The sequence below is a fragment of the Panthera tigris genome, chromosome A3, assembly GCF_018350195.1.
Source record: "Panthera tigris isolate Pti1 chromosome A3, P.tigris_Pti1_mat1.1, whole genome shotgun sequence".
NCBI lineage: Eukaryota > Metazoa > Chordata > Mammalia > Carnivora > Felidae > Panthera > Panthera tigris.
In genome coordinates, this window is record NC_056662.1 from 123,920,187 (window position 1) to 123,988,257 (window position 68,071).

At 43.1% G+C, this 68,071-nt stretch overlaps 1 protein-coding gene and 1 long non-coding RNA gene across 3 annotated transcripts in view; both read left to right on the forward strand.

Annotated features, from left to right (window-relative positions):
* Window positions 1–4,072, forward strand: part of LOC107179510 — a 4,241-nt gene extending 169 nt beyond the window's left edge. Inside the window, exons 2-3 of the long non-coding RNA XR_001510147.2 lie at window positions 1,559–1,832; window positions 3,837–4,072. This is a non-coding gene — a long non-coding RNA (uncharacterized LOC107179510). The remainder of the gene's footprint in view (window positions 1–1,558; window positions 1,833–3,836) is intronic.
* A 36,395-nt stretch (window positions 4,073–40,467) lies between these two features.
* On the forward strand, window positions 40,468–58,972 carry LAPTM4A (lysosomal protein transmembrane 4 alpha). Of its 2 annotated transcripts, XM_042982450.1 has the most exons (8): window positions 40,469–40,557; window positions 40,709–41,083; window positions 49,286–49,406; window positions 53,290–53,366; window positions 53,467–53,589; window positions 56,626–56,721; window positions 57,248–57,346; window positions 58,332–58,972. In XM_042982450.1, the coding sequence occupies exons 2-8, from the start codon at window positions 40,973–40,975 to the stop codon at window positions 58,404–58,406; spliced, it is 702 nt and encodes a 233-aa protein (XP_042838384.1). In that variant the 5' UTR covers window positions 40,469–40,557; window positions 40,709–40,972; the 3' UTR covers window positions 58,407–58,972. The 2 variants fall into 2 exon arrangements, with proteins under 2 accessions (XP_007080777.2, XP_042838384.1); XM_007080715.3 differs by having other exon boundaries at window positions 40,468–41,083.
* The last annotated feature ends 9,099 nt before the right edge of the window (window positions 58,973–68,071 follow it).

Consider the following 68,071-nt stretch of genomic DNA (forward strand, 5'->3'; position numbering starts at 1 on the left):
ATTAAAGTTGATTTGGAAGAATTAAAGGTCTATGAGTCAGTAGAGCCATTCAAACCAACGTATGTCTCAGGGCTTACTGGAGTTGAGTATACATGGGTTGGGCTCTGGGTGGAGAGGACCTTTGTTCCTAGAGTGGCCATGTCCAAGAGGATGGCCAGGCCAGACCAGATGCTGGGTGCCCAGAGGTGGAAAGGGAAAGAAATTACCATGAATGGCTTAAACTAATGAGATTCATCTCTTGAGGATGGGAAGGGGTCCTTGTGTTCATGACTGCCTGATATCTGATCAAGAAAGGTGGACAGAGAAGGCTGTTGGGTAGGAAGCTACTAGTGTCTGCTCATACCCGCTTCCATGTGTTCTACCTTGAGTATTTCTGAAGCCTGTTGTATATTGCCGTTTAATCTGAAAAGGAGAGAGAAAGCAAAGACCCACCTGATGTTTCTGAGTATCAAAGTTACATCAGGAGGAGGGAGGCGCATGGCTATCCTTAAGCCAGGGGCTGATGTGTGTTGTGGCCTGCCTGCATCACTGGTGAGAAGGGCCCAGAAATCTTTCTGCCTGGGGGGCAGAGAAGCCTTCTGGAAAGCATTCAAACTTAAGCCAAAGTATGTCCTTGAGAAGAGATCACAGACACAAGTTTGAACCAGTTAGAATGCCCCAGCCCTCAGACGGGAGCAACAACAGGTCAGCAGAGTGCCGTCACTCCGTTTTATCCCCTTCCCAGCACCCCCATGTCCTCAACAGTTAAATTAACCCCATCGTTAAAATAGAGTGAGCTTATAAAATATGGCTTCACCTTAGTTCTGAGTGACTGAGGCTCCGGCTGGGAAACCATGGGGCAAAATGAGGCACTTTTCCTGGAATCTTGTGCTTTTGAGGATCCCAGAGAACACAGCGCGCTGGGGCCCCTCATGGAGAGCCCTGCTTACCATCGATGGTGTCCTGCAGCGATGGCCATCCATCCAGCAATGTCAGGGGCCCCTGGCAACTGTGGCTGAGCCCACTGGGGTCTGACAACATAGCCCGAGTGGGTAATGGTGGTCACTCCAAGTACCTTTGTCTAGACTCGCTCCCCAGGTAATTTCAGCCTGTTCTTGGCTCGCACATACAGCACCTTTGTGAGAATTAGAAATAGGAGCCCTGTCTGGATGGAAGAATTATGAAAAGGCAGCTCTCCCCTGGTGTGTAGCAAGACTTGACAAGTGGGTCTAAGGCTGCATTTCAGCCTTTCTCCAAAGCCAGGCATTTCTGGACATTTTAAACATTTTTAAAATCCAGAAAAGTATAAAGAGGAAAATAGAAATCACCCATAATCTCAATATTTCAACCCTCGGAAAACTTAATGTGGAGAGAAGTTGGATCCAGAGGGTCCTTTAAGGCCCTTCCTTTGGACGATGACGTTGAGTCTTGCTGGCCAAACCAGGGCCTGTGCTGGATGCCAGGTCTCGCTGCTCCCTCGCCAGCCTGGGGCCCTGGCCATGGTGATATACAGGCTGTGCTGAACAACACTCTTGTTTTCTCCACAGCCTTGACCCGGGAATTCGGTTTCTCTTCATAGGATTCCAGGTGTTGCGTTCCTGGGACTCACGGCCTTCTGGAAAACCATTCATTGACTCGTTCTCATTTGAGAATATTTCTGGAGCATCTTCTCTGCCCCATTCTTACTCTGGAGAAAAAAAAAAAAAGTCACAGTTGAGTCCCTCCCCCTCTGCCCCTGTGGGCCAGCTGCTCTGACTCTTGGCAGCTGTCAGCTGTCCCTGTGCTCAGAGCCTTGTCTCCCTTTGGCCTCTCATCCCAAGATACTCAGCTGCATGCCAAAGATCTGCTCTCTGGTGAGTCCCTCTAGTAGCCATTCTCGGTACAGGGCCCCGAACATTCCTTCACTTGGGTCGACCTTTGGCAACATCCGTTATACTGTCTCAGGACCAGGCCCTGCCATGATCTGAAAGGTCCCAGCAGAGGTGCGTTTGGGTGGTTGAGTCAGCTGAGCTTCCAACTCTAGATTTCTGCTCAGGTCATGATTTCACGGTCGTGGGATCGAGCCCCAAGTCATACGCTGACAGTGTGGTGCCTACTTTGGATTCTCTCTCTCTTTGCCCCTCCCCCCACTCATTCTCTCTCTCCCTCCCTCTCTCTCTCTGTCTCAAAATAAAGGAATAAACATTAAAAAAAAAAAGTCCCAGCGGATGGCAGAAAGATCACAGTGGAAAGAAGGGAAGTGTCAGACAAAACTCCAAGGAGGAGGTAGATTTGAAGGACTGAGGTTCTCAAGAGGTAGAAACTGCAGGCAGATATTTTAGGTACAGGTGGCAGCTGAGCAGAGCAGATGGACCCTCAGGACATGCCAGGGTAGCCTGTCACCGTGTTTCTACACATGTAAACTTCACGTGCATGCTAATGTCATACACCTGCATGCTCACATCTGTGTATAAGGGTTCTTCCTGAGGCTGAGCCCGAAGAGCTTTAACAGGCAAGTGGTTCTGACACCAGAGGTGAGAGCTTCAATTAGCCTTTAGGGCAGACCGTTTCTTCTCTCCTTCCTTCCTCCCTTCCTTCCTTTTTTCCTTCCTTCCTTCTCTCCCTCCCTTTTTCCCTTCACCATCAAAAAGGACCCTTGAGTCCCATGAATATAAGATGACATTATTCTTGGGGAAAACCATCAAGTTATTAACTCATAAGGGATTGTATATGGATGTGTCTGAACTTTGTCACCAAGGCTGCTGGCAGTGTGTGCGGGTGGGGTGGGGGGGGCACAGAAGGAATGGAGGGGACAACGGAAGTGCATAGGATTTGTGACAGCATTATCCCTCCACTGGTGTTCATTCCCGAGGAGATGGGTGATTGATGACATAGAAAATAGGAGGACGCTGCACCAGATGTTCTATGAGTTTTTAAAAAACATTTTCCTTCAGGAATGTGAACATTATTTTTTTAATGTTTATTGATTTATTTAGAGAGAGAGAGAGTGCACAAGCAGGGGAGGGGCAGAGAGAGAGAGGGAGAGAGAGAATCCCAAGCAGGCTCTGCATTGTCAGTGCAGAGCCCGATGCGGGGGATCAATCCCATGAACCCTGAGATCATGACCTGAGCCAAAATCAAGAGTCGGATGCTTGGGGCACCTGGGTGGCTCAGTTGGTTAAGCATCTGACTTCGGCTCAGGTCACGATCTTGAGGTCCATGAGTTCGAGCCCCACATTGGGTTCTGTGCTGACAGCTGGGAGCCTGGAGCCTGCTTCAGATTGTGCCTCCGTGTCTCTGCCCCTCCTCTGCTCACTCTCTCTCTCTCTCTCTCTCTCTCTCTGTCTCTCTGTCTCTCTCTCTTCCTGAAAAATAAATAAATGTTAAAAAATAATAAAAAATAAAAAGAGTCGGATGCTTAACCGACTGAGTCACTCAGGCGTCCCAGGAGTATGAAAATTCTGAATGCATTAACACTGCATACATGTTAACAGATCATTACATAGCATTGTGGGTCTTCTGCTTTAAAAAAAATTTTTTTTAGTTTGTTTATTTACTTTAAGAGAAAGTGAGCACAAGCAGGGGAGGAACAGAAAGAAGGAGAGACAGAATCCCAAGCAGGCTTCACGCCATCAGCACACAGCCCGATGCGGAGCTCGAACTAGCGAACTGTGAGATCATGACCTAAGCCGAAATCAGGAGTCACTTAATTGACTGAGCCTCCCAGGCGCCCCTATGTAGAGCTGTTGTGAAGCAAAAGGACTGTTTCTTAAAAATAAGAATATTATAATAGTGGCATCATCAGCAAGCCTAAATTAATAGTTGATGTGTTTAAATATGTATTGTCAGTAAATGATATACACTTCGTGCCTCCCCAGGCTGTTCCTCTGGCATGTGCGTGTGGTCACATCTGATAACCCCAAGTGGAGACGGGCTCTCAGGGTGCACACCACGAGCAGAGGGGGCTGCAGTGAACACCAAAACACAACGTTCCCTATACTACGTAAAAGACTTCACAGACTCCTTAAAACTCATCCAGGGACACCAAGCTCAGAACAGCAAAAACTAGAGGAAACTCTCTCCCATGGAAGAAACGCCACAAATCATTTGAATCAAGTCCTTACAAGACAAACATGAAAAAGGTGTTTGGCGATCTTGATTTTAATTTAAAAATTAAACTTTATATTAAAAAGGCAATCTTATTTGACTGCTATTGTGTGTGTCCTAGGGGACGTGGTACACAGAGCAGGGGTTTAAACAGCCATCAGAAAAGTCCTGACTCTACCAGGATGGGACCCGTGTGACACTTTCAGCTTCCCTGACCCCGTGTGACACTTCCAGTTGCAGTAAGAATTTCTGTCACCAGAGTCAATGCGGCAAAGATTTGCTGAAGGAAAAAATGTAAACAAACCCAGATCATCTGATTCCAAAGCCTGTGTTTTGGGTTGTTATTGTTGTGTGTGTGTGTGTGTGTGTGTGTGTGTGTTTTCATTATACCACAAGTACCAAAGTAGGCAGATCTTTAGTTATTTAATAACTATAATTAAATTGTTGAATTATAATAAAAGGATGTAATTTTAAAAGAAAATCATTGTGTTTGCATTCCCAGCACTGTGCTGAAGGGAAAGCTTAGAAAAAGAACCCTGTACTCTGCTCGGGGAAACGAGAGACAGAGGCAAGACAGCAAGTGGGAACAAGGACAAGGCTGCCGGTCATGAGAAAGAACCCTCTCTGCACGTCCAAGTCCTGGCCAGGAGCCCTTGATGACTTCCTGGCACAGACCGTGGTTGGGCACCAAGTGTGTCCTTTCCCCTTACCAGGCCTGAGGGTTCTTGTTGTGCCCACCAGGGGATGAGAACAGATTCCCCAAGAGCACTTTCCAGGGCTAAATGTTGCAGGATTTTTTTTTACCTCAACACCCGGATTCGTCCTCTTGCCGCTGGAAGAATGAGGAGGGGGACACACAGTGAGCAGCAGGCAAAGTTTATTAGAGTATAAGAAGGGAAGAATAGTAGGAAAGCTCTCTTTACGTAGAGGGGACGTTTGAAGGTGAATACTGGGGACTATAGGCAAGGGTCCTTGTTTTATAAGGTTCTGGTGGACTCCCCTTCCCTTCTCCCTCTTTCCTTTTCAGGTCCTACGCTCATTGGCTGGATAACTCTAGATGCTGGGTTGTCTATTCCTGATTGGCCGGTTTCCATTGTATGAGGGGTGGTCTATGGCCATATCATTCCTTGTGGATTATACATTTTATGGTCTACTATTTACTTTTAGTCAGGTAGACAAATTCCTGAGGGGAACCTGAGGGGGAGTAGGTGGTGTCCTTTACATTCCTAAGAGGGGCCTTCCGCCCGCGGGGGTTTGCTGTCATTAAAGGCTCCCAGCATTATTTCAAAATATGTTTTTTTCCCCCACCCAGAGACCTCAGGTCCTAATCCTTCCCTCTCTGCCTGTTTTATCCTATCTTTCCCTATCATATAGATTGCATGACTGCCCAAGGGAATAGCATAAGCAAGAGCCCTGAGGCTGGATGGAGCCACAGTGAATTTCTTGTTCACCCAGGAGCCCTGCCTGCTGGGAGGATCAGATGGCAAAGACTTCTTGGAAGGAGTTTGAACTTGGCCCTGTAGACAGTCGGAGTCGTTGTAGGTCCAATACGAAGCAGGTAGTAATACATTTAATCCAAACCATTGAAGTCTCAGGAGAGGGGAGCCTTCCTCCATCTTCCATCTTCTCAGACTCTGCCCCGGCCCAGCACAGGGCAGGGCTCACAAATGTCCACGGAGTGTGAGTTCAGCTGCACGAACATGTGGCAAAGTTCACAGACCTGGCAATGCGAGGGCTTCTGTGCACTGAGTTTCTCAGAAGGGAGAGCTTGTGGAGGGGCCGGGTTTGGGCCTCTGATGGCCCCTGGGGCTGAGTGTAAAATACAGCAGAGTTAACGGGATCATTTGATGGTATTTCTCCGCTGTCGATACCCCTCCCATCCTCTGGTGCGTGTGTGCCGGGAGATCCAGCTTTGCTGATGCACTCAACACAAGCTTTATCTGTTCCTTATGGGACCCAGCACTGGGAGGTGGAGCAGGCCCAGGGGCTTCCCACCAGATGGCAGACAGGCCCACCCACAGCCCTGAGGCACCTTCTACTAGGGAGGGCTAGGATTTGTCCCCGGGGCCACAGTCTGGCAGACCAGTCTGATCTTGGCTGGTTTCTCCTGGGCCACAGCCCACTCACCAGCTCCGGGGTTTTGAGGCGGACTGTAGAAGGGGTGGGGGTGAAGGAGCCCTCTTAGGAAGCTCAGAAGTACAGCTCAGGCACCCTTATCCCTAGGTGGGAGTGGGGCTTCTGAGGACCCTGGGTCTGCCGCTGGGATCGGCCGACTTCTGGTTTGACGTCAGACTGGGTGTGGGCTCCAGTCACAGACCACCCAGCACAGGCCTCATCTGGGCTTTGCAAAATAAACACAGTTTGCAACACCTGGCCACACAGAGGCCGGACCCCCTCCCGGACTCAGGCCTCCAGGGGTCCCACGACTGAAATCCAGTGCTTGGAGCCAGGCCAGGCCAGGCCAGAGGTAAACCAGACAAGGGAGGATCAGAGCCACCGCACAGATCTAACAGCCTGTTGCTCTGCCATGGGGACACAGGCCACAGACCCACCCCACCCACATCCCAGATGCCATTCTGCAGAGAGGCAGGAGGAGGGGAGAGGAAGTCTGGGTAACATCATCTGGAGGAATAATCGAAGCTACTGTACTGGAAGAAGTCTCTGGAATGGACTAAAGGCATTTGCTTCTATTTCTGCTCAGTGGACAGTAAAGATTGGATCTACCCTTTACAAAGTTGAAACAGCTGTTTTCTCTGCAAGGCTTGGTTGTGGTGTAGACCAACTCTGGACCCTAGGCCAAATGGAGAAAGTACTGCACTAAAGTGAAGACTTAAAGTGTCAAAGGGCCTGTTGAAGCAGCCAACGGTGCTTCGAGGACAGTCTTGAGGCTGACATCCAGCGCCGCCTGCTTCTCCATCTGTCATGAAGCAGACATGAACCGCGACGTGGAGACCTTCGGAGTTTCCCTGTTCCATTGTTTTGACGATAAGCTATCTCCCTATGGCCACAGGTCAGGGGCTGAGGACCTGGGCTCAGGACGTGCTTGGAGGTGGCGATAGCTCTGGGGACAAGGCAGTTGCGTGTCTCTATGGAGCTGCTGGAGAGCTGGAGAGGTTCCCACTGACCACGGCCGAAACCCTCCCGCTCCCAAACCTCTCCCTGAGTGCATGATCCTGGACCCATTTAGGTGTCGGGCAGAATCTCTGAGAGGCGCATTTCATCTCCTTTTCAAGGATGGAGGGCCCCTCACACAGCCACCTGGGCCTGTTTTAGGGAGGACCTTGGAGATCATGGGGTGTATCCCTCCTCCCATCAGCTGGTGAGCTCCCCCACTCAGCAGTGGCTTCTCCTCCAAACCTCCATTCGCTTGCACTTGCGGTGCTGGTTCTATTCCATTTGCCTCCCCTTCTTAGCCCTGACTGCCCTGAGGGGCTGACATATGGACTGCATCGCTCTTGTGATGCTTTCTGGCTTCCATTTGGGTTTGGCCAATGGGAGGCCCCAGAAAAGATGGGAGGGCAGGAAAGAGAGAGGGCTAGGTTTCCACCCCCATCTCTACACACACTCACACACACACACACACACACACACACACATACCCGCCACCCACACACATCCTCCCCTGGTAACACAGTTCCCTCCCCTTGGTCCCTTCAACCTGGCACCTCACACTTCCTCTGATGCGGTTTCCAGGGTGCTGGGATGTCTCTCTGGCCCCCTTAACTCTGCTCACACCTCTGACCACAGTCCAGTCCTTTAATCTTTTCAGTGAAACCTTGTGAGCTCCTGCCAGGAAGACAGCCCCAGAGAGTTCCTCACTGCTCAGCCAACACACTAGATTCCCCAGGGCCTCTGATGGTTCTGGGAAAGTCCTGGGCTAAAAACTGGGTCTCAGCTGTTGGGCAATGATGATGCTTTCTGTTGCATTTCTCAGATTCCACTCCTTCCCCCAGCCCCTCACCTCGGGTGGTTTGGAGTAGTCTGATTATCCGAGAAGAATTGGGGGTTGCTGCCTGGGCCTGTCTGGGCCTAGCGGTCACCTTTACTTTAGAACAAGACTCTGCTAGTCACTGGGTGCCTCCGCAATACCATGGCAACCTTTCTAGGAGACAGACCCACTGGACCTATCCTAGGACCCTGGAGAGACATGGCACCACCGTGACCACCATCAGCACCGCTACCTCGGGGACGTGACTAGAACAGCACTGGGGTCAAATCTGGGTCACATGTTGCAGAGGCTGGGGTGAACTGGGCCCCAGAACAACCAAGGGAACCCTACACCCCAGGCTCCTGCAAACTGGAAGCTGAGAGTTTGCTCACTTTCCATCTGACAAGGTTATTCTAGACCCAGCTCAGTTCTCAGACGTCTGTGAGGTCTTAGTCCCTTAGCAGAATGAATCATGGATCATGCTCCCTAGGGGTTAGGGGACATCACATTGTGTGAACTAGTGAGCTGATTCTCGTCCTCCCACCCACTGCCATTTCCAACAAGAATGGGAGCTCTTCAAGGACAGACCTGGTCTCATTCACTGCTCCATGCCAGTCGAATGAAAGAATGAGGGAATGAATAGTTTCCTCTTACTAGACTAGAAGTTAAACCATGTATTTTACTAGCCTTGTAAGGTGACAGAAGGTAGTCATTCTAGTCGTGAGCACAGCACAACATACAGAGCTGTTGAATCGCTGTGCTGCACCCAAGACTAACATTGTGTACCAACTACACTTCATTTGGAAAAAAACCAACTAAATCGTGAATAGGTCGGATCAGGCAAGTCAACATTTTATAGGTAGTCACTGAGTATGGATTACAAAACATGTCTCAGTGGCTCCGTTGGTTAAGTGTCTGACCCTTGGTTTTGGCTCAGGTCATGATCTCACGGTCTGTGGGATAGAGCCCCACGTCTTGTTCCGTGTTGACAGCGTGGAGCCTGCTTGGGATTCTCTCTCTCCCTCTCTCCCTCTCTCTCTTTCTGCCCCTACCCTGCTCGCTCTCTCTCTCTCTCTCAAAATAAACAAACTTTAAAAAAAAAAAACATGTTTCAAATTTAATTTGCCTGGGGCGAGGGAACCAGAAACATCCTAGGATTTTCAGTGATTGGGAAATATGCTCACTTCACAGCATCTCCTTTGCTGAGTCTAATTAAATAGGCAGAGGAAGCCCTTAGCCTCAAGTCAGGAAGCCTCGGCTGTGAGCCAGGCTTCACGGCTTCAGCACTTGGCTCTCCCCATCTGCGGGAAATAAATGCAATCATGATGTACAGAACCCGTGAAGCCGGAGCGCCTGCCCCCATGGGGAACCTTGGCGAGGACAGCGGTCCAACTCTGTGAGTCCTAATGTCGCAAACCCCACAGGGGCTGCATGCTGGAAAGGAGTGGGGGGTCCCCCAGGAACGCCTTTGACGAAACAGCAGATGGACTGCTTGGACTTGCTTAGTGGAGTCATGAGCAGCTCTGAATTTGGAGAGGGAGGATTTGCGAAACAAAAAGAGGGGGTTCTGGAGTCAGAGAGGGAGAAGGAAAGAGGAGCTGTTCTAGGGACAAGAACTCAGGGCAAGAACAGATTTATCTTTTCTGAGAGAGTGCAGAATATCATCTCCTCTTCCCCAGGAGACCCTCAGCACATCTACCCTGCACACCAGTGCCTTGAAACCGGATATGTGACCCAAGGGGCTCTGGGGATAAGCTGAGACTGGTCACTGGGCAGATGAAGAACATGGTTGTCCCCGAAGGCCTAGTCACACTGGACTGCCCAGGGCCGGGCTGATTTGGCAAGGAGTGGAGCAGGCAGGTACAGCCCTCCCTCCACATATTCAAAGCTTGGCCCACTGGCCTCCTCCTCTCTGGAGTGTGGCTACAGGGTAGGGGGTCAGATCTTGAGTTTCCTTGTAGACACCTGGACTGGAGTTCTGCTCCAGGTACAGGAATGAGGTGCAGGATTGAGACCTAACACATATTATTCCTCCCTGGGTGCATATAGGTGGTAGAAGTTGCTATCGAAACAGAAGCCAGGGGCGCCTGGGTGGCTCAGTCGGTTAAGCGTCCGACTTCAGCTCAGGTCACGATCTCGCGGTCCGCGAGTTCGAGCCCCGCGTCGGGCTCTGGGCTGACAGCTCAGAGCCTGGAGCCTGCTTCCGATTCTGTGTCTCCCTCTCTCTCTGCCCCTCCCCCATTGATGCTGTGTCTCTCTCTGTCTCAAAAATAAATAAACGTTAAAAAAAATTAAAAAAAAAAAAGAAAAAGAAACAGAAGCCAGTTTCAGAAAAAAAAAAAAAATAGAGGTAATCCAAGGTTAAGTTTTGTGGCTCTAGGAGAAGGGAGGATGAAGAAATGGGCTCATAATGGTTTAGTAAGCCAGACTATTGCTGATCTGAGCTGTAAGAAAATGGTTAATAGTATAGACTTAACTTCCGTAGGACCTGAGGAAAGACTCCTGACACTTGAATATATATCTACAATATTTGCTCTCCTGGGAATGGTCTTGCCTCAAATCAAACAATGAAGTCACACAGCGTGGGGCCAACACAGAAGGGGTTATTCTGTATCACTATCACTCTCTGTGCTCCCATTTTCTGCTAGGGATGGACAGAACCACCTCTCCGACTGTTTAACGTGCCTTTGTGATTTCTGTTCATCTGGATTATTCCTTCCCTGTGAGTGCTAAATGCTCAAAGAATTAAGAGGAGCCAGTGTGCCGGGGAAACGTGAGAACTGACATTTACTGAATGCCTTCTGTGTGGCAGGAACCTTGCTGGGTAATTTGCACACACTCCGTGTATTGCTTGAGAAGATGGTGTCTTGTCTACTGTTGAGTGCAAGGTTCTATGTATCAAGAACTGTAAAAGTTCTGATGTTTTATCCTACTTACAGCATAGTGACTTAGCCTGGTACAGTTTCAGAGCTGCTGACAGAAGACACGAGCCTTTGGGATCAGAAGCAATGGACTTTATCACCATGCAGCATGTAGTATGAGCTCCCTGGCTCCTTGCCCCTCATGCCCCACAAGGGTGATATGGAGGGGCCCAGGTGGATGCTGGGCATACAGTGGGTTTCTTTCACAGCCAAGGATCCCCAGACTTAGGAAGCCCCAGTGTTTTACAATGGGCTGCAAGTACCAAGTACTAAACCTGCTCAAATTTTGCTCTGAAGGGAAAAAGGTATCTATACTATACTGGACAATGAACAAATTTCTCTTCTGTTCCAGAGGGAGACACAGTCTGGATATTCCAAGGCTGTTCACTACACAAGCATCTTCGAACAGATATCCAGAGCAAAAGCTGAACTCACAAGATCTGCAGAAGCAAGAGACACCAATGGAGAATTGTCTCCTAATACTATGTGTATTAAATCACACTGGTTATTTTTTTCAAATCTTTCTAATTTTGTGTATGTGTGTGCTTGACATATCAACGCTACTTGATGGAGGTATGTCAAATTTGTTAATTTCTCCTTGTAAGTCTTTCATTTTTGCTATATATATTTTGAAAATATATAATTTTTTTCACTATTTAAATAAGTGCTCTACAGGTTTAGAATTGTTATAATTTCCTGGGAGAATTGAACCTTTTGCCTTTATTTTGTGATCCTCCTTCCTCCTAGTAACGTTTTTGTCTTAAAAATATAGCTTGTCTGACATCGACTTTCTTTTGGTTACTATTCCCCTGATCTATCCATTTCCTATTCTCTGATTTTCAATGTTTTCATTCCCTTATTTCTAGGTGTAGCTCATGGAAAGAGCACATAGCTGAATTTTTTACCCAAGCTGATAATCACGATCTTTCAAATGAAAAATCAGGAGCAATTAAATCTATTGCACATTGGATACATTTGGACCTGTGTTTAACTCTCTTACTTTGTGCTATATGCCCCATTGTTCTGTTTTTCTCCCTGTCTCCTGTCTTACCTCTGATGGGATTTTTACATGTGCAGTACAGAGATTAGAAAGAAAATTCCGGGGTGCCTGGGTGGCTCAGTCAGTTATGCGTCTGACTTTAGCTCATGTCATGATCTTGTGAGATTCTCGTGGTTTCAAGCCCCGCATCGGGCTCTGTGCTGACAGCTCAGAGCCTGGAGCCTGCTTCAGATTCTGTCTCTGTTTCTCTCACTCTGCCCCTCCCATGCTCTCACACTATCGCTCTCTCTTTCTCTTTCAAATATAAACTAACAGTTAAAAAAAAAAAAAAAGAAAAGAAAATGCCAAAGGATTGCAGTAGAGGGAACTAGGCTAGAATGTTTGTCAAGAAGAAGAAAACAATACTTATTTTAATGAAACCAACACTAAGCAGGCTAAATGACTGGCTTCCATTTGATCTATCAAAATGAGTGTTAGTCTCAAAAAATGTAATCTGTGTATTCACTGTTTTTCTTTGTAAACTAAGAAAAAGAAAAGGGAAAATTAAGGTTACAAAAACTTAGCCAGTCAGGCAACAGCTCTTTATTGAGCTTTCTGTAAAGCTCTGAGCCAAAATCTGGGAACTTCCATGTGAAAGGGGAGACAGGTGATAGACAAGGCCACCGACATGGTAATTTCTGCATGTGATAAATACAGCAGCAAATTAAAGAGAATGATATTAGAGAGAGGGACTGGGGTCAGAGTAGAGGAAGCTACTTCAAGGGGATGGTGCCAGATGGTTTTTCCGAGCTGGGATCTGGGGGAGGGTGGAGGCGGCCTTGGGAAGGCTCAGGAGACAGTGGTAAAGTCCAGGCGCAGGAACAAGAGGAAACAGGTTGAGACTTAGGAATAAAGCTGGCCTGTTGATGGCAGAATGGTGACAGGGTGGCTAACGGAAGGGATGAGGCCAAAAGTGGTCCCAGGGCAGAACGGGATGAAGAGGGAGGGAGGTGAGATCCAGGTTATGAGGGGCTTGGAGGCCTTGGTAAGGAATTTGGATTTGAATAAGGGATATAACATGATTTGACTTTTTTTTTTTTTGATGTTTATTTATTTTGAGAGGGGGGTGGGGTAGGGGCAGAGAGAAGGAGAGAGATATTCCCAAGTAGACTCCATGCTGTCAGCACAGAGCCTGACAAGAGGCTCAGTCTTACAAACTGTAAGATCATGACCTGAGCCAAAATCAAGAGTCAGACACTTACCTGACTAAGCCACCCAGGCACTCCTGATTTTTTTTTTTTTTTAATTTACCATTTTGTAGAAGCAATTTTGAATAGGGTGAACAACTCATCCCAGATTGCCTTTCAGTACCCAAAGTCCCACATTCTGGGAGACCCCTCTGGCCTGAGCAAACTGGGACGACCCTAAGTGTATCATGGGTATGAATCTTGATCCACGTTCAGGTCTTCGGGAAACACTACTGTATTTCGAATAGCTCAGCCTAAATCTGCTGGAAGCCCCTTCCTTCCTGACAGGTCATTATTGAGACCCCTTCCCCTTTCAGGAGCACAAGGGAATCACTGGGCACTCAGAAAACTGGCCAAGGACCTCTAGTTGACTTGGTTACAGCAGATACCCTAACTGTTCAAGACAAGGATGGTCCCCTCGATGACTCTGTGCCCCAGCCATGGGTAAAGATTCCCTTCATTGGCACCCCAGGCTGCTAAGCTGTCTGATCTAGTTCCTTCCTTCCCTAGAGTCTTGGCTGGGCTCCTCACTTCTCTCAGGAACCATACACCTCTCTCCCTTCCCGCTCTGGAAAAGTCTCATGTGTGTGGCTCTGCTCCTGGATCCAGACACACTCTCTCTCCCCACAGCCTCCAGGGCATCTAGCAAAAAGCCGTCTCTGATCCAGGCTCCTGCAAATACAGACACTGGCTGCTTTACAGCCTTTCTGTACTTCCAGAATCATGGAATTATAAAGTCTGCCTGCCTGCTTGAAAAATGAAATGGCGGTTGGGGGCGGTGAGAGAGTGAAACAAAGAAAAGAAATTTATAGAGAGAACTTTTCAATCCATTTTCTGCCACAGGGGAAAGCAGAGAGACTAGTGAGGACGTTATTGCATATTCCAGCTGACAGAAGATGGCAGCTTGACCGGCGTGATGGCAGTGGAGGCGGAGAGAAGGGGACACTTGGAAAACCTATCTTGGAGGTGGGATCCAGAGCACGTGCTAGTGGAGGTGGGAGATGAGCAGACCAGGCGCGCAGGACCACGCGCTGAGTAGTCACTTGGGCTTGAGCGTTTGGTGTAAATAACTTCTGTTCAATTTGGAGACGAGGGGCACGTGCCCACACACCAGACAAGAATGTCTGGCAGGCACTGTGTTTCTGCCTCCAGTGGGGAAGCTCTGGCAGAAGGTATATTGGGCTGTCCATCCGAGGGACAGCTCTGTCACATGAGCCGCCACCGGCAGTTTCATATCTTGGATACTCTAAGAGGCCCTGGTTATATTTGTCCTTTAGAATGAGGCACCAGACACATATAATGCAAGACTGTGAAGATACAAGCTGTACGTTTCTCAAAAATGCACAAAAATGTGCTTAAACCTCTTGAAAGAGTTCAAGAAATAGACAAGATTTGGGGCACCTGGGTGGCTCAGTCTGTTGAGCGTTTGACTTCGGCTTAGGTCAGAAGCTTACGGCCTGTGAGTTCGAACCCCGCGTCGGGCTCTGTGCTGACAGCTCAGAGCCTGGAGCCTGCTTTGGATTCTGTGTCTCCCTCTCTCTCTGCCCCTCCCCTGCTCATGCTCTGTCTCTCTCTCTGTCAAAAATATATAAAAATTAAAAAAAAAAAAGACTTTGAAGAAAAGCTGGGAAGCATCATTAAAAAAAAAAAGAAAGAAAAGAAATAGACAAATTTTGGTTATAATTTATATCGAAAAATACCCTTACATTTTTAAAAACCAGCTAGAGCACTGGGACAAGCTCCTTTTTTAACTTTTTTCCTTTGATTTTATTGGGACTTAGCAGCTGATTCTTCACTGGGGCCTGAGCCAGGAAATTCTGGTTTAAAAGAAACTGCAACAAAGCAAACAAAAAACTCCAAAGATCTGTTTGAAAACGTGCCCATGGGTTGACGAAGTGAGTGGCGTTTGGGGCTGAGACTCTGTTCACTGCTTGGAAAACCTCCCTCTAGGAGTGGGGGGGGAGGTCAGGGCGAGGTGGAGAAGTGGGGAACCAAGTCAGCCTAGAGTTTGGGGGAAGATGAGAGGGCGTGGAGAAGGGGACTAGGGAGGGAGAAACATGGGGAAGAGGCAGGAGGCTGGAGGAATTTGGAATCACACAGCAAACAACAGCGTGCTATTAACTACTACCATATGTTGATCATGAATTTGCAACACATGCTGGCTTTTTTTTTCTTTTCCTTTGAAGCAAAGCCCTGTTATTATGGAGTCCAAATCTTTAAGAGCTGGAAAGGCAGAGGGTTTAGCAGTCCAGCCCGTGCAGGGATTTCCTCTGCAGGCCCCTTGTGAGGAGGGGGTATCTTTACACAGATTTGTAAGACTAAAACGGCAGGGCAGAGTCCATTCTGTAAGCAGAAAGAGATTTCCTCTGGGTGGGGTTAAAGGCTCCTGGGACCTATGTCATCTTGCCCGTCCTCAGACCAAGGAGTGAGCAGGTCAGACTTCACTGCAAAGCAAAAAGCACTGCTCGATGCTCCTTGGCCGACCAGCCTCATCCTGGCTCCACAAGCCTTTCCAAGCTCCAGCTCCAACTTCCCGGTCCCTGGCCTGAGCCTCCACCCTGCACACTCGCACCCTGTCCATGCCACTCTGGAACACACTCTGGCCTCCATCCCTGCCCCTCCCCCTTGTCATCACTTCTACCCTAACGTGGCTACCCCTGCATCTACGGCCCTCGAGGGGAAAGGCTGGGACATATCTCTAATCCATGCAGCTGGGATCTGAAGCTGAAGTCAAGGCTTCTTCTGCGTATACGGTAGAATTTCAAAAAACACAAAAGGCCATAGAGTGAAATGAAAACTAAGTCTCTTTCTCTTCCCTGTTCCCTGACCACACGGTGCCCTTCTTTAGAGGCCACTCCCTCCTTCCCAACACCAACGTCTTGCTTGTCCTTTAGGATATATACCAATAAATATATTGTGGGACATCCATACAATGGAATAGTACTCAGCAGCAAAAAGGAATGACCCACTGATTCAAGCAGCTACAAGGGTGAGCCATGTAAATATGCAGACGAAGCCTGTGTAAATATTGTCTGATTCCAGGTATATAAAATTCTAGAAAACACAAATTAATCTGTAGTGATGGAAAGCAAATTGGTGGTTGCCTGGGAACTGAGTTGGGGGAGCAAGGAAACATTTGGGGGTGATGAATATGTTCACTGTCTTGATTGTGATGACTGTTTCACAGATGCATACATGCATATGTCAAAACTCATCAAGTAGTACACTTTGAATATGTACAGTTACTGTATTTCTCTCTCTCTCTCTCTGTAGTGTTTCAATATAAAGCTATAAAATCTTATCTTGGATGTCAAAAGGTATATATTAATGCTTTCTTCTTTCTCGCATTTTTTCTAGAAAAATCTTAATCTTCCTCATGTAAATGAATGCTTCGGGGCGATTAGAGCACGTCACATATTCAGAAAAGCAACAGGGAAAAGCACATTAATATTCTTCCAAACCATCACCCCAAATTTATGTGGTGAAATATAACATGTAGTCCCCACACAGCTCTCCTGCTTCGTCTCCCATCTCCCAAAGGCCAGGTGAGCTACATCACACTCAACTGTCAGTTCCCCGGATACGCCAGCTGTGGTCCCTGGGACCTGCAGAGTGGGCAAAGCTGGGCCAGCTGCAGAGTCTCCAGGGCAGGACCTCACTGCCAGCCTTAAGGGCAGAGCCTGAGGATGTCCAAGGGTGATGCCCTTCCTTGCTCTGGGCTGAGCTCTCCTTGCCCGGTTCCACGCTATGGGGGGAGAAAGGTGAGTCAACGCCACAGAACAGCCTGCAAGAGACCAGGGCACTCCTCCCTGCTTGGCAGCTTGTGTCGATGCCCTTCTGCCAGGCCCAGAGAGGCCCTCGGCAGCTGCCCCAGGATAGGACTGGACACTGGGCGAGCAATCAGAAACTCCTTTTAGGAAGCAGCCGGTCCCTCTTATATGTCACCACAGGCCAGAAGCAAGAAGAATATAGCTGCCTGCTGAAGGTGAGATTTGAAGGATTCAGCACAAGCTAGCTGGTCTGGCTTCCCTTCGAGGCTGCACAGCAGAGGGCCAGGAGCCTTTTCAAAGTCTCATATTCACTGTGCTTCAGTGAGCCCTGAATACCCAAGGCCCGGGATGGTCTCAAGCAGAAGACTCCAGCAAACTTTGCTTGTCTTCTATGTAATTTTCACTGGCATCCATTGTTGCTGCAAGGGACCCCACCCCCACCCCCAACCCTGCCATTCCCCAGCCTGGCCCAGTCTTGTTTTCCCAACCCAATAGAAGGATCTTCTGGCCTCATTATGTTTCTCTTGGACTTCAGAGGGCAATATTCTCAATTTTATGAACCGTACAAAAAAGATCAACACATCCTGCCCGTCCCCTGCTCATCCAGGGACGATGTTAATGGAATCTGCATTGTTTATTACTTTTAAAAATTATAGTCCAGGTGTTTGGCAAGTTCATATTCACAGGATGAAGAGAGAGATGCCTAAAAGCTCAGATACTGAAAACAAAAAGGCAAAGGACTCTGGGTTCTTTGGTTTCACTTGCCTGAGACCCACAATTCTGTAGACTCTCCTAATTTACAGGATTACTGTAGCTCACAGGCACAGGATCTTTGTATTCCCTGGAGACTCTCATGCTTGGTTATGCTCAGCTATTTGTCTTTATTTTGGATGTTTCAGAATAGCTGTAAAATTGAATGGTGGAGTTGGAGTATTCTATTCTCAGGAAGACGTATTTAGAAGATTCTGCCATTAATAACAACATTAGGTAAACAACATGTACAAAGAATCCCAAGATCAAGTACATATGAGGCATCAAAGGCATCATTTTATCTTGGCCAGAACGTACCTGCGAGTAGGGGCAAATGTATTCTGCACAGGTAGGAGCTGTTTGATATGCATTGTCAAAGTTATGAGGGCCTGTACGAGAGAAACAGAGGGACCGGATTCATATTTTTCAGAAATAATCTGGAGACTACAGACCAGACCAGAGGTGACATAGGACAGTATATTAAGTCAGGGCCCAGCCAGAAAAACAGAGTAAGAAGGAAGTATATATTAAGTGATTTATTTTAAGGCATTGGCTTATGTGATTGTAGGGCCTGGCTGGGCAAATCTGAAATCTGTAGGAAAGGCCACCAGGAAGAGCAGACTAGAACTCTGGGGATGAACGGTGATGCCATCCATAGGTAGAATTTCTTCCTTAGGGAAGCTGTGGCTTGGCTTTTAACGCTCTTCAACTGATTAAATCAGGCCCACCAGATTATCTAGGATAATCTATTTTATGTAAGGTCAACTGATTATGGACTTTAATCACAGCTATTAAATACCTTCACTGCAACACCTAGAGTGGTGTTTGAATACGTAGAAACTGTTAATCAAGCTGACACAGAAAACAGCCACCACAACAGCTTCTGCCTATTGGGCTCAGGCTAAGCCATGTCCATGGAATCCTGAGAAGTCTGGAGAACCAGTAGGCCAGTGGCGGCTGGAGCATTTGAGGGACCGTCCCCCTGTGGTGGGCGAATGGAGGTGCCCCAGCCTGCATAGGACTTTATACCATGGGGTCCCAGGAAGACCAGAGCCTCAGGGCTGAGCGAGCTCTTAAACACCCTCATTCGAACACAGTCCTTTTGTCCATTGAGAAAACCGTGACTCAGTTCAGCAAAATAGCCCAAACCAGCTAGGAAAAGAATAGAGGTCTCCCATGTGCAAGGACAGGGAATGAATGAGAAAACAGAGAAGAGGCAGGAAGGGAGATGGCCTGACAGAGAAGGAAAGGCAAACAAGTCCTCACAGCTCAGAGCCGAGAGGGACCCTGGGGTTCCCTCATTGCACCTGTGGGGAAACTGAGGCCCAGCAGAAGGCCTAAGGTCACTCTGTGAGTTGAGGGTAAAACTGGAACTGAAGCCAGGCCTCCCCGGCTGATGCTCGTCCCCTGCCCCCCACCCCCCTGCTGCCCTCCCAGGAAGCTGGGGGCGCTAACAGCAGCCCTAGTCACCTTCAGGCATTTGGGGTTTGCTGTTCCAGGAAGAGAACAATCAATTCATTAATCTGGACAATTAGTTTCAGAATCAGAGGGTGTCATGGGAACAACCCCAAACTCAGCCTCCACCCTGAAAAAATATAACCACCTCTGTTCTGTGTCCACAGGTGACTCCCAGCCTCAACTATCCAGGCTGAGGGCATCAGCGAAGGGCTGGTGGCTCCGTGCAGGCCTCCCCCATCCTGGATCCCCAGTTCTCACCCCCAAAGGGACACATGGCTCAGGACAAGTGTCCCCTGGATGGCGGGGCAGGGCACCATCTTCTTGTTTCTCTCCTGCATCTTGGAGCGCAGAGAGATAACTGGCTCAAAGCCACCCAACAAACTACTGACTGAAATCTCCAGTCCTCCGGATCTCCATTCAGCATCTTGCTTGTGGGTTTCTCCCACTCTTTCTCATTCATTTCCGGCAGGCAGCCCAGCACATAGACAACGCCACAGAAGTGCCTGGAAGTGTTCTCACTGGGTGTTAGCGGGCAGATGAAAGTAGGCAGGCTTGAGAGGGCTCAGTAAGGTATAATTTAGTTTCTCAAACTCTTACATTAGGGGAGAGGTATTCAAGTATGGTTTTGAGGCCTCATGCTTCAAAAAAGTCACCCAGAGAAATGCTGTGGGCCTCTGGGAGAAATGTGAGCCTTGGCTGTGCTGTGACTGCATAAACAGTGGTTATGACCATGACTAATCCAAACCCCACTCTGGGATCTGCAGAGCTTGTCAGCTCTCCCTGTGGCTCATGAAGTCCCTGCTCAAAATGGAACCCTTTTAGAAAGGAGGAAGCTGACTCTTGCAGCAGGGGCAGAAAGCCACTGTGGGTCACATCACACTGCTGCTCAGAGACGCCCTGTGTCACAAAAGGTCACATTTCTAAATGACTAATGTTAGCACCAGATGCCAAAGCCGGGCAGAATCAGGTTTGTGGAGTTCTAAAATAGAGGCTCTTGCCAGATTAAATAGTCCTTTTATCTGTGATTCAGGGTCGATGACCCCATTTCTGGATTGTCCATCCATCGGCAAATATTTACCAAGCTGGGTTTAGCGCTAGGTGGTTTGGTATATAAAAAGATTTATAAACATGTCCCGGCCCACGAGGAGTAGTCTAGCCAAGCTAGTAAGACAAATCACATACAGATACTGAACAGAGCCAGCCTGGGTGTGCATACAGAATGGTGCACATGAATGGTGCCCCGTGGAATTGTGTGTTGTGATGGCCCCAGCCACTGTGGTCCAGGCCGGAGATCTCAAAGGAGGGGCAGATTCCATTGGGCTGGGCTGGTCAGGGAAGATGGCTGTTCAATGACAATATCCCTCCTCTTCCTTTCTTCTGCTGGCAGTCTCTGGCTGGGGCTTTTGCCAATGAGGGCGGGAGGCCGGTGACAGTCTGGCGAAGCGATGGATAAAGGAGGGCATCGGCATGACAGGCAGAGGCCCCCTGGCAAGCCATATTCTGCATTCATGCAGATTGCCTTGGGCTCTTCCACAGCATCGAGGCCAGCCAGCTTTCAGTCTCCTCCCCTGCGGCCCCCGGCAATGCCCACCCACAGGTTTACCAGAGCCAGCTGTCCACCATGCTTATGGAGGCCACTCGCTATTTCCCTTCTCTAATCAAGCATGTGATATAAGGGGGCAAAAGTTAGGCATGAGCGTTCCTGAGCACCCCACCTTGTGCATTTTCAGATGGAAAGTTTCACCTAAAATTTTTACTGCAATTTTCCTATTCCAGCTTGATTCTGATGGAGTTAAGTGGGACCCTTCCCCATCCCCATCCTCCTTTTTTGAAACACCAACAGGGAAGTGGAAAAGATTAAGCTGCTCTGGATCTCACTGGAAGGGGCCCTACTGAGAGACCATGACCCATTGCCTCCAAAAGAGAGAAAAAAGCAGGACGTGGCGAGACTTGAAATCCCATCCTTTGAGGACAGGCTAAAGGAAATGTGTTTTATTTTCAAACCATGTGAATATATTTCCTGGTAAAATAATTACATTTGAAATTGTTCTAAGAAAAAGGGTGGTGTTATCATCACAATGATGTTGTGATGACCGGAACCGTAAGACCGAATCAGGCACCTCACAGGGCTGGTGGACACGGGGCCATGGAGGTGCACAGCAGGACCAGCACGTGACCACATCCTCTCATCAGGCTTCCAGGGACATTTACACGGGGAAGTAAGGACGATGAAGGGAAAGGCACCACTCTTTCAGAAAGCCACTCTGAACATTCATTTCCCCTTTTTTGGCCCTGCTTGGGTCTGATTGCACTCTGGTTCCCTCAGCGTTCTGTGCATCTCAGTCCATTCTGCCCCCGGGTGGACGCCACCCCTTCCTCATGGTGGCAGATGATGTGTGTGTGAGTAGACTCAGCTCCACTTCTCTAGCTGATTGGTCTCCCCAAGGTCACCTCTGACCTCATACGATGGCACTATCACAGCTCAGAGGAATCTGATTCCACTCCCATGATGCAAGTTTCGCAACACTGAACTTTTATGACATTACATCCACTTCTTGGATGAACCTAGAAGCAGCCAGATCACGCCCAGTTGTGTGCTCTTATTCTACAGAAAGTCTAAGATCAAATGCTAACAAATACATTGATGAAATAAGCTTCCAGGCCTTTTGTTTTCACATTTTTGATTAGGTAATACATTCACATGATTCAACAATCAAAATAATGCTCAGTGCTCAGTTAAAAGTCTTCCTCCCACCCTTGACCCCTATGCTCCACCCCCTCCCAGGTTCCTACTTATTAGTTTTATATGTTTTTCCAGAATATATTTATAAAGATATACATAAACATGAATATATATTTTATCCCCCCTTAGTTAAAAAGAATGTTTTTAATGTTTATTTATTTTTTTTGAGAGAGAGAAACAGACAAAGTGTGAGTGGGGAAGGGGCAGAGACAGGGAGACACAGAATCTGAAGCAGGCTCCGGGCTCTGAGCTGTCAGCACAGAGCCCGACGCAGGGATCAAACCCGCGGATGGTGAGATCATGACCTGAGCTGGAGCCAGATGCTTAACAGACTCCGGATGGGGCACCCCATCCCCCACTTAGTTTTTTGTTTACAAAAATGGTATATATACATTGTTCCATATCTTTTTTCTAATATCTTAGAGATCTTACTGTTTCTGTTTATGTAGAGAGCTTCTTCATCCTTTCCATTAAAAGGGCGAAGAGGGGCGCCTGGGTGGCTTGGTCGGTTGAGCGTCTGACTTGGGCTCAGGTCATGATCTCACGGTCTGTGAGTTTGAGCCCCGCGTCGGGCTCTGTGCTGACAGCTCAAAGCCTGGAGCCTGTTTCAGATTCTGTGTCTCCCTCTCTCTCTGCCCCTCCCCTGTTCATGCTCTGTCTCCCTCTGTCTCAAAAATAAATAAACGTTAAAAAATTTAAAAAAAATAAAAATAAATAAAAGGGCGCAGATTGTTTCTTAAACCAGTTTATATTGCTGACAATCTAAACTAGTTTGGATGGCCTCTAAACTTTTCCTGTCACAAATACCACCACCACAATGAATAACATTGTTCATGCATCATTTCACACAGGTGCAAATGCATTTGTACTATAAATTCCTGGAAGTTGGGTTGCTGGGCCAAAAGGTGTGACGACATTTGAAATTTGATGTCAAATTGCCTTCCACGAGGGTTGTATTGGTTTATATTCCCACTAGCAACATATGAGAGGGACTAGCTTCCCATAACCTTGTCAAAAGTGTGTATTACCAGGGGCACCTGGGTGGCTCAGTAGGTAAGTGTCCAACTTTGGCTCAGGTCATGATCTCATGGCTCGTGGGTTTGAACCCCACATTGGGCTCTGTGCTGACAGCACAGAGCCTGCTTTGGATTCTCTCTCTCTTTGCCCCTCCCCCCCAAAATAAACTAAAAAAAATAGTGTGTATTACCAAACTTTCAGGTTTTTGTCAAACTATTAACTCAAAAATGGATTTTAGTTCAGTTTTTTGGGTAATTTTTAAAAAGATTTTATTTTTAAAAAATCTCTATACCCAATGTGGGGCTCAAACTCACAACCCTGGGATCAAGAGTCATGTGTTCTACTGACTGAACCAGTCAATAGCTCAGTTGGCTAAGTGTTGGGCTCTTGATCTTGGCTTAGGTCATGACCTCATGGTTCGTGGGGTCAAGCCCCTAGTCTGGCTCTGCGCTGACAGCATAGAGCCTGTTTGGAATTCTCTCTCTTCTCTCTCTCTGCCTCTCCCCCCACTCTTGCTCCCTCCCCCCAAATAAATAAACTTTTTTTAAAAAAGGAAAAAAAATTGTAAGAATATATAAAGACTTCCTATATATTCTTGGTTTGGCTTTTTGGCTTTAATTTGCATTTCTTCTCCTCCTCCTTCTCTTCCTCCTCCTCCTCCTCCTCCTCCTCCTTCTTCTTCTTAGAGAGAGAGAGCAGGGGAGGAGCAGAGAGAGGGAGAGAGAGAATCCCAAGCAGGCTTTGCATGGAGCTCAATCTCAGTAACTGTGAGATCATGACCTGAGCAGAAATCAAGAGTCACACATTTAACCGACTGAGCCCCCAAGGTGCCCCAGTTTGCATTTCTTCTAATTAAGAGTGAAGTTGTAAGTAAAGCCAAAGAACTGACCAATGGCATCACCAACAAAACTAGGTGCAAGGTGTTCCTATGGATGTCAAAATACCAGCAGGTGGAACAAATCTGCAAGACCAGCTGTAAGACCTGCTGGTACCCATTTCCATGCAGGGGTGGGGGGGGAGCAGCGTGAAGATGAGATTCTGCTGGGGCCTCTGCAAGCTGGAGGAGCCACACTCACCAACAGACACTCACAGAAGCTCAGCAGGCCACTCAGAGGGTAGCGCCCATACTGGGAGGGTGCTCTGCTGGCTCCAGTTTGTGGGGAAGGTTACCTACATGTGGCCGGTAAGGTTGGATGGTGCAGCCCTATCAACCCTCAAAATTAACCAACCCAAGATCTCTCCCAAGACAAAGCCCCATGTTAAAGAGAACTGCTGGGGGACCCTTGGGGGGCTCAGTTGGTTAAGTGTCTGACTTCGGCTTAGGTCATGATCTCATGGTTTGTGAGTTCAAGCCCCACATCAGGCTCTGTGCTGACAGCTCAGAGCCTGGAGCCTGCTTCCGATTCTGTGTCTCCCTCTCACTCTGCCCCTCCTCCACTCGCACTGTCTCTCTGTCTCTCTTTCTGTCTCTCTCAAAAATAAATAAATGTTAAAAAAAATTTTTTTAAAGAGAACTGCTGGGATACTATGCAACTTGAACAGAATGGGGACAATGGGACAGAGGAAGCAGGAGGTCTGTGGAGGGGGAAACAGAGCCAGCAGGAAAGTACGAGGCCATATTTTTCAACACTTCTGATAAAAGCAAGCCCAAAGACACTGGCAAAGCACAAAAAGGAGAATGCAACAATATTTACTGTAGCACTATTGGCAACAGCAAAAAACTGGAACTAAATCCAAGAGGATCAACCATGGCACATGCACACAATGGACTGCAGGGCAGTTATAAAATGGAATGGGCAATATGTGTTTGCCCCCAGGGTGTGGTGTCCAGAAGACATGATTAACTGAAAATTTGGAGGTTGGAGGAGAGTTGCCACTATTTCGCGAATAAGTGGGGGTGATGGAAACATATGTACACGTGTGTGCTCAGATTAAGTTCTTTTTTAATTAAAATATCTATGGCAGATGGTAGAGAGTAGATGGGGACAGACATAAAAACTGGCTACCTATGAATATATTTTGTTTTGTAGATTTGACCTTGGAAACATGTCAGTTTTACTTAACTAAGAAAAAGTAAACCCAAATGAAAACACAGTCCTTAAAAGTTGGAAAAAAAAAAAAGTCGTATGTAGTTGTGTATCCGTTGATGGATAGTCACACAGAGAGGAATTACTTCAAGTTACTATATTATTTTTTCGAGTTTATTTATTTTTGGAGAGAGAGGGAAGGGCAATTCCCAGCAGGCTCCATGCTGTCAGAGCAGAGCCCAATGCGGGTCTTGAACTCACGAACTGTGAGATCACGACCTGAGCCAAGATCAAGAGTTGGATACTTAACCTACTGAGCCACCCAGGTGTCCCAGGTGCCCCACTTTAGGTTACTTTAATGCACAGTCATTCGATTTGTGGGGAGAGGGTAACATCCTTCAGGTTTTACTACCTGAAGGCTCTCTCTTGTGTAGCAGAAACAGAGTGCTTCTTGGATATATGATGTTGTGGGGTGAAATGTGTACCCCCCAAACTTATTTACTGAAGTCCTAGCTCCCACTCTCTTAGAATGACCTGGTTTGAAAATACAGTCATTGCAGATGTAACCAGCTAAGCTAAGATTCGCTCATTAGGATGGGTCCTAATCCAAAGGACCCAGCGTCCTTACAAAAGGAAGTTTGGACACAGAGACACTCCTGTAGTGAGAACACCCTGTGAAGGTGAAGGCCGGGATCAGGGTGATGCTTCTCCAGGCCAAGAAATGCCAAAGCTTGCCAGCAGATCGCCAGAAGCTAGGGGAGAGGATGGAGCAGCTTCTCCTTCGCAGCCCCAGAAGGAAGCAGCCCCCTGACATCTCCATCTCGGACTTCCAGCTTCCAGAACTGTGACGATAAACTCTGTTGGTTAAGCCGCCCTGTCTGTGTGCCTCGTTACAGCAGCCCTAGCAGAGTAACGCCTGTGGCTCCTCTGCTTACTTGTGTAGGCCACTTACTCGGCTAGTTTAAAATAAATCCGATCCCAAGAGAACGAGTAACAGCAGCCCTGCTCCCCGAAATCCATCCACAAGGAGATGCGCACCTCCCCTCCCAGATGAGTCCCTCACCGTAGGAAGGTCTGTTTGCTCGTGCTTTCTGGACTCTGCTGCTCTTGTGCCCCACGTCTTTTCATTTCCGCCTCTGTGGCTTCTGTCTACGCTCAGCAGCTCACAGCAGCCCTGATTCATATTTTGAAGGCTATGGATGTCGGCTCTTAATTTTGCTGAACACCGAGTTCGTTGATTGGGTCATCTTTCCTGATGTTTTTTTGTGATTTAATAGAGAAGAAACAGAAAGGCACTAAACCTATATTAGCATGTTCGTACCAGAAGTCCTTAAGGTTAAAATTTAATTCTACAAGCCCAAGTAGTGATTTTAGCCAAGTACGTGGAAAGTAATTTTCCCATGGTGATAATTACATAGTGCTTTTCATCTTCAGGGTACATGGGCAACACTTACCAATTACTCCTTCCTATACTCTGGAGCAATTAAAAATAGAAACCGCATATTGAATTTGGCTAACGGAGATAATTGCCGATATTAGCATACAAGAAAGACCTTGAGGGCCTGGAGATGAATAATTAAATTACGGTAGAAATGTTTCAAGGAATGACTGCCTTCCGCTTTCATCAGAGTGAAGCAATTATGGCTTCCTTAGGAAGCAAATCTTATTTCCATTTTATAAATGAAGAAACATATTCAGACAAGAAGCTTCTTGCTCAGGCAAACACCAATTAGCCAATAATCTAAACTGATGTTAATGTGAGAACTGTATAAGTCCACAGTATTACAAGTTTTGAAAATCCTGAATCCATTTTCTCCTCTGTTTAAAGAAAAAAAAAAATGCTGATGGCAGTCTTTAGTATCCCAAAGTCTCCATTCTGAATATCAGTAGCCATTGTCCACTGTGGTGGTTAGAAGGCTTAGGTTAGTGGTTCTCAAACTTTTTGATCTCAAAACACTTTGTATTTTTTTTTAAGTTTATCCATTTATTTTGAGAGATAGAGACAGTGCAAGCACGGGAGCGGCAGACAAAGAGGTAGACAGAGGATCCAAAGCTGGCTCCACACCATCAGTGCGAAGCCAGATGTGGGGCTCGAACCCATGAACTGTGAGATCATGACCTGGGCTGAAATCAAGAGTCAGATGCTCAACCGACTGAGCCACCCAGGAACCCCAAAACCCTTTATATTCTTAAAAATTATTGAGGACACAAAGAGCTTTTGTTTATATGTATTATAGCTATTGACAGCTACTATATTAGAAATTAAAGTTCAGAAAATTTCAAAATATTTATATATTCATTTTAAAATAATAATAAGTCGATTAATATGTTAACACAGACAACATTATTTTATGATAAGTATATTTTCCAAAGTTTAAAAAAAGTCATGAGGAGAGTGGCATTGTTTTATATTGTGAAAGTCTCTTTAATATTTGGCTGGAATCTCACATCTGTTTCTGATTCAGTCTTTTGTGATATGTCCTTTTGGTTGAAATTTATGAAGAAAATCTAGCTGCACACGGATACGTAGTTGGAAAAAGGGCTGTATTTTAATAGCCTTTTAAATAATTGTGGCTATTCTTTTATTCTACCCCCAAAATTAGAAAGTGGTTAATTCCTTAAAGGTCAGTTGCAATGTAGGGTAGGAAACCACATCAGTAAATTTTCAAACTGCTACATTAAAAATGATTAGTCTTCCTTGTATTTTGATTGGTTCTTTTACTGTGCATGACTTTGTAACATTGTGCATTGGTTATCTGGGAAATGTTGGGTCACTGAGTCATGCAGATATTCAAATATTGACAACATAAAGCAACATAAAAAAAATCACATTTGTGTATTTCACCTCAAATCTCATCAGAAAACTCTTTAATTACTGTTAAGCTCACAGTGGTGGATACCAGTCTTCCAAAATTCTGATTTTAAGCCTGAAACCTCTAATTTTATCCTTGGCGACAAATACTCTAGTTAGGACAGGCTCACTTCATTCATTGCAGGAAAATGACTCTGAAATACCTACATCTGAATCTTAATATCTTCCTGTCAGTCATTCTTTCAGGTAAAAATGGTGCTCCGTGCAAAAATGAGTTCTGTTCTGAAATCCAACAGCTGCAGAAGTGCTTATGTGTTCTTCCCATTTTGTTGCACAGAATTTAAAAACAAAATTTTTTTTTTTTTTACATTTATTCATTTTTGAGAGACAGAGACAGAGCACAAGTGGGGGAAGGGCAGAGAGAGAGAGGGACACACAGAATCTGAAGCAGGCTCCAGGCTCTGGGCTGTCAGCACAGGGCCCCACGCGGGGCTCGAACTCATAAACTGTGAGATCATGACCTGAGCTGAAGTCAGATGCTTAACTGAATGAGCCACCCAGGGGCCCCATTGTTACACAGAATATTTTTAAAATGTGGCCTGGAGGGTCAATGTGACCCAGTAACTTTTTGTTCATTGTGAACATTCTGAACCCAAGCCAGCAGTTTTAAACTGCCACGGTGCAGTAGTGAGCAGCACTTTGATGACCCAGCTCAAGTCAGTACTGGTGATGCTGTCTTGATTTGTGCTAAAGCTCCAGCGGGTTCCTCTACCATCGCTTGTGCACCATCAGTACAGATGTTGGCACAGCGAAAAAGGCAAATGATATTACTATGAAATTAGTTTTGAACTCAGGTCCTCTGAAAGGTTCTTGCAGGCCCCTAGGGGTCAGCGAACCACACTTTGAGAACCACTGGCTTGGAGAATTTCCCTGCGTGAACACTGAGCCCAGTCAGTATTTAAGAAATGGACATTTTGAAACAATTCCTGACATAATAATTAGGAGGACAAAGTGAGGGAGACAGAAGCAAAGGCAGATGACAGATGGACGGGTGGATGGTTGGACAGATTTCAGTCTGGTTTGGTGGTTTGACGTGTTTGACATAAAACCAGTACTTCCCTATACCCAGTACCCTATCTTTCTCCCTCACTTTATGATCTTGCTTCTTGTAAATTACAGTTTAACTTTAGTGCTTCTCCTTCTCATTTTTCACTTCCGTCTATGTCCCATCACCACCGCTACATTGAACTTACTCTCATAGGTCTCAGTAAATCCCCCCAAGGTCGGGGGTTTCTAAATCCAACCTTTTTCTTACTTGATACTCTGAGGGATCTGACACTATTGACTACTCCCTCCCTTTTATGTAAATTAACTCTATCTTGGGGCGCCTGGGTGGCTCAGTCCGTTAAGCGTCCGACTTCAGCTCATGTCACGATCTCACAGTCCGTGAGTTCGAGCCCCGCGTCGGGCTCTGGGCTGATGGCTCAGAGCCTGGAGCCTGCTTTCGATTCTGTCTCCCTCTCTCTCTGCCCCTCCCCCATTCATGCTCTGTCTCTCTCTGTCTCAAAAATAAATAAACGTTAAAAAAGTTTTTTTTAATTAAAAAAATAAATTAACTCTATCAACTTAATAATACATATAGTTATAAAAAATGAAATAGTAGACTTGTTACATCCATACACACAAATGTAATGCTGGCAAGAACGTGGTGTGACTGGTTATTAGAATATACTTCTAATGGTAAAGTGATACAAATTTTCTGAAAAATAACATATATATATATATATATATACTAAATGTAAATAGATATTTTTCAAAAAGCATTAAAATGTTTATACTTTCTTATCTAAGAAACCCACTCCTGGGGCACCTGGGTGGCTCATCTGTTGCATTGGACTTCGGCTCAGGTCATGATCTCGCGGTTTGTGAGTTGGAGCCTTGCATCAGGCTCTGTGTTGACAGCTCGGAGCCTGGAGCCTGCTTCAGATTCTGTGTCTCCCTCTCTCTCTGCCCCCTCCCCCCCTCTCAAAAATAAACATTAAAAAATTAAAAAAAGAAGAGAAACCCATTCCTAAGACTCTATCCTAAGAATATAATAATTTTTTAAATGGCTTTAATGTAAAAAAAGGTGCTTGTTGAAAAGCTATTTGTAGTAGTAAAATACTAGAATGGTTAGTAAATTATGGCTTGTCTACCTGATAAAATATTATATAGCTATCATAATAGATTCCCATAAGGCCTATGTAAGCACAAAGAAAACCATTTTTGTTTTTAGTATAGTTAACACACAATGTTACTGTAGTTTCAGGTGTACAACATGGTGATTTGATAAGTTTACACATTATGCTGTATTCAGCCCCTGTCACCATACAACCTTATTATGATATCACTGACTGTCTTCCTTGTGCTGTACCTCTTATTCCTGTGACTCGCTCATTCTGTAACTGGAAGCCTGTATCTCTCATTCTCCGTCACTCATTTTGCACATCCCCTCCCTCTGGCAATCATCAATTTGTTCTCTATTTATAGGTCTGATTCTGCTTTTAGTTTATTTATTAATTTATGTTTTTAGATTCCACATGAGGGAAATCATATGGTATTCGTCTTCCTCGGTCTGACTTATTTCACTTGGCATAATGCCTTCTAGGTCCATATATGTTGTCACAAATGGCACAATTTCATTTTGTGTGGCTGCATAATATTCCATTGTGTGTGTGTGTGTGTGTGTGTGTGTGTGAGAGAGAGAGAGAGAGTGTGTGTGTGTGTGTGCATGCTCGCGCACGTGTATCACATCTTCCTTATCCATTCATTTATCAATGGATACTTGGGTTGTTTCCATATCTTGCCTATTGTAAATAATACTGAAGTAAGCATAGGGGTGCATATACCTTTTGAACTAGTGTTTTTGAAAGAAAACAAGTTATAAACTTGTATATATGCTGTTACAAATGTTATTTGAAAGGTCTTTAGAGGCAATTGCAAAAATATATATACAAAACTAAAACTGACTTTGCCAAACAATACAATAAAATAGTCCTAAAGCGTTTATTATAAAGTACCTCCCAGGTCCCCTCAATCCCCTTACCCACGTCCCCTGTCCCATCCTCCCTTCCTCAGATCCTCTCTGTAGAGACAACTACTTTTGAAGCTTATGCCATATATCCTTTCCATCCCTGTATTTACATCCTTCTGCAATGTGACCTTGCAGCTCTTAACCATCACGACATAGTTTTCCATCCCTTGAATCTGGGCTTAGCTATGTGATTTGTTTGGGCCAGTGGAACTTTAGCACATGTAAAAGAAGCCATGCAAAACTGCATGTGCCTTGGGTTTGCCCTTTCACAGTGCTCTTACAAGCCCTGTAAGGACTATATGAAAGAGCCTGGGCCAGCTGCCTGGATGATGAGACACAGATGGCTAAATCATCACCATAACCCCAGCTGACCCGGAACCAACCACCAGATGGGTGAGAACATTCTGGGCCATCCAGACTCAGCTAAGTTCAACAGCTGACCACAGGGTTCAGCTGAGCTGGCCCAAACCAGAAGAAATGCCCAGCTTATCTACAGAGTTATGACAAATAAAAAGATGTTTGTTTGAAACCACTAAGTTTTGTGGTGGTTTATTACATAGCAGAAGTTTACATGTACATGCTTTCGGCTTTTCTTTTTTCCTGGCACACACCTACTTCCATATTTGTAAATAATAGGTACCTATGCTGTATTTTCACAAATCAACTTTTGATACTATCTATTGGCTTCTATTTTGATAAAGATCTATTGGCTTCTATTTTGATAAAGATTTATTACTCTTGCCCTGTCATCTACCCTTCTCCCAAATATACATATTTCAATGCTTTGTGAAATCAATAGTCAGTGTTTACTTGGTTATGCCATGTAATCCTTATCCACATCTAAACATTGTGGTATACTCTGGCTAAATTTCTTTTTCAACTTTGTTTTTCCTGGACTTACAATAATTGCCTTGTTTATTCATGTGCTTGGTTTTCTTTGTGCTTATTGTCTGCTAGGTCTTGCCACACTTTCCCAGGGCCTTTCATAACAACTTAGGCGGTGCGTCAGTTCTGACTCTTTTCTTCCTGATTTACCTTCTGGAGACCTTTCTCTTCCATCTACTCTGGCTGCTTCCCAGGCCTCCTAAGCAACTGTCATCCTGAGACTTCTCTTTGCTCTCAGCCTTTGAAATTCCTTTTGCTTTTCTCCTAGATTTGATTCCCTATTTCCTGGTTCTCATGTCTTCCTCTTTTTTGGTTTTCTCCTCTGTTTTGGTGGAGAACATCTTCAGGTAGCTTCCTCGGGATGAAAACTCAGCAGAACTGCAGAATGCAGACATGATGATAGCCCCCCATGTATTCTGTGGACTCGCAGTGCTCCGGTCGGGATGGGTTGACCTCTGCACCTGACACAGTTTTCACACTGAGCCCTTTATCACCTTCGGGAGTCTTCATCCACATCTCACCTGTGTCGGATCTCTTGTTTTCTGTATCTCACACCTTACTCTTTCATGGCTTCATTTCATTTTGATGTGCCACATCCTCTGGTGGCTTTCTGAAGTGGGAAGTAAAAATTTTGAGACTTGTCTAAAAATACAGTTATTCTACCCCCATACTTGACTGCTAGTTTGATCGTGCGTACAAATAAATTGAAATCATTTTTTGCTCAGACTTCTGAAGGAAAACCAATATTGTGTTCTAGGTTCTAGCATTTTGTTGAGAATTTCAAGGCTATTTCATTCAGATTCTTTCCATATGGTTTGTTTTTCTTCCCTCTCTCTGGAAGCTTCTAGAAACTTTTGTTTCCAGGGTCTTGACATTTCACTCTGATGTGCCTTTACCTGGATCTGTTTTACTCTAAAAGGATGGTCATTCAGTGAACCCTTTCAGTCTTGGAAACTCATTCCTGTAGTTTTGAGAAATGTTTTTATAGTAATGATTTCCTCACTTCTATTTCCTCTTTCTTCTGGGAATTTCTATGATTTCCATTTGGATATCTTTGACTAATCCTCTCATTTTCTTTTCTTTTTTTTCTTATTGTATATATCTTTGTCTTTTGCCCTGCTTTCTGAGAGATTTTCTCAACCTTCTTTTCCTACCTATTGAGTTTGTCATTTCTGTTCTCATGTTTTTAATTTCTAAGAACTTTTTTGTGCAGTGAATGTTCATGTTATGGCATCTTATTCTTGTATGGATACTGTAGCTTCTCTTTTTTCTCTCAGGACATTTTCTCTCCTGTCATGGTTGCCATTTCCTCCTCCTCCCTATTTCTGATGGTTTGACCTCTGTCTTGCCTGCTAGAGGATTTTCTTAGAGCCTGGTATGCTTCTGTTCTGTGTTCTACAAAAAGAGTGGGAAATTAAAAGGTTGATTTTAAAATCTGAACACATTGGTGGGATTTGTTAGCTTTGAGCTTCACTATTTGTTGATGTAGGTGGGCCATTAACTGGGAACCTACCTTTCCTCTTGGGCTAGTCATGGGGTGGATTTGGGTTTCTTGGGGTTATAAACTTCTGCAGGAGAGAACTTTTTAAGCAAAACAATTCAAAATCACAATGTCAAAATTAAGTATGAAAGTTAATACTTATTTAGAATTAGATAAAATCACAATGATGTACAAATGTTTAAAAGCAGGTAACTACATTGAGAAAAATTAAAAAACCCATAACTTTTAGATGAGTTACTTGACACACTGCTATATACTTTTTTCTTCTAAACTCTTCTATTGCCTCTGCATTTGACAATGATTTTGTAATATCCAAAAATAAAGGAGAAATAATTTGGCCTTTCATATAGCATCATTGATCAAAATTGTTTTTTTGTTTTTTGTTTTGTTTTGTTTTTTTTACGTTTATTTATTTTTGAGACAGAGAGAGACAGAGCATGAACGGGGGAGGGTCAGAGAGAGGGAGACACAGAATCTGAAACAGGCTCCGGGCTCTGAGCTGTCAGCACAGAGCCCGATGCGGGGCTTGAACTCACAGACTGTGAGATCATGACCTGAGCTGAAGTTGGACGCTCAACCGACTGAGCCACCCAGGTGCCCCAAAATGGTTGTTTTTTTATTGATGCTTTAGGAAGGGTTTTTTTTTTTTTTTTTTTTTTTTTAATCAACTGCATAACTCTATTGGTAACTGTCATGGAAGTTTGTAGGATTGTTGTCAAATTTGGGAAAACTGTCAAGTGAGTATATTAGTGGTTGCCTAGAGATGGGGGGATGGGGATTAGAGAATGATAGATAAAGGGAAAGGGTTTTTTTGGGGGGGGGGAGATAAATATTCTAAAACAGATTTGGTGATGTTTGTACAACTCTGTGCATATACTAAGAAACCACTGGACTGTATACTTTAAATGGGTGAATTGTTTGGTATGTGATTGTATCTCAGTTAAACTCAATTAAAAAAAAAAAAAAACAAAAAACCTCCGTCCATACAGTTTCTATCAAAGCTGGAAGATTTGGAAATATTCTGCACAGACCAGTTTCTGGCTCTGAGTATTTCAAACCTTGCTTCTCCTCCATGACCCAGGTACTTCCAGAGCCAGTTGTTAAAGGACATGCTTATACGTAGTGAGATCCCTGCTTTGCCTTTCATGGCACAGCACCATGTAAGTCAGCACAGTGGGAATGAAAGCAGTCCTGGAAGCCCTTCCTGTGCAGGGAAATGCAACTAAGGCACATGAATTTCCACTACACCCAAAATAATGAAACTTCAATTCAACTTCTCCTTACTTGAATGCCCTATATCCCCATAGCCACTAAAACACCACCTGATACAAGAGGAAATGTTGTAAAGGAAAAGGGGAGGTGGAAACAGCCAATTGTCTTAACCAGTGGGGGGGGGGGGGTCAAAATCTTTTTTTTTTTTTTCAAATTAAATAAAAACATATGATCTTTTTTTAACACACAGAAAGAGGCTTTTCCAGGCCCAAACAAGAGAAGGGTCCTGAAGCTGAAGCTTGTTAGATCAAAGTCTTAAATAATTTGAGAATTAGTAGGCTTAAAGCATTTTGAAAGTCTTAATTTAGAATCAGAATTATAGATCTGGAACTAGACATCATTTACTTTAACTGCTAGTTTTGCACATGAAGAAAATAAACCCAGCTGAACTACTGAGGTTTTGCCCCGGAAAGTGGCAAAATGTAAAACCCTTGAAAGTAATAATAAGGAAGTTTAAGCAATTAAGAGAGTTCTTCAGAATACTCAGATAGGGGCTGAGCCAGGACCACAACGTTCCCTACTTATCAAGCTCAGAGTCTGGACAAGGAAAACCTTACTCCCATTATAAAAACGATCATAGGCAACTAACATGCTGACCACAATCAAGCTTATCTATTTATCAATTATGTACCAAAAAGGAATAAAGTTAGATTTCTTTTAAAATATTCTAGAAGTTGTTCTTTTCACTAATTTAGACCTTGGCTAATAATTTAGTGTGTTTTAAGGTTGCCTGATAATTTATTATAAAATGAACTTTTGGAGGGGGCACCTGGGTGGCTCAGTTGGTTAAGTGTCCAACCCTTGATCTTGGCTCAGGTCATGATCTCATGGTTTGTGAATTTGAGTCCTGCATGGGGCTCTGCGCTGACAGCACGGAGCCTGCTTGGCATTCTCTCTCCCTCTCTCTCTCGGCCTCTACCCCGTACATTCTCTCTCTCCCTCTCTCTCTCTCAAAATAAATAAACTTAAAAAAATATTTAAAAAATAATAATGAAATGAACTTTTTTAACAACCAAACACACACATACTCATTCACTGGAAATAGATAAAAGGAGTATCATAAACCCATAATTTCTACCAGCTTAACAACCACTGGTTTTCATTTTGATATATTTACTTCTGGTTTTGTGGGGAACAAGCTTAGGAATTCCCTGAGCCTGCATTGATAGTTTAACAAGGCTTAAAGAATTAGAAAGCCATAGGATGTACACACCCAAGTTTGGGTAAGCAAGATTAGGTAAATAAGAATAGGTAAAGTGGGGCAAAGGTCCCAGTATAGGACAAAGGTATAGGAATAGGGAATCTCAGGATGAAAACATCCAAGTTGAGGTAAACGAGATTAAGTATTCAGGGCAGAGGCCCCCTCCCCCCCCCCCAACTTCCTACTATAGCAGAAAGCTGCTTTCATAGGAAGGAAGGGCCAAACTAGGTAAACAGGTAAACAGGGCTATAGACCGCTACAGGGTGAAGTTGCCCAGAGTGCAGCTAATTAGCAAAAGAAAGGTACCTTGTTGATCCTGAGGTAGCATGCTCAGTCTTTCTTGTTCCCTAGGCTAGTTTAGGTAAACAGAGGTGGGGCTTCAGGTCTGCTGTAAACAGCCTTCCAAGGCCAGGATTTTGTTTTGTATTAACCCAAACCCCTAACACCACATATCTTCAAAACCCCCTTTCCCTTATGCCCATGAGTTAATAATGTTCATGATTTCACTGTCTCTTTGTGCACGCCCATCACCACATTTGTAAGCCTTCTGATCCTAATAAAAACGGAGCAAGGACCCTTACTCAGGCTCTTGTCTTCTCCAGGACATTAGCCTCTCTTGCATTTAATCCTGCATCCCGATTTCTTGCTGGACAAGAAAGAACTCCAGACCCAGAGTCTAAGACACGGCTTATGTTTAGTATTACTGTAAACATAGTATAAAGAATTTTGTATTCTCTTTTCACTTAACATTATTTCATAAATATTTTATCTTGTTTTACAATTTTAATGACATTAGAGTATCTCATCATAAGGTATACCATAATTTACTAAATTATTACTGGTCATTTAGGTTGTTTCTAATTTTTTTCTATTATAAATAATGCTGAGATAAAGGATATCTTTGTGCAGATCACTTTCTCAGTTTCTAGACTTTAAGAACAGATTTTTAGAAATGGCATTACTAGGTTAGAGAATGTGAATTTATTGTGGCTTTAATACATACTATCAAAGAGTTGTCCAAAATGGTTGTGCCAATTTACAATCCCATCAGTTATATACAAAAGTATTAATTTCATGATATCCTTTTCAAGTTATATTCATTTAATAAAGGGAGGGGAATAATCATTTATATTTAATTTCGATTCTTCAATTTATCATTTTCATGTGTGCTTCTTATTCTTAGGAAGCTTTGTCGCTGGTTGTGAATTGTTTGTTCATATCCTTCATCCATTTATCTGTTTCTGATGTGATGTTTTACTTATAAATTTCTATATGTTTAGATAGCAAAGATATTCAATTTGCTATAGATTACTTTCACTGCTGCCCTTTGCATAGTCATTTCCTTTGGTACTATTCTTTATTCTGAAGCTCAGTTTTGGGGTAGGAAAGAAATCAGTTGATTTATAATACAGCTTAAATATTCTATTGACTTCTACTAATACACTACTACTCTATGAAGCAGAATACAAAATTCCAGATTTCTTTTCCCTGTTAGGCTTTTTTTCAGGAATATAAGAAATTCATTGAGGCATGCCTGGCTTGCTTAGTCAGTAGAGCATGCAACTCTTGATTTCATGGTTGTAAATTCAAGCCCCACATTGGGTGTAGAGATTACTTAAAAATAAAATCTTAAAAAAAAAATCATTGAGTACTATATTAACTTATAGGAAAATAACAACTCTATGAAACCACAGACTTTGGGCAGGTTGCTAAATTGTTTCTATAAAGGTACTTGTGTTGTTTTGGAGTTACCATCCTGTGTGATTAAAAGGCAAACGTTTCAACACAACCATGAAATGTGCCAAGTCAGACTTTTTAAAAATTGACAGGACACCAAGAATTCAAAGGAAGGAACCACTTGAGAAGATGGCTAAGGGTGTCTTTTGAACAAGTGAAATGAAGTTCTTTTTGAAATATTTCAATAGAACATTAAAGGAAAGCAACTAGGTTCTATTTTATCAAGGAGCATTTTTCAATCAAAACAATTTTTGCTTCATGAAGAGGTATGGGGGAAAGATTAACTTGAATATTCCATCCATATTTTCCAGGTGCCTCACAACTGATGAAACAATCTAACGAGGAGTAATGGGGATTTAAATTGATTTTTAACTAATCCTCTTATTTCTTGGAAGTAATGAATAGATTTTTTATAGGTGAATTCATCTATAAATCCTTTATTATTTTTTTTTAATTTTTTAACATTTTATTTATTTTTGAGAAACAGAGAGAGACACACTGTGAGCAGGAGAGGGGCAGAGAGAGAGAGAGACACAGAATCCAAAGCAGGCTTCAGGCTCTGAGATGTCAGCAAAGAGCCTGATGCAGGGCTTGAACCCATGAACTGTGAGATCATGACCTGAGCTGAAGACTGAGCCACCCAGGCACCCCTGTTATAAATGCTTTTATTGGCAGTTAGCTTTTCCTTGGTAGAAGCCTTTAAAAATTGTCTTCCCCAAGAGTGCTATGATGAAAGTTGATAGGGAAGGATAATATAGAAGAGGACTTTTTAACCATAAATTATGTCATGAAAGGTCAAATTAAAATAACGTGTTATCAGTTGGGGTGGGCATTTCACAGCTGAGGAATTGGAATCTGCTCTTATATTTTGATTGATCTTCCATGTCATCACTGCTCATACTTTACCTCTTTGTCTCTGTGCCAAGTTCTGGATCAGTTCATCAGTGCAACCTTCTAATTCACTAATTTTCTCTCAAAATGACTCAATCAAGAGTTTATCCAATCTATTGAGATTTTCATTGTCTGTTTCATACTTTTCCATTTCAATGGGGTTCCTCTTCCTCTTAAGGCTGACCCTTCCATTTGGGCTCAGCAACCAGTCCCTTCTCCCATCCCCCTCCTTTAGTAGTTTATTGAGATATAATTCACATTCACACACATTTCACCTAATGTGTACAGTTTAATGGGTTTTTGTATATTCATAGTTGTGCCACCATCACTACAACCTGTTGTAGAACATTTTCATCTTTAAAAAAAGAACGTTTTCATCACTGAAACTACATTAAAAAGAAAAGAGAAGAAACTCCTCCCTCACTGACTCCAGCCACTGGCAACCACTAATGTACTTTCTGTGTCTATATATTTGACTATTCTGGACATTTCATAAAAATGGTCTATACAACAAAACATTGTGGTCTGTGATTGCCTTCTTTCAGTTAGCATAGTGTTTTGGAGGTGGATTATGTATTCATTTTTATTGCTAAGTTATATCCCATTAGTATGGATACGTTACATTTTACTTTCCCATTCATTGGCTAATGGACATTTGGATTGTTTCCATTTTTCTTTCCATATAAGTAATGCCACTATGAACATTTGTTACAAGGTTTTGTGTGAACTTGATTCTCTTTATATACGTAGGAGTGGAATTGCTGGATCTTACGGCAACTCCGTGTTTAACTTCTTGAGAAACTGTCAAACTTTTTCACAACATGTGCACCATTTTACATTCTCACCAGCAATTTATGAAGGTTCCAATTTCTCCACATACTGGCTTTGTAACCTTGGATGTGAAATTTAACTTTTCTGTGGCGTTAAATAATATAAAATCACCTTCCCTGTAGTTATTGTTGAAAGGATGAAATGATTCAAAATAGTGATTGAACCCCTGCACAGAACACAGTAAGGGCTATGTAATTTCGAAGGGGAGAGGGGAGTGTTGGTATGGACTAAAGTGGAGATATGTCAATTCATTATGAGTCAAATTGCTTCCACCCCACTCCATCCTTCAGTGTAGCCTGACCTAACTATGGCCTCCCATATTGCAAGTATTATCCAAACCAGGATAATTGTCCATGGACAATTTCTTCCATGTTGCAGAAGTAAACAAAGTCTCTGCTCTTCTAGAATTTACATTTTAGTGGGGAGAGATAATCAAGAAATCAATGTATAACTTCAAGCGGTGTTCACCGAATAACCTTTACTCTGAATTCACTGTGGTCTCCAGCTAAGAATACACTTGGCAGGGCTGGGGGAGGCCTTTCTCTTCCCTAAAAGGGAGTGTACTTTCCCAAAAGTTGAACCATGTATTTTTTTTTTTTTTTAAGTAAAAGCCTTAAGTCTCACACAAATACAAAATAAACAAGTGGCAAAGATTTTATTTATTCAGTGAGGAAACCAGTTAACATGATAGTACCAGTTTAAAGGAGAATTTAAAGTACTCACTTATATTGTTGAATTGTGAATGGGAGATGAATTTACAAATAGATGCAAAATGGCTTTCTCCCAGGAGCATTAAGATTCATTGTCAAGTTCAATGGACAGGAGTATTTCCTTTTGCTATTAGCTATCTATAACAGAGAGTTGTACAGAGTTCCTCAAAGAAAGATGGAAAGGCCACATAGAATCAGGGTACCCAGAAAGGTGTGTCAGACTAATGGCTGGTTTTTCACTTTAGGAACCCAGTAATCTCTTGGTCCATTTCAACGTGTTTCACAATTTTTCCCAATAAAAATCACTTATCTGTAAAGACCCAGCAACTAAACAGTTCTTCTACTTTATCTTGTTTTTATTTTTCTCAATCCTCTTGCTTCTTAGTTGCTTAAGAGTTAGGTGGTCTTTTCTTTGCTCCCAAAAAGAAGTCTTCAAAGTGAGGGAGCGTGGAAACCTAAAACTGTACTCTTCCAAGAAGTCCCCAATTCCCACCTCTGCATCGAGGAAGGCTCCAGAACGGGGATTAGCCCCACCCCTTTCCCAGTGGCACCGCCCCCGGCCAGCCAAATAATCAAGCTGCGCGCAAAGGTCACGTGAGCAGCCTCGGTCCCGTGACGCCTCCGAAGACGTTCGTGGCGGAGACACAGGAAAGTCCTTCGTGCCCGCTTTCTCCCACCAACCCATCTTGTCTCTGCTTCTCCCCATGAAATGCTTCTTTTATTGTCGCTCTCGTCTCGGGTATGGTAAACCACCAACCACTCCCAAGCTATTCTAGGCCTACGAGCCAGTCCCGGCCCTCTAGTAAGAGGCGGGGATTTATTAGCGCTAAGGCGAGTCGCACTTCTGATTGGGCGTGACGTCTTGTCAATCTCCATGTTTGTCCAATCAGGGGCCGAGTCCACCCAGCTTTCCGCTCTTCCATTGGCCTGTGTGCGGGGAAGGTGGAGGAAGAGGGGTAAACCGAGGTCGCGCGAGAGCGGCGCTCGGCACTTAGTGCGCAGGTGCGAAGGAGCTGGCTGGGGCCCGGGTCAGGGGCGGGCTTGAAGACGCGTCGTTTGGATTTGGAGACTGTGGCAAAGCTATCTGGGCTCGACCTCTGGGCGAAAAGCGTTTGTCAGGGGCCCATCCTAGAACGAAGCCTGAGAGATTCCCGATGGTGTCCATGACTTTCAAGCGGAGCCGCAGTGACCGGTTCTACAGCACCCGTTGCTGCGGCTGTTGCCATGTCCGCACCGGGACGATCATCCTGGGGACCTGGTATATGGTAAGGGCGGGCGGGGTGGGAGGATTGGGGCCCTGCGGGAATGCGCATGAGCGGGAAGTGGGGGAGCCGGGTCTGAAATGTAGGGAGTGTTCACTGGGAGGGGGTGGGACTGAAAGGGGGGGTGTTGGGTGGGGCGAGAAGGCATAGGGGAGACTCTTCTTAGGGTGTTGTAACTTTGAGAGAGGAGACTGTGGCCTTGAATCAGAGTGGGGTGGGTAGGAATGGGGAGATTGTTCCTTGGCACGAATTACAGGAGAAAGTCGGGGTGGGGAGAAGCGGAGGCGTTGTGGGCTGGGGGTGGGGAGGATGGAGAGTAGGGATGGTGGGTGGGAGGGATAATGATACTAGGATTTGGTAAGGAGTTCTGGAAAGTACCCGGTTTAGGCCCTTTTTGTACTTCCGTGATCAGAAAGAACCCTCTTTCACGTACACTCCCTGGAATTTTGTTCCCTACAAAACAATTAAGAGTGGATCCTGAGAAACGTAGCCCAGTTTCGACATTGTCTTACCGGAAAGGAAAATGAAAGATCCAGCTATAACTCAGTTGCCTGTGGTTCTTGGACCTTATTTTGTTATAATATGTGTGTGTGTGATGTAGGCAGAAAGGTCTCTGTTGTGAATCTGGAGGTTCTCTTAGAGGCAATACCTTTTGCCAGGATTTACACTCGATCTGATTTTTCCTGATTCAACTACCCCTTGCCCATTAGACGCTTTTTATTTCAAACCCATTCCGGTTTTTGAGACCTTTATTGAGAGCCTCCTTTATTCTGGCCACATATGGTAGCATTTCCTGGATCCCAAGATCTATGTAAGTCTGTATCATAACCAAGTTGACAGTGTTATTGATTGGTGGTTCACCAGTAATACTTTTGTGATTTCTTAACCACCATCTCCAGTATTCCTACACTTTGAAGGTAATTATGACCCTGTTGGGATAGCTTTAGGCTATAATGACTTCACTGAAGCTTTGACAAACTTTTCATATTGTTGACTTGATTGGCGGTTCTTACTAATGACTGTGATTTGTTGTTGTTTGAGGGTTTTTTTGTTGGTTTGGTTTGGTATGGAGGATTGTGGTATTAGTGATACTGTATTTTTTCAGTTAACTTCTGTGAACTGTAAGAAAAAAAAAACTTCACACATTCTTTTTTGCCTTTCTGTGTTATCATTACTTCCCTACCCAGTGCCTTGAAATCATTAGTATTTGGACAAACACCAGATGACAATAATCTTAGGTAGATACTGTTTCATGGCCCACCTCCAGGGGACTACTGGACCCTCGTATTATTCCTGACTGCCCTGTTTTTTTGTTTGTTTTTTTACAGTTTTGCTTTATTGATGTACATTTAAAAAAACAAAACTTCAATGTGTAGGCTTATTTGCTAGTTTCTAGGTTTGTTTTAATGTTTCCTATACTTCCATATTCAGAAATCTCATCTTTCTGGCATAAAATTATATCAAATTTCCCCTCAGAAACTCTGTTTTATATTTTAACTGATTTGTAATATTGGACATTAATCACCTAATGGACGGTAATAGCACTGTATTCCTAACTTCCTTTTATTTATTCTCCATTTTGCCAGGGGTCTGGGTCTTCCATTTCTTTTGTTCTTAGCTCTGCGTTCCATTCCCCTAAATGAATCATACAAGGGTCCTCAAGCCTCTTACTCTACCCTGTCTCCCTTGTCCCTAGAAGATAACCCTCCCTCCTACTAAACTGAGGTGTGTCCACCAGCTGGGACTCTTCCTGAAAACCTAATCGTCCTGTTTCTTCTCAGATCCCTCCATTCACAGAACAAAGGATTTCTAACTCCTCCTCAAGAAGGAAATAACCACCATTCCAATTTCAACCATCTGAATGTAATTGGCGGTATTTCTTTCCAGTCTTTTCTAGGCAGATTTTTTTTTAATGCTATGGGATCAGCTCATAAAAGTGAAAGGAATTGCAGGGGAAAATATGAGTTACAAACAGCAAACCAAAAATGCAGGGAGTAAAACATTAGTAAGGGTATTTACTCTCCCAAAATAGGGAGTGAGGAGTTTAAATTTACTCCCCACTGGAGGCACTTGATGTGAAAACAGTTTACATCTCCTTATTTTCCATGCTTTAGTTTTCACAATTTTAGAAGGATGCCAAAGCTGTTTTTCATTGCATGGGCTTTTAGGTTAATAGAACATTATAAGCTTCTAAAATCAATTAATCTGTCTTAAGGGATTTATTGGTCATCTGCAATGTAGAAGGCTTTGGTAGACACAGAAAAAGAATAAATCACAGGGACCATATGCCATTGTCTATTCTGTTTCTATTATCTGCCACACAGAGGCACTCAAATGTTCTGTCTTAAATTGTATCTGCACTTATTTTATGGTATTACAGAGATTTTTGGAGTGCATACACAAAAATGAGACTTAACAGTACAGTGACAAAGGAGAGGGGAAGGTGATCGGTAACATCAAATTTTAATTGGATAAAGGACTGGACAAAGGACATTGGTTTTGTTGGTGACTTTCAAAAGTGTAGCTTCCGTACCATGGCAGTATTAAAAAACACAATTTCTGTCTAGTTGGGAAGGTGTGTAACCTTTTAGAAAACAAGACCACCCAGGTAAAGTATAGGGTAATATCTCTAAACAAAAAGGACTTGTCCAAACAGTGCATTTTGTTGCTAGAAGCTTCTTTACTAAAATAGAAGTAATATGGGATTGAGTGAGGTAGAATGTCCCTTCCTCCTCCAGTACCTTGTCAGGATACTCCCTTCCTAAGTTTCAGGTGGGAGAATATCTATGATGATGGCCTCTGTGCTGTTTGGAATTTGGGGGTGGGGGGTGCAGTTCTCTCCCTCCTGCTGGGCCTAGAGGCTGTATCAGTGAATGTATCGGATACTGTGTCATTGCTTTCCGGCAACTGGTCTGGTGTTCAGGCCATTCCAACACGGTGTACTAAAGTATTAATTCTGTGGTGTTAAATAGGACATAGAGAAGTCAGAGACAGTTCTGTGTACCAGAGGTACCAGCCCTGAAGTGTTAGCTTTTGGCATTTTAGATTTGAAAGAAGCATGGGTGGCTTAATCCTTGGTCAAGAAATACAAAGTTTCAGAATGAGCTCTAGTTTAAATTCTGGCATTCCTAAAATTGTTTTCTCTGTTATTTATTGAAGAATCTGAAGCCAGATGATTTCAAACCAATTTGTTACATGGAAGTTCAAATGTTCATTGAATAATTGAAAATAGTCTTAATGAGTAGGTGTCCTCCTTCATGGTTGATGGTGTGTTACAAGAATACATTTTGAGGGGCCACCTGGGTGGCTCAGTTGGTTAAGCGGCCGACTTCGGCTCAGGTCATGATCTCGCAGTTTGTGAGTTCGAGCCGCCTTGCGTCGGGCTCTGTGCTGACGGCTCAGACCCTGGAGCCTGCTTCGGATTCTGTGTCTCCCCCTCTCTCTGCCCCTCCCCTGCTCATGCTCTGTGTCTGTCCGTCTCTCAATAATAAATAAACGTTAAATAAAAAGAATACATTTTGAGCATTTGTAATAATTTTGTTTTGGGAAGATTTAATATATTGCTAATTTTTCATGAATGTCTCAGCCATAAATAATCTAAAGCTAGGTGACTGGGAGAGAGGTGAAGACAGGTGTCCTCAAACTGTATTCTTTTCCAACCCTCACCCCTGACTCCTTTAAATAAGAGTATAACCTATTTATATTTTTGAAGTTAATATCTTTCCTCAAACACACTTTTTTTGTGCCTCAGTACTTTGACGTGTGCTTTTTTTTTCTCCCCCCAAGTCACATTTTAAAAACAACATACTAAGGAAAATTTCAAATCTAAAGAATAATGAGATAGTATTAACATCTCCCATTTACTCATCACCCAGCTTCCACTGTTAATAGCATTTAGCCAGTTCCATTTCATTTTTTAATGGTTAGCCCAGATGTTTTCTTGGTGGAGCTTTTCTTATTTCTCAGCCAGAGGGATCTGGTTTCCTCACTGTGTATCTGGAAAAGTTTCTTTATACTATTTGTATGTACTTATTAACTACTGCTTATTACATGATTACTAATGATTATCTTTTCATTTTTCTCCCCCACAAGATGTTCTTGAGGGAGAAAGATGATAGGTCTTTCTCTATAAAAGGTGTATAGTAGCTAGCTTGTTAATTAGAACATTTGAAGTATTCATTAGACATTTGTTAAATTAATTGCCTCCTCTTAAATATAGTAGGAATAACTCATTTGTACTGCACATTTGTAACTACCAGTAAACAACAGGAGGCTTATATATATGTGAAACATGTAACAGAATTTTTGGAGGTTGGCCATTTTGATCTTTATCTGCTGGCAGTGCTTTGCTGACTGGCTCCCAGTGGAGACTCTCTCTGCCTGTGAGACCCTTATCAGGATGCCCTGAAGCACACACTTTGTTTTATAGTCTCAGCAGATACTGGGTCGTGGCAGAATGTGCTTTGCAGACCTAAAGAATAATGATTTAAAACAAAAACCAGCTCCCAAAGAATCATCTGTGATGGGTGCGGCAGCAAGAGGAGAAAGCAAAGAGGAATTCCTCTTCTGAGGCCCAGTGCTTCCGTGGGCCTGGGCCTGGTAGCCTGGTAACCGTATCTCTGTAACAAGTAAAATCCAACACATCTGGCTTTTGTTATTCTTTGTTTACTTATACAAGGTGTGCAGAAGGCTTGCAAAAACCATGTAAACCACATAATTTAACCCAATAAATGTACAGGACTGCTTCTACATTGAATGGTATGTTTGTAGCTCGTGCTGTTAACATGTTTGCTGTCTTCTGTACCTCCATATTATGAGGTTTAGAAATTAATCATTACTTAAATTATATTTTTGGTTTTTTTCCTGACTATAGTCAAAGGAAAAAATTGGGAATAAATATTAAGAAATTGTACATACTTGCTGTTATTCAGAGAAATTTTGTATCAAATTTTATATATTTTTTTAAAAATGCTACATGGAATTTAGTAGAAGTATCGAGGAACTGTAATTAAAAGTAAATAGCACAGGGCCTAAATATGAGCACACGGTGGGTGCTCAGTGGTAAGTCTTTTAAGATCACAAGGATGGATTTTCCAGGTTAATATTTAAAATGAAAGTTGAGATTTTAATGAAATATACTGACATAATGGAATATAATTTTTTTTTAATTTTTTTAATGTTTATTTTATTTTTGAGAGAGAGAGCATGAGCAAGCAAGGGAGGGGCAGGGAGAGAGGGAGACACAGAATCTGAAGCAGGCTCCGAGCTCTGAGCTGTCAGCACAGAGCCTGATGCGGGGCTCGAACCCACGAACCGCGAGATCATGACCTGAGCCAAAGTCAGATGCCCAACTGACTGAGCCACCCAGGCGCCCCTAGAATATATTAACTCGGTGAAGATTTGAAGAACTGTGAGCTTTTAAAGAAGTAGCACTACAATTTATTTTATTTATCCTTTCTTGGTCCTTTTGATTAGATCTTTGACTTTTGTTTAATACTCAGGGCTGTGACAGTGAAATGAGATTTGAAGTGTCACTACGAGTCTGTGGCTGATCTATGAGAAGAAAAATAGATTTTTAAAAAGTTGTTTTGTAAGTTTTTCTGTTAGCACGAGAGGGGGAGGGCCATACAGAGGGGGAGAGCGAATCCCAAGCATGCTCCACAGCTGCCAGCACAGAGCCCAACACAGTGCTGCATCCCACGACCGTGAGATCATGACCTGAGCTGAAACCGAGAGTTGGACACTCAACTGACTGAACCACTCAGGTGCTCCAGAAAAATACATTTTTATAAGTCCTACATGCAGTAAAAATATTTAAGAAGGGAAAATTAAACTCCTAAATATTTTGGTTGTGTCATTTCCTTCATCTAGTAATTGAGTTTGCATAGTTTTTCCTGACATGAGACTGTTTTTCTGTACTATGCAGAGCTACTCTTTTTTTTAAGTTTATTTATTTTGAAAGAGAGAGCTCACAGGGGAGGGGCAGAGACAGAAGTATAGAGAGAATCCCAAGCAGGCACCTTGCTGTCTGCATGGAGCTGGATATGGGACTCAAACTCATGCATGAACTGTGAGATCTTGACCTGAGCCAAAAGCAAGAGTCAGATGCTTAACTGACTGAGCCGCCCAGGTGTCCCTGTGCAGAGCTATTTAACTATGACTGTATAGTGTTTAGCAAAGAATAATTTGCTGGATTGATTTCAAACTGATTTCTATAAGGCTTCAGTAGATACATCTGATTGTTCAATAATTAATTCACCTAGTTGTATTAGCTCCTACTCCTATACCACACACTAGCCAAAACCCATTGCAGTAAAAATGCCCCCCCCCCCCTGAGAAAATCAGTTTTCAACTGGGGAGCCACCTTGCAAATATGATTGTCCTATGTAAGACCTTTCAAGAGTTGAAGGATAAAGTACCTTGCTTTTGAGCAATGCAAGGGAAAAGGTATGTTACTGAACATATTTATTTGGACAGTAAAGTATAAACATAGCCTTAGATAATAGCGTCTTCTGGAAAGGCCTCAAAACAGGAGTTGCTTAGGAATTGGTATAAGTAATTCTGTGGTGCTAAGAAGCTGGTTGTCTTAAATGGAACCAGGTTTGTGTCCTAGCTCTAACCTTTGTCTTCTGTAACACAAGTTATTTCGCATGCTGAAACTTAGTTTCCTCATCTGCAAATTGGCTTTAGTAATATTTACTTCAGCAGGTGGTTGGGAGGAATAAGTGAAATAATATACTGTATGTGAATATGCCTAGTATACAGTATATTCTCAATAAATGTCAGTTGATTCTGAATTTGGTATTGTTTAGATCCCCTAACCTTTTTGAATGGTTAAAATTGGTTTGCATGTCATAGAGAATGTGCAGTGCCTCCAGCTGATAAAATCATTTATCATTCATGGTGGATAGGAGAGAGCTATGTAATAGAGTTTGTTTAAAGTACAGATCAAGGCTCTAACATATCTTAAAAGCATCAAATGTTCAGATTTTTACAAAGGGAGGAGGATAGGTTTCTGTGCACTTTAGATAGGGAAGCCTAACTCCAAGCCTAGGTGGTTTTCTCTATTGAATCATTAACAGGACTGTTTTTGAGCACTTCAAGAAGCGGTGCCTCCTGGCATACTGCAGGGATTCTTTAACCACTGGAGGCATAAATAATTACCGCTTCAAATGGAGTTACAACCCTGGTAAACTAGGAAATCTCACCAGATACTGTGATGGAATTGCAGCAGGAAATTTGACAAAGTCTCAAGATGTTTCTCTGAACGAGATAAAGAATTTTGTTCAAAGATTGCTGATTAATGGGAAGAGGACGCCTCCTGTGCTTGGCCCGGTTCTCTTTTCTAGTGACTGAGGTGGAGATACTGATTACATGCTGATCATATTTTTAAATGCTGGAAGCTAAAAAACAAGATAGTAAATCTGTGGGGTGTCCGCCAGAAAATCTTGACAGGCAAGAATATAAGATGAAATTCCATTGCAAATGTATCAAGCCCTTATACTAACTGTACAGATTAGAATCCAACTAACTGTACAGGTTCAGGTGGTAGCTTAGCAGGATCAAGTGTGAAAAAGAATGAAGGGTTTTAGGGAGTTGCTCTCATGTAACATTCCAAAAATTTATGAAGCCAGTGTGAATTGGGCTGCATTAATTGAAATTTGTTAGCTTAGGCTCTAGCGGCTGAGGTCCTGCTGTGCTCTGACCAAGCTGATCTTAACCTCATTCTAATGGTATGTCCAACAAACTGGAGCATGTGTATAGAGGAGAGCAGAGAGGAGGTAGTGAGGTAAGCCTGCTGGATCACTATGTTCTTAACTGATGGGACTACATAAGTAATGTTGGATGAACTGTGGCTTCTTCAAACCCAGAAATTCTGAGATCGGTGTATGAATAAACATGTGATTCTGAACAGGAACAATTTGTAATGATTCCTTTTAATCATTTTGCCATTTTGTTGATATTAACGCAAGTTCAGGGAATACATCTTTTCTCTGAAACAATTAAGTTTATACTTTAGGAAATAATTATTTTTCAACTGTTTTTCTATGGTATTGCATACTGTTTTATCTACAGGTTAATCTGTTATTTTCTGTCTTTGTTACTGCAAGTAAAACAGTTTAAATATGGAAAGACATCCAAAGATTGTGAAGACTGTTTCCTGATTAATAATATAACAGATACCAAACATCTTATCTTTCACAGGTGGTAAACCTATTGATGGCAATTTTGCTGACTGTGGAAGTAACTCATCCAAACTCAATGCCAGCTGTCAACATTCAGTATGAAGTCATTGGCAATTACTATTCATCTGAGAGAATGGCTGGTATGTTTTTAGGTGAAAATATATCTCCTTTAATCACACACACAGACACACACATATACACACTCTATTCAGAGAATTGATTAAATTATATTTAAGTTATTTTACTTGCTGAGGCATAAAAGTGTTTTTGTGGGTTTTTCAAATTATTCAGTGAGAATTATAATTGAGCACTTTTGCCCAGAAAATGCTATGGACTACTAGATTTTTGAGAAATATACATTGTATACCTTTGATTCCTATCTGGTGCTGTGGCGATGATAAGAAATTACAAAAAGACTTGTGAGTCTCTGAAGGTCCGCTAGCAAGTGTAGTAGAGGATGGGAGCAAATAGGCTTACGGGAACATGTGAAATATGAATTATTGGAATATTTGGTGATATCTTTTGCTCAGGGTCACAGTTCTAAATATATATCTATCATTTAGATGAAGAAAGACACTGTTGGAGTTAGAAATAGAAGACATTCATGTAAATTACCTTTTTAAACCTGTTTACTCTCCAGTAACATTTTCATTATTTATCTTTCTCTAAAACACAGGAGCAGAGGTGCCTGGGTGGCTTAGTTGGTTAAGTGTCAGACTTCGGCTCTGGTCATGATCTTGCAGTTTGTGGGTTCGAGCCCCGTGTGGGGCTCTGTGCTGACAGCTCAGAGCCTGGAGCCTGTTTCGGATTCTGTGTCTCCCTCTCTCTCTCTCTCTGCCCTTCCCTGCTCTCACTCTGTCTCTCTCCTCTCAAAAATAAATAAACATTAATGGGGCACTTGGGTGTCTCAGTTGGTTAAGCGGCCGACTTGGGCTCAGGTCATGATCTCATGGTTCATGAGTTTGAGCCCCGCGTTGGGTTCTGTGCTGACAGCTCAGAACCTTGAGCCTGCTTCAGATTCTATGTCTCCCTCTCTCTCTGCCCCTCTCGTGCTCTGTCTCTCAAAACTGAATAAATGTTAAAAAAAATTTTTTTAATAAATAAGCATTAAAATTTAAAATACAGGTTCAGAAATATTTTAGTTAAGATTGTATATTATGAATAGAAATTTAATGTTCGAACAGAAAATTATGCCTCAAACTTTGCAGTATGAACAGCTTTTTTGCGTGTTGATTTTTTTAAATTTCACTTCAGAAAAATGTTCTGAGTTCTCATATGTAAGTTGTATTTATAATATTATAGGATTTAAGTTACCATATTTTTAGTTTTATTAGCTTTTATTATAAGTTCTTGAGCTTCATTAAATTTATGGTCTTCCCATAAGCTTATGAAGTTGTTTTTTAAAAAAATTTGGTTGTGGGGGCACCTAGTTGGCTCAGTTGTTAGAGCACGTGACTCTTGATCTCAGGGTTGTTGTTCAAGCTCCATGTTGGGTGTGGAGCCTACTTAAAAATAAATAAATAAAAATTGGTTGTTAATTTAAATAATTCACTGTCTACAGGGCCAGCTGCCTTTTCTAGGATTCAAGTAGAGTTTTGTGGGCATCTGTTGACATTACACTATGAAATCACTAACAGTTTTTTACACTGTGCTTTAAAAAATTTTTTTTTAAGTTTATTTATTTTGAGAGAGAGTGTGGGGGGGGGGGGGCAGAAAGAGCAGGGGAGAGAGAGTCCTAAGCAGGCTCCACACTGCCAGCACAGAGCCTGACACGGGGCTCAAACTCACGAAACTGCAAGATCATGACCTGAGCCGAGACAAAAAGTTGGATGCTTAACCGACTGAGCTACCCAGGCTCCCCTTTAAGTGCTTTGTAAAAATGTGTCTACTAAAAAAAATAAATAAATAAAAATGTGTCTACTGAGTGTCCATTCAGATCTTTATAATCCTTTAATTATGTTGTCAAGTGTGGTAAAAGAAATACCAAGAGCATATTAGAAACCTCCCTTCTGGAGTTTGTTTTTTCTTAAGTAGTCTGTTTCTCTATTTAAAATAAAAACCAAAATACAACGATGAATAAAACTTTAGTTTTTAATGCCTGTTTCTGGTATTTTAGGCTGTAAAATTATATAAAACCTGCTAATGTTGGGATTTTTCGGCATGCAGTGTCAGCTTGTGTTTCTCTTTAAATCAAGGTGTAGAAAAAGATTTATGGCTGTTGACATTCTTATGCTGTGGCTGGAGCTGCAGGGATGAAGCCACAGGTTTTACTGCATGCTGCATGGCTGCCGTGGCCACCGTAGTGGGAATCAGATACGGAGTTAGCATACTTTTGTTGATTCTAGTTCTGCCAGAACCTTTATTGAGAGAACATAAAAATGTGTAGTTCTTGGTCATACAGTAGTTTGTGTCTCTTAACGGAAGTGGAACGTTGACCCTCCCACAGGCACAGTGTTAAAATGGCAAGTTAATTTCTGATCATTGGCCTGCGGCTGATTGTAAATAATGAGGTTTGCAGTTAGTCAGCTAAACAGAATATGACCCTCAATATATATGAAATGCTTCTGCAACATATACAAGCTGCTTTTCAAATAGGAATTTAACCTTAATTTTATCCACTTTGGTAACGGGTGAACACTTGGGGCCCCCTGGAGGAGGTTCTTGAATGTGGTGGTGGATGGAAACCTGAGGTTCATATCTGTGCGTTTAGCCCTCATATTTTGTTTGCTTTATTGAGTCACAAATATTGGAGTGTCTCGTTCTAGGTATTGTGTATGTATTTTTCACCTATTATTCCGTTTCTCCCCTTTTTTGCTACAGGGTATCTAAAGGATATCCTATATCCTCTAGAAAAATCTAAAGACGGCCCTTAACTTAGCACCAAATACTGATGATGTTTATACTTCCAAGTGACAAGATGATACATGATATCATGTGTGACATCCAGCAGTTATTCTAATCATCCATCATCATTAGTGCCTTTCTGGTTCTTAATATCTATCCGGAGTCAAAGAATTAACTTTAGATCTGCTAAAAAAAACTCTCAAGTGTGGCTTAGTATTGTTGAGATTACTCAGGTGTTTTGTGAGGTAATTAATGAATTTGGATAACCTTGAGGAAGGAGACAACCTGAGACAGGTGAAGAACAAAGAAGAAAATGGGCTTGTTAAAGCAGTGGAGAAATGAAGGGCAAGGAGTGGGGAGCAGGGAGTTCCCATGTTGGCGTAAGAGAGAGGAGGTTAATGGGGAACCTTGAATCTCTATACTTGAGGCCAGAGAGGGCAGCTGTAGTGCTCTGAGTTTATGTGTCTTTTAAGCAGATACCAGCCTTTCCCTCCTGTTGAACCCTGCTCATTTCACAAGACCCAACATGTGTCAAATCTTCCATATTTTTTCCCTGATTCCCCAAGGACAGCTAATCCAATGTAGCACTTGCCACATTGGATTATCATTATCTGCATGCCTTCAGACTCTTAGGCTCTGGGCAGAGACCTGTCTCCCTAGCAGAGTGACTGGTTGATGATAAGAGTCAATGAGTTGTAGCAATTTAATAAACAAAAACAAAGGGGTGAATTCCTCAAAACTTCATTACTTAATGCTGAGATGGATTTTTTTTTTTTTTTAACTCTCTTGGCTTTAGGGTTTTTTCGGGAGCATTCTGGAAAATACTCATTTTTTTTTAAGCTAGCTTTAACACGTAATTTTGTTGGGGTGCCTGAGTGGTTCAGTTGGTTGAGCCTCTGACTCTTGACTTTGGCTCAGGTCATGATCTCATGGTTTCGTGAGTTCCAGCCCCACATCAGACTCTGTGCTGATAGTGAGAAGCCTGCTTGGGAATCTGTCTCCCTCTCTCTCTCTGCCCCTCTCCCCCTTGCTCTCTATGTCTCTTCTCTCTCTCAAAATAAATAAAAATAAACTTTAAAAGAAACCCCCAAAAAACAAAAAACATTTTGTCATGAAGAGTTTTGGGGTTTTTTTGTTGCATAAGTAGCTTAATTAGATTTTTTTTTGTTGTTTTCTTAGATAATGCCTGTGTTCTTTTTGCTGTCTCTGTTCTTATGTTTATCATCAGTTCAATGCTGGTCTATGGAGCAATTTCTGTAAGTACCCTATATTTTTGACTTTGAGTTTGACCTTTACTGAGTGGCACTTAACATTTCATATTTGTGTTGTGATGTTGTGGTTATTTTTTTTCTTCAGTATCAAGTGGGTTGGCTGATTCCCTTCTTCTGCTACCGGCTTTTTGACTTCGTTCTCAGTTGCCTGGTTGCTATCAGTTCTCTCACTTACTTGCCAAGAATCAAAGAGTATCTGGATCAATTAGTAAGTGTGTATACTAATTAAACTTTTTCTCTTCATTTTAAGTACAGTATTTAAATCCAAACTTTGAGTCAGCTTTCAGTGCTATTTTTATTTTAATCTACCCTGTTTATTTTTAAAAGTGTTTCAAAATAATTATTGTTCCTCTTAACTACCTTGTTAAAGCCAGTAATATACATAGGATATTTTCTTATATACCTAGGATATTTTCTTACCGTACCATTTGGATATTCTAGTATTAAAAATCTCTAAATATGGGGCACCTGGGTGGCTCATTCAGTTGAGCTTCTGACTCTTGATTTTGGCTCAGGTTGTGGTCTCATGGTTCATGAGATCAAGCCTTACATTGGGCTCTGTGCTGATAGTGGGGCCTGCTTGGGATTGTCTCTCTGCTCCTCCACCCCTCCCCCAAAATAAATATTTTTTTTGAAAAGCCTCTAAAGGTGGGTATCATAGAACTTAAGGAGTAGTTCAACTTTTGTTTTGAGTATACCGGTACTGTAATCACTTGGCTATACAGGCTTCCCCTTCTATCCAAAAGCACATTCCTTTAAAATCTTCCGTAAGCTGAAATGTTGTAAATGTTTGTTCCCAGACCCCAAAAATAATCTTAGTCTTTTCTGACACCCAAGGGCACATCTTGCTAACAGATGCCCAAAATAAATAGAGGTAAAGCACAAAGGCTCACACACCCAGTTCAGAGCTGTGCAGGCTGGATGCTGAGCTGCTGAATGTAGTTCCCAGGGGAAGAGCTTGGTAAGGCCCCTCCCGCTGCTTGGGGTGTGCTCGGCCTCTACAACAGCTTGCTGCAATGCAAACACTGGATGCCATTTTTGCTTCTCCCCTTTTTAATTTGCCGGCATCAATAGCAAATATTTGAGTGCTTACTGTATCCTTCCCTCTATTCAAGGCAAATTATTGGTGAATGGTGTAGATACAAACATAAACATAACTTCCTCTCTCTCTCGAGGAGCAGACGTGAATTGGGGGAGTTAAGACATGAAGATGTTATCTGTGTTAATGAACTATAACTGTTACACAGCATTCAGTGAGGAGCTTAGATTAGTGCCCTGTGATGGAGGGGTAGGGAATCCTCTGGGTTGGAGTAAGGTCTGCAAGGAGGTGTGAAGTCCAGATAAATGGAAGTTCATTTAAAAAATGCTGTCGTTAGGAATTTTCTCCCGACTTGGCAGATATCCTGCCTATTGTATCTTGTGTACCACCAAATTTATTCATTCAGAAAACATTTGGTGGTTGCTGCTTCTGTGCAAGGCATTCTGCTAGGTTCTTGGGATACATCAGTAGAACTCATTTGCTAGTAAAGGGATTGGAAAATTAATTGACAATTACTGCAGTAAAACTGTGAAGGAAAAGTATTGGCTGCGTGAGTGGATATCATACCGATGTCAGACCTGGGCTGGGAAGTGAGACTTGAACTGTGCTCAGGAGTCTAGTAGGAATTAAGATAGGGAAAGTACAGGAGCAAATGTCCCAGGTCAGAGACCCCTTGAGGCAGGAAGGAACATGGTATAGTCAGAAGACTAAAAGGGGACCATGGTGGCTGCCACATAGAGAAAGGGAGGGAAGCAGCTTGCTGCAATGCAAACACTGGATGCCATTTTTGCTTCTCCCCTTTTTTCTCCCTAGCACATGATGAGCTAGAGAGAAGGGGTTGGGGGCAGGGCCTGGTGTTCTGGTTGGCCGTGGTCAGAAACTTCCTCATTCTAGATCTCTTGTCATGTCATGTCCTGTCTGGCTGAAAGATTTCAATCTTTCTGAAAAAAATCTGTAGCGTTCCCCATGAGCTGGTCTCATTCAATTTTTGTCCTTTTATTTATAATAAAGGTTTAAAGAACAGTTTTGTCCCAAGGAGACAGCTGTGTTTGGAGTTGTTGTGTGTGGATGCTTTTTTCTTTTTCAGTCCTTTGGGATTTTTACATGCTGCTTATTTTTGAAAATTATTTGGGCCTTTGTATTTACATTTCTGTTAAAAACAGATATGTTTTTAAAAATTAAATGAGTTTTATAGGAAAACTTTAGGGTGAATTTTTTTTTTACTATTCCTTTTATAGACCCCAGTGGTTTCTCCATTCTGTCGTTATATTCACTTGGTCTCTCAGAGTGGCAATACTTTCTTTTTTGGCCAGCTTATAAATCCTAAATTATTCCTTTGTAGTACCCTTCTCCTGGAACCTAGCTTAATGAGTAAATAAAGTTGAACCCTTCACAATGGAACATAGTAAGTCTGCAGTAAGCCACAGAATCTTACCTGCCTTTATAACCAGGGGCATGCCTTCTTTTTGCCCCTTTCTGATGAGCATTGAGACTGACAGTTGGCTCTTAGAAAAATTAATTTCCCCACGTAGGACTAAATGACCCCTGAAACTTAGGTAAGCCTTAGCACTTCGTAACTTAGCAACTCAGGGACAAGTCTGCAGTCGCATACAGGAGATCATCTTTTTCCAAAGGCCAGAAAAATGTAAAACAGGGAAGAGGAAAGATGAGCTCAGCTCATACAGCAGAATTCAAATGCATTTTAGGTGTTCAGTAGCATGCATTCATGATGATGAGGCTTAAAGGTACAGTGAGTTCAATTCTGTTTACTAGTTTTTATTAGAATATCAGTTCTGACTTTGGTGCCTTTCTGTTTGTATTTTTAAGATGCTCTCTAGACTGTCACAACGTGCAGCTGCCATAGCTGAATTATGAGTGAATGTGTATGTGTTTGGTTAATAAACTTAAGGGTTTTGAGCAGTTTTAGGTTAACAGCAAAATCGAATAGAAAGCGCGCCCTTCCCTCCCTCACTGTCCACATCTCAGACCGTAGTGGTGCATTTGTTACAATTGATGGACCTACACTGACACATCGTTATCACCGAGAGTTCCTAGTTTACACTGGGTTCACTTCTTACATTCTGCAGATTTGGAAAAGTGTGTAATGATGTGTATTCATCACTGTGCTATCCTAGAGGGTAATGTCCCTGCCCTAAATATCTTCTTTCCTCTGCCTGTTCACCTCTCCACCCCCTTTTTTTATAGCCTGATTTTCCCTACAAAGATGACCTCTTGGCATTGGACTCCAGCTGCCTCCTCTTCATTGTTCTTGTGTTCTTTGCCTTATTCATCATTTTTAAGGTGAGTTGCTGACTAAATATTTGGGCTTTGACACTGTTCATCTAAACCTTTTTGTTGTCTTTTCTCCCCATAGTTCCAACAGTTAAGTGATAGTGTTTATTCGGACATAGAAGTAAAGATAACACCTAGGTGATGTCCTTCTCATTTCCAGAGAGTGATTGGAAATACCAGGATCCTTCCTAAGTGTAAAGAACATCATTATGTTTTTAGAAGTAGCTCATGATTTAATTGAAAATCTGTTCACATTCCAAAGGTTCAGAGACAGAATTTCCTTGGCAGCACAATGGTTATCAGACCTGAATTGAAACCCCAGTTCTGGTTTCTCTGTAAAATGATATTAATAAAACTTGGGATATTTAAGTGGGGGCAAGTAGGCAGAGGGCCTGGCTTCTGCTAGGTCCAAATGGATGTCCATTCCCTTTTCCAGGGAGAAAGTACACGGAAAAGCATTAGCAGTCACCTTAATTTTAGAGCAGGTAGTCTGCTGAGTTTCTGGCATGTATAAATTTTGTTTGCGTTCTTTTAGGCATATCTAATCAACTGTGTTTGGAACTGCTATAAATACATCAACAACAGGAACATGCCGGAGATTGCTGTGTACCCTGCCTTCGAAGCACCTCCACAGGTGAACGATCTTTTAATACATTAAATCTTCAGTAGTTGTTATTGATCATTCTTAATGAGCCTAGGTCTTGACTGCCTCTTCAATGCCATGTATGTGGTTTAGGACACAAATAGCTTAAATCCACAAGATGTAACATTTCCCAGTTGGAAACCTGGCTACATGGGTGAGAGACACCCTGCACTGCTCATTCAATTTGACTGTTAGGTTGGACTCGTAGGTAGTCTTGAAAAGGGTTGCATTTTGCAGAGGAGATCAGACAGGAAACAGCCGTGTGAGCCATGCCAGGCTTGTGGCTTCTGGAACCTCTAAGGATGGGATACTGTCATTTACAGCTTGTGTTGCTTTTAAAAAACACCCACACGATCAAAAGGGGGAGCTGAATTTTCTGTGGGGAGATGAATGCAATGGGTTCCAGGCGTCTGTGGGGAGGCCTCCTTCCTGGGACCCTTTAGTTGCTGCTGTATTATCTTTCCAGGTTTTCAACATGTGGAATACATGTGGCCCATGTAGGGCCCGCCTCTCACACTTGAGTCACTTAGGTTGGAATGCCACTCTTACATAGATGTGCCCTTTACCCTAGAAGAAATGATACAAAAGTACCTGGCCCTTGAATTACAGATTCTGATGAAATTCAGGATCCAGCATCTTAATGGAGGCTTCCTTTAGCATGGGTCAGTGGTGCCCTTAACTTGGATTTGCAGCCCCTGAGGCACTGGTTCTGTCAGTCACACTGTAGGGAAGAGGGGAGAACGGTGCGACCTACTTCCTGTCAAGATGCCCTGGTGGCCTCCGGTCAGTTCAGAAGCAAAACTCCATCTTCCCTTCCTTTGCCCCTCCCTCTTTAGCAGTCTTGGATCACCTCAGTTGTGCTCAGGAACTTTTTAGCTAATAGTTTCTTCAGCTAAACTCGGAAAGCATTTGAATTATTCCAGACAGGAATTTTTCAAGGTGATTTAAGTCTGATACAATTTTTTTCTCTCTTCAGTATGTTTTGCCAACCTATGAAATGGCAGTGAAGATGCCTGAGAAAGAGCCACCGCCTCCTTACATACCTGCCTGAAGAAGTTCTGCCTTTGTCAATAAACCCTATACCAGCTTTTCGTCTTGTTTATTTTACAGAATGCTGCAATACAGGGCTCTTCAAACGTGTTTGATATAAAATACACTTTCCTTTGTTTCAGCATTTATTTTCAAACACTAACAAGCTTTTTTGACATCTATTCAAAGTCAGTTTTATTTTGTTTTTTTTTTTTTTTATCGTTATGTCTATTACATTTTAATAGTGTTTTTGAAGACAATCTAGGTTAAGCAAGAGCAAAGTGCCATTGTTTGCCTTGAATGGGGGGAGGGATGGGGCTGTTCTCTACACATTTTCTTTTGTAACTTTGCACTTTCTTTATATAATAGTTTGCATTTTGGTTATTTGCTGCCCTGGATACTTTCAGGAAGAATGACTAAAATATTCAGGGTGAGTAAGTTGGGTATAAGATCTGAAGTTTTCGGCTATGAAAACAGGAAATATCTATACCATTTTAACTTGACTGTGGAAGATGACGGTTGCACGTTTCTAATTTGTATGTGTTTCCATCTTTGTGATAAGATGCTTTAATAAATCTCTTAAATATTTACTGTTGTCATTTTTAAAAAAAAGATTTGTTACCCTGTTTTGATAGCTAGAACCTCACATTTTCCTTTACAATAAAGTCAAGACTATTGGGATCTTTTGGTACTTTGAGAACACAATGCTAGATTTCACTTGAAAGCATTTCTTTAGTTCAGTAACACAAATATTATTTAAAGTTAATATATTACTGGACTCACTGGCCAGGAATTAATATTATGGTTTGTTAGAAAAGTTATATGATGAGGGTAGCAAGCTGTGGGGTTTTTTTTAATGTTAAGAATTTTTTTCATTTTGGTGTATTTTTGAGAGAAAGCGTGAGTGGAGGAAGGGCAGAGAGGGAGACACAGAATCCAAAGCAGGTTCCTGACTCTTGAGTTGTCAGCACAGAGTCAGACGCGCAGGCCTTGAACCCACCAACTGCGAGATCATGACCTGAGCCAAAGTCAGATGCTTAACCGACTGAGCCACCCAGGTGCCTTGCAAGCTCTGTTTTTTTTTTTTTTTTTTTTTTTTTTTTTAACGTTTATTTTTGAGACAGAGAGAGACAGAGCATGAACGGGGGAGGGGCAGAGAGAGAGGGAGAGACAGAATCGGAAGCAGGCTCCAGGCTCTGAGCCATCAGCCCAGAGCCCGACGCGGGGCTCGAACTCACGGATGGCAAGATCATGACCTGAGCTGAAGTCGGACGCTTAACCGACTGCGCCACCCAGGCGCCCCCCTGCAAGCTCTGTTTTTATGTAAAGATCATTTAGTAGTTCAGTAATGAGTTCATCAAGAATAATTCATAGGGGAGGGGGAGAAAAAGAATAATTCAAGGTAAGATGTGTCTGTTGACCTTCGGAGGGGAACCAATGAGCACATAAACCACATGGCTTATAAACCACATGACTAAAAATTTTCTCCTGAAAATACACCACTCTGCATCTTGCTGAGAATGTAGCAGTAGTGACCATGTACACATACGTCATATAGACCTAACAACCAAAAAACATACTTTACACGTTTTTTAAAGGGAGAACAATTGTTTGGTGCAATCTCACTTATAAACACCCACCACCAAAATAAAGCGTAAACTAGGAAAGTACAGTTGTGTTTGGGGTATGCCCAGTTTGGGGTAGTAGAGGGTATTTTACTGATATCTTTATCGTTTTAGAAGATTTCCAAATCAAGGATAACTTCTCTGAGCTAGGCCTCACTTTGTTTCTGTATAAAAACTGAAATAGAGGGCCACCTGGGTGGCTCAGTTAAGCATCCGACTTCAACTCAGGTCGTGATCTTGCGTTTGTGAGTTCTAGCCCTGCACCAGGCTCCGTGCTGACAACTCAGAGCTGGAGCCTACTTCAGTTTCTGCGACTCCCTCTCTCTCTGCCCCTGCCCTGCTCACACTCTGTCTCTCTCTCTGTTCTCAAAAAATAAATGTTAAAAAATAAATAGAGGGGTGCCTGGGTGGCCCAGTTGGTTAAGCATCCAACTCCTGATTTTGGCTCAGGTCATGATCTCATGGTTCCTGGGATCAAGCTTCGTGTCAGGCTCTGTGACAGCATGGAGGCTGCTGGGGATTCTCTTTGCCTCTCCCCTAGCTTGTGTGCGCACTTGCCTGCGCGTGCTCTCTCTCTCTCTCTCAAACTTAAAAAAAAAATTGAACTTTTGCAAGAGAGCCATTGTTTCCTTAGTTGGTATAATTCTGTTCTCTGTTGAAGGTCGTGCTAAGGTGTATTTAGATATTAACCAAACTTAATAGCTATTTTTCCGTAGTGAGATTACATCAAAATGTGAACACATTAGGTCCCTGACTTGGTGGGGCCCATTTTAGGGGTGGGGGTGGTGTTTGCCTGCAATCCACAGCCAAGCTTTGTGGGCCCAACTGGGCATTGTTCCTCCTGGAGTGGAAATGGGCCATCATGACCTTTAATCACAACTTCATTTGAAGCAGCTTTATCTTGTGGAAAAGGACACTGGCCTTGGAGTTTATAGAGAACAGTAACAATGTGTTAATCCCAATCATTTCCCCTAAGGAAGGGGAAAAAAGATTGTTAAGGGGTCATGTTTCCAGTAAAGGGAAATCTGTTGTCACAGAACAGTTAAATATCCTAGTGAATATATGCTAAAATTGTTTGCCTTAAAAGGTAATTTTTTTTTTCTTCTGTCTGCTAGTTCTGGAGAAAAACAGTAGTAGTTTAGTATATTTGATTCTAAAATTCAGGTAGAGATAACATTGAAGATAAACGTTTAAACATTTGGCCTTGTTTTTTTTTTCTAAATAGGAAGCAACTTTGCCTTAATTAAGTAGCTCATAAATGTCAGCATTCTGACTTCTAAGTTTGGCACTCCCTCTGAAATTCCCACAAAAAAGTCTCTTGAGATCCTGATGCTGGCCTAAATCCCAAAGTCCTGTTATGCTTTTTAACTTCAGTTTTGATTTTTATCATCCAACATTGTTGACTACCCAACCTCTTGGCTTTCACAACTTTTTGTGGGGGTTCACCTGTCTTCATCATCTGCAATTTGCTTCTACCGCTTTTCCACTTCCATCTGCTTCTGTCCACTCTGCTCTGGTTTTGGCCTTCTACACGTTCTCAGCACTTACTGCTATGAATGTGGCTGTAGAAGCTCCATAAAGTTCCAAGTGTTTCTGAGGCCTATCAAACAAAATTCGGGTCCTGTGAGGCCCTTGTTCCCAAAACCGAGCTCACTGGAACATGTGTTTTCCTGGCATCATTAGCACGTTTTATGCAATGGAAAGAGCATGGTCTTAGGGATCATCTGCTGAGTTCAGTACCCAGTTCACACTCTGTGGCCTTGAGCAAATGTTTAATTCAACCGATAAATTTTGAGTGTATATTTTGTCCCAGGTACAAGAGACGTAGAGATGGGCATAGTAGTAAAAATTCCCTGGTCTCCTTTGAGTGGGGAAAGGCAATTTAAAAGTACATAGTAAATTAGTGATAGAACTATGGGGTGGGTACAATTTTTGTGGATGTCATGAAAGGCCACACTTAGAATAATGTGATATGTGAATGAAACCTGAAGGAGGAACAACATCTTAGAGGGACCTGCAGGAGAACCCTTGGAGTGTTCAAGGAATAGCCAGCTTGAGTGAAGAGAGTAGAAAGGGAGCAGCACGGAGAGCAGTGGGCCGTGAGCTCAGGGAGGTTTTGGGTTGGCCGCTGTATGTAGTTCATCATGAAGAGTTAGTAGGAGGGGAGCCTACTGGAGGGTTCCAAACAGATGAGAGTCCTAAAATGACTTGTGGTATAGCTTCTCTGAATCTTCTCTAGGAAAAGTCTCTGATGGCTCAGATTTGTAAATAATAAGTGATACAATTCATGTGCAGAATCTAGAGTGCCTGGCACATAAAAAAATCAGTCGTTCTTATAAAACAGGTTGGGTTACATACAGGAGTTGTTGAGAAATCAGATACTGGATTCAGACAGGCTTGGTTTTCAATTTCAGTTCTGCCACTGATACACCGTGAGTCTGGCCAAGTCACTTAGCCTCTGTGAGCTTGAGTAGCACCATATGACTTCATAAGAGAAGGCAGTGTGTACAGTGCTTAGCACAACAGCAGACTTACAGCAAGTCCTCAATACATCCATATATGTTGAAAAATTTTTAAATATTCGACGGTTTTAGTAAATTAGGTAGATTTTGTAAATTGGCCATTCTCTCTTCCAATCATTTGGCAAATGGGCTGCCAATGAATTAGCTTTGAAAAATGATTTGTTGGGAGGTTCGTTCAATCCCACAACCCTGGGATCATAACCTGAGCTGAAATGAGGAGTCAGACCCTCAACTGACTGAGCATTTCCATCTGGTATCATTTTTTCACACTGAGTGGAGCCTGCTTAAGATTCTCTCTCTAGGGAAAATGGGTGATGGGCATTGAGAAGGGCACTTGTTGCGATGAGCCCTGGGTGTTGTATGTAAGTAATGAATCACGGGAATCTACCCCCAAGACCAAGAGCACACTGTACTTACTGTATGTTAGTCAACTTGACAATAAATTATATATATATTAAAAAAAAAAAAAAAGGATTCTCTCTCTCTCTCCTGCTCCATGCTCTGCGTAGAGACTTCTTGAGATTCTCTCTCTCTAAAACAACATTGAAAAACATTATCTTTTTTAAAAGAGAATTAACTGTTAACCAAAAATAAGTGTCACAGAGAGTCGACACAAGGAATCTAGTCAGCCACTTACGTGCAAGTGAGTTACTTAACCGTCATTCAGCTGGCAGGAGGGCCAGGGAATATAAATCAGGTTTCCTGATGCCTTGTCCAGATTTTGCGCTACCTAACTGAATGACAACAGACACAAAACTCCGTTCAAACAGACCGGAAACTCTTACTCTTTCTGGTTTCCAGGTCAGAAACTCTTCTTCCTTTTCAGTCCTTCCTCTCCCCGTTCCTTGCTCACACACCCCCTCGTGACAATATTTACACAGCGCTCTATAGCTGCCAACTCTTCCGTGTCTGTTACCTCACTTGATCCTAAGAACAACTCCAAGAAATGCCTAGGTCAGGGGTTTGCATCTTCTTGATTTTATGGATGCAGAAACTGAATCTCGGACCGGAGTTAAATTCCCCGGGATGAGGGATTCATAGCTTGGTGAAGGCAGGGCTGATCTAGCGTGTGTGCTCATTCCATCAGCCCTAAGTTGCATCTCTCGTGTGCCTGAATCCCATGTTGCTTGGGCATTCATTTACTTCTCAATTATTTTCTCACACAGGTCGATTTTGTCCCTCAATATAGAATTCTAGATTGTCAGGTTTTTGTTTTTCATTCAGTACCTTGAAGATGTTGCTGCACTGTCTTTTTGTACACGTCTCTACTGAGAAATTTTCTGTCATCCTTAACTTTGTTTTTTTTTTTTTTTTTTTTTGAGGGGTGGGGAGGGTCAGAGGAAGAGAGTGAATCTTTTTTTTTTTTTTTAATTTTTTCTTTTTTAATGTTTATTTTTGAGACAGAGCATGAATGGGGGAGGGGCAGAGAGAGAGGGAGACACAGAATCGGAAGCAGGCTCCAGGCTCCGAGCCATCAGCCCAGAGCCCGACGCGGGGCTCGAACTCACAAACGTGAGTTCGTGACCTGAACTGAAGTCGGACGCTCAACCGACTGAGCCACCCAGGCGCCCCAAGAGAGAGTGAATCTTAAGTAGGATCCACACCCAGCATGGAGCCCAACATCAACACGGGGCTCAAATTCACAAACCATGAGATCATGACCTGAGCCGAAATCAAGAGTTGGACGCTTAACCGACTGAGCCACCCAGGTACCTCTTGTTCATTTTTTTTTTTTTTTTAACTTTTGGTGATTAAAAGTTTTGCTCTGTCACTGGTTTCAAGCAATTTTTAAATAATGTTCCTTGATTTTTTTAAAATGTACAATGTACATTAAAAAATGTAAGGTTTTACGTGTGTGTGTTTCTTGTGCTTGAAGCTCATTGGGCTTATAGGTTTCATCAAGTTTCAATTTTTTTTCGGCCATTATTTCTTCACCTATTACTTCTGTCTTCTCCTTCTCCTTCAGGGATTATGTACATCTGGAAAGATAAGGATAAGCTTCCTATAATGAAGTGATTTGAGATAGGCTTTGAGAATTGGCCAGGATTTGAACTGGTGGAGATGTGGGTAGAACACTTGATAACTTATTATTTTGAAAGACAGCAGAGCAAGCACGAAGTGGGGAGAGGAAGAGATTCCCAAGCAGGCTCTGCACTGCCCCATGTGGAGCTTGAACCCAGGAACCATAAGACTGTGACCTGAGCTGAAGTCAAGAGTCAGACGCTTAACCGACTGAGCCAGCCAGGTGCCCCTTGATAACGCATTTAATACAAGGGGATCAAGAGAGGAAAGAGGACACCAATCTCAGCCTGTGTGGCTGGGAGAATACTGTTTCCACAGGCAGAAATGAGGACTAACGGAGTTTATTAAAGAGGAAGATGTTGAGGGGCGCCTGGCTGGCTCAGTCGGTAGAGCATGTGACTCTTAATCTCAGGGTTATGAGTTCAACCCCCATGTTGGGTGTAGAGATTACTTAAAAATAATTCTTTTTTAAAAAGGAGGAAGTTGAGTTCATTCTATGGTTGAGCCTGAGGTGCTTTTGTGACCTGTGACTAGAGAGTACAGCAGGCAGAGTTATTAATGTAAATCTATTGCTCAGGAACAGGATTGGGAAAAGAGACCCGGATTTGGGAATTACCAGTAGAGACGTGGCAGCTGAAACCATAATGGGTGGAATTCTTAACATGATGGCCAAAGAAGAGGCCAAAGAAGGCCTGGTCATTGAGACATTCTACTACTAGCAATTTATTATGGGAAAAGATTAATAGTTCACAACAATTCATAAAAGGAGATTCATTGAAGCACTCTTTTATAATCAAAAACAAACTAGAAATGACATGTCCCACAACGGAGAATTGCTTAAATAAGTGGAATATACGATAGGATACAATATACCCATTAAAAATGATGCATTAGAAGAATATAACAAAAAAAGTTCACTTTACAAACAAAAAGCAAGTAAGAAGATCACAATATACAGTGTGATGCCATTTTTAATAAAAAATATATGGCTATACAAGCAGAGAAAAAGAGACAATACCACATAGCTTATCTTTGGACGGTAGTGTTACCTATGGTCTTTATTTTCTTTTTGCTTATCTACATTTGCTAACCTCTCCACAGTAAGTAGCATGACTTCTACAGCTAGGAAAAAATCTATGACAGTTTCTTAAAAACTGACCTAGAAGAGCTCTTGTGGATTTCGAGACTGTGTAGAGGATGGCCAGCAGGAAAGGGAGCGGGAAAGGAAGCAGACAATTCATGGAGAATCAGGATTACATACCAGCTTGGCCAGAGGGGCTGACACTGGGACACTTACCAAAGTAGAGCTGTCTGAACTCCTGGAAGAGGTTTTGGATTTGGTGCTCTGAGTTTTTGTGACTGCTCTTAAGAAGTGTGATGGAGAGAGTGGTCACTCCCTGGCCCAAGAGGTCTTATGATCATACAGTCAGTCCCTCAGAGGCCTGTCTTGCATGGGGATCTGGCCTCACCATGCACCTTCTGGGCTGGGTGGCCACTTCCTTGCACTTGCCCTTGCATCGGATTCCTGTCCAGGCCTGTTGTCGAGACCATTAGAACCAGGATGTTGCAAAGCCCCTCAGGTAGCAGTTTCCTACAGAGGTTGTTAAATGCATATTCCTAGGCCCAGTCCCGAACCATCTGAATAAGAGTATCTGGCTATCTGCCTTGTGAATCCTGAGTATTAGGAATCTGCCTTTTAATAAGCCTCCTTAGGGATTCAAGTTGCAGAACCTCTGCATTCAGGCCTGTGCAATAAACCTCCTTCCCTTAGGTTTCTGGCACACAGAGTCAGAGAGAACTGAATCTGGACGTTTCTGTAAATTAGCACAACTAAGTCTTTTGGTCACGCATCAGAAATTCCAGGATATGAGAAAATATCTTTCTGAATTCAACAGACACCATGGCCTTGCATATGTCCTAGGAGCCTTTTGGAGCTGGGCCTCAGTACACAACTGGAAGGGAAGAATGGGCGTGGCTCTCCCTGGTGACAACTTGTCAGGAGAGGCTTTCAGAGACTTTTCCCAATCGGTCTGAGCTGAGAGCTAGTGCAGCTCCGTTCTCAAAGGCCTAAGCAGCCAGAACGCAGAAATCAATCCACTGAGGCACTCCACCTGTGAAGCTGGAAAGCTGTTAGATAGTGGTCAGGAGTAGGGGTGCCTGGCTGTCCCAGTCGGTGGAGCGTGTGCCTCTTGATCTTGGGGTTGAGTGTAGAGATTACCTAAAAATAAAATCTTTAAAAAAAAAAAAAAAAAAGGTCAGAGTTAGATGGGCCAAAGGGAGGGGCCTCTGACAAAAAGCGGATCAGGATTCAGAGGCCAAAGATTATTCCCGAATCTAGACAGGAGACCTCAGGGGGCACCCATCCATCCCATTATAAAAGGTATATAAAAGGTATATGCTAGATTGTATTATGGTTTCCAAGGATTTGATGTAAAATCCTATTCCTCACACGCTGACACTGGCTTGCCCACATGACTTGCTTTGGCCAAGCACATGTGAGCGGGATTGATGTAAGCCACTTACTTGCAGCAACATTAAGATCTGTCATCTGGTTCTGCCATCTCCCATTTCCTTCCTTTGCCGCAAGACCAGCATGTTTCAGATCGGGTCTGCCTCTTGTCTGGGTGCCAGAATGAAGAAGAAATGGAGAGGGTGCCTGGGTGGCTCAGTCAGTTAAACCAGCCAACTCTTGATTTTGGCTCAGGTCATGATCCCAGGGTGGTGGGATCATGCCCCAGGTAGGGCTCTGTGCTGAGCGTGGAGCCGGCTTAAGATTCTCAATCTCTCTCTCTCTCTCTCTCTCTCTCTCTCTCTCTCTCTCCTTCTTTCTCTCTCTCTCTCTCTCTCCCACTTGCATGTGATCTCTCTCTAAAAAAAAAAGAAAGAAAGAAAAGAAAAGAGGTGGAGAAGAATTGCAGTCAACCTCTGAAGGACACATAACAGAGCATGAAATGAACCCCTGAGATTTTGGGGTCATTATTACCATAGCCCAACCTAGTCAGAGTTGACCAGTAAAGAAATAGTTTTTTTGGGGTTGTGAAAACAAAACAGTAGTATTCCAATGAATTTTTAAGGAAAACTACCCATATTTATTCCTTAGCCTAACCAAATAGTTTTAATGTTTACATATGCCTACATGGAAATGTGCTGAAACAGACCATTGCACTTATGTTGCTTGTACACTTGGATTTCTTCAGAGAAGGAGCCTGGTGGTGGAGGAGGATCAACTCCCCACTAGAGGAGGCCAGAGGAAAGGGCTGTCCGTGGAGCCAGTGACCTGCACAGAGCCATCTGTTGTGAGGCAGGGAAGTGAAACTGAGCAAATCTATTTCCTTGGCATCGTTAGACCGCTGGAGAAAGTAATGCCAAGTTCTTTCTTTTCTTACAGTCTGTCGTGCCTGTTTACTGTCCTGCCAAGGCAGGGGTGGATTTCAGCCCTGTTCTCTGATCTTCCATTTCCTAAAGCCTCAGTCCCACCACAGGCTGGGACCCTGCAGGCCGTAAGGTGGAGTTTACAG

What these genes read in the sequence shown, in the direction of transcription:
- LAPTM4A (XM_007080715.3), top strand. Translation starts at nt 40,973, where the DNA reads ATGGTGTCCATGACTTTCAAGCGGAGCCGCAGTGACCGGTTCTACAGC. An exon ending in TCCTGGGGACCTGGTATATG is followed by an intron (nt 41,084 to 49,285) that starts GTAAGGGCGGGC and finishes TATCTTTCACAG; the next exon opens with GTGGTAAACCTATTGATGGC. An exon ending in TGGTCTATGGAGCAATTTCT is followed by an intron (nt 53,367 to 53,466) that starts GTAAGTACCCTA and finishes TTTTTTCTTCAG; the next exon opens with TATCAAGTGGGTTGGCTGAT.